Below are 72,089 nucleotides of genomic sequence, written 5' to 3'. Positions count from 1 at the left end.
TTAAAAGGTACATAATGCATTTATTATGGTTTAATTTTTCTCAAACAGTATTTTGACAGTACTAAAAGTTACAGGTTTATGTCATAAAAACAAGTGAGGTGGGAATATTCTATGCTTAGTTCATTGTCAAGTTTTTATGACCCTAACAAATTAATTCCTGGGTGGTTGGCTAAATTAGGCTAATTTCTACAGAAAAGCAGATGGTTGGTTCTGCCCTGCATACCCCCCTCCCCTCCCAGTTCTAAATGGTAAAAGACAAATAATGGAGTCCATGACTCAGGAATTGATTCAGCAGTCTTAATTTATTGTGATTGAATAGTGTCATTTAGGAATTCAGGCATAAAAAGAAGAAAGGGTCATTTTCATATTCTGTACAACCATCACATTTGTGGCTTTTTAAAAACATCTGTAATAGTGTTTGCAAGAAACATAAATTCCAAGAGCTCCCATTCTCATGCAATATTCTGTGAGACAAGTGTATAAAAACAGTTTGAAATGGAAAATGTTCAATCTAATTTTTTTCCTCAGGGTTTCTCCACTGTTTGATTAGAGAAGGCTGCATTCAAACATATTACCATCCCATCAGCAACACTCACAGACTTGTACTTTCACTGCATGACAAATGAAGTTTACACAGTTTATGTTGTGTGTGGACAGAGTCCAGTGGTTCAGTGATGTGCATGTGATTTTGAAGTGTCTGATTTTTTTAATCATTAAACACCACATAGTCTTGAGGTTTCAAGAGTTCTGTGCAAACATGGAAGACAGATGGGCAGGATCTTTGGGTGGTGTAAATCAGCCTAGTACCGAGGAAGTAAGGAAAACACATCAGCTTCCACCACCAATGATGTGGCTGGTGTATTTTTTTTTCCAGTTGTACATATTAAAGTACAGATGCTGATGTAAAATTAATCCAGTGTTTAAAGTTTATTTGTTGACACAGTCATATACACCTTACCCTTGTAGTGTTGCTTGGCAAGCAGTACACATGAAAGATGTGTATAAATTAGATGGTTACTTTTTTATATATATACAAAATGCCCATCCATTCTACAAGTTGATGGATTAATTCAGTGATATTTTCAAGATGGTCTGCATCATGGTGAAGTAATAGAAGAAGGTTAATCTTCTCAGTTTTTTAAGGGGAATATAAGAGATTACTTGTTCACAATCTAAAAATGCCTAAAAAAAAAGATACTTCTGGTAGTAGAAGGCTCTTCCACTTGCCAGGTAAGGAACATAATCAGTCAACAACTGGACACTGACATTAGGAACACTTACATGAGAAATACCATGCAGTGTTGTAGTAAAAACCCAGGGCAGATTCTCCATTCTCCATTTCATCTGACATATCAAAGTTGATGTGCTTGGTTTCGGCTGGGATAGAAATAATTTTCTTCATAGTAGCTAGGATAGGGCTATGTTTTGAATTTGTGCTGAAAACTGTGTTGATAACATAGAGAAGTTTTCGTTATTGTTGAGCAGTGCTTACACAGAGTCAAGACCTTTTCTGCATCTCACACCACTCCACCAATAGGCTGGGAGTGCACAAGAAGTTGGGAGGGGACACAGCCAGGACAGCTGACCCAAACTGGCCAAAGAGATATTCCATACCATATGATGTCATGCTCAGCATATAAAGCTGGGGGGAGAAGAAGGAAGGGGAGGAGGTTTAGAGTTAATGGCATTTGTCTTCCCAAGTAACTATTACACGTGATGGAGCCCTTCTTTCCTGGAGATGGCTGAACACCTGCCTGCCAATGAGAAGAGATGAATGGATTCCTTGTTTTACTTTGCTTGTGCATGCAGCTTTTGCTTTATCTCTGCCTTTATCTCAACCCATGAGGTTCGCCCCCCTCCCCCAATTGTCTCCATATCCCACCTAGGCAGAGATAGACAAGCAAAGGGCTCGGTGGTGCTTAGTTGCTGGTTGGTGCTAAACCACAACAGTTGGTTGTGTTTCTAAACATTTTGATATGTGGGCTTGGCAGTCTTAGGTTTACAGCTGGAATGGATGATCTTAAAGATCTTTTTCAACCTAAATGATTCCAACCTCTATGGTTCAAAGTAACCATGGTTGACAGCTGCAGGTCTTTTGACTTAGGAAAAATTCCAGGCTAGATGATCCCAATAGTCCTTCCTAGTGTTAAAATACATAAGTACAAACAACTGCTTTTGGAAGATGGAGAAAAAAGAGAAGGAAAGTCCTCATGCTTCAGGTCACAAGCCAGGCTTAATACTATAGTCAGTAGAAATAACTTTGAAGTAATAGACCATGCCCAGGTAGTCTGTAGCACTTTTCCATGGTGTGGCTCACAGGCAGGGTCAAAGGACTTGATAGACTAACTGCACCTTTTTCCATAATTGTATGGTATTGGCACACAGCCTGTAGTCTCAGAGCTCCAATCTGCCTATGACCCCTAGGGCATAGCCCCCATGTTTCAGTGCCCTTGACTTTATGGAAATATACATTTATTGACTGAGGGAATAAAACCATGTAGTTTGCTCTGTCTGTGTGTTTATCTTCAAATGAGATCTACCCTCAGGCAAATATACTAAGTGTCCAAATACCATTTGCAGCTATATAAATATCTTTTACATAGAAAACCATCAGTATTTTCAGACAGTTAATGTCATAGATAAGTGTAATAGGTCACCCTGACAGGAAACTTGTCCAAGGAACTCTACTTTTCTTCTTATGTGCAAGACATGACTGTATATTGGTGAGCACATCCTATGAACAATCTACTACAAATAAAATCTACAGAATTTTAATCTCTTTCCCACTAACTTGAAAGATTAAGGGTCCTAAAACAGTCATAAAAATAACCTAAGGAAATGTTCCATAAGTGAGTCATACCCTTCCTTTTTACTCCATGTCTAACATTCTTATTTCCAGACAAATTACTTTGTTTTGTTTTGTTCTGTTTTGTTCTCTTTTTCCTCTATATCAAGCAGAGAAGCAGAATCATGGTTAAAAGCAGAATACATATTTACTCCTTAGGACATCTCTAAATGTAAATGAACCCAGAAACAATGTATGTATTCACAAGGTATTTTTTTCATACTCTTGTTTATATTTAGTTCAGGAATAATTTTTATATGTGTGTTTCTAAAATATTTTATTATAAAGTTATCAAGTCATAACCTTTTTCTCTCAGCCTCTCAGTAGGTACAAATAAGTCCAGTATGAGCACTGTAACTGTTCTTTATCAGTTTAGTTTGTACCCTTTTCTGCTGAAGAAAAGTACTGAGCTGCTGTGTTTGGAGTTTGCATTTTTCTTATGACAAGGTGAGCACACAGAGGAAAGAAGACTCTTCAGATGAATACAGGTGCAAAGGCATAAATGAACACCGCAAATGAAAGCAATCAGGATGTTAGTACTGACTTCATGTCAACAAAATTGTACTAAATGGAATGAAACAGTTAGTTTCATTCTAACTACTAACAGTTAGTTAGTCCAAATCCATACAGAAGTCCCATACAAGAGTTTACTGATCTCAGTGAGCAGGCAAAAGTCCTTTCCCCAGAATTGCTGTGTTCTTGTCCTCCGTGAGCCCTTCTATGTTTTCGCTACTTATGTCACATTTTTTGCTACTGATCTTTACAGACAATGCTACCTTTCCTTCCCTTCCCTTCCTCTTTTCTGTTCTTACTTTCATGCTCAGTTCTTGGCTCTAACAAATTTAGAATTAATACTGAAAAACGCTGCAGAAATAATGGAGACCTAATCTCTGTTTCGACACCTTTCAGGATCAAGATTCTTTCCAGTCATTACAATTGTTTCCTTTTTTCCTCCTTTCCATCAGCCTTGAATATTTAGAAACTGATCTAGGAAACATTTAATTTCATTACTCTGACTAAAATCAGTGGGCCTTACTCTAAGAGCAAAACAGCTTTAAAACATTAAATAACATTATGGCCTTGTTGAACAGAAATAGAACTAAACATATATAACACATAAACATATTTAATGTGTTGCTGACTTAGGTCCATAGTTTTCAAATCAACATATTGCTTGGGCCATAAATAAGAAAAAACCCATAATGCTTAAGGAATTTTTTGTTTTCCTACAAGATAGATCAGCAACTGGTAGTAACTTAAATGTATTTCTCACAGTAATAGGAAGAGGAAGCATGTGCAGAGTATTTTATTTAAATGTATTGATCTTTTGAGATATGGTTAAAAAAAGAAGAAAATTCCAGGAGATTTGATGAAAAAAGTTTCAATTTGTATTTTACGGTAGCTTTGCATATATCAACTGACAACACTAAAACAAAACTCTTTACAAATATATTAACGCTTGAGCTACTCATTTATGAAATAAGTTTCAGACAAGACTCAAAATTCATTCATGTATTTTTGATGAAGGTCACAGAAAGACTTTCAAATGACCTTCTCTCTTTCTTTACTGCAATGAAACTGCAAAAAGAATGTGTGAAGAATACTATATGATTTCAGTGGCATATACTTCAAATAAATGATCCTTTTACATCAAATGCAGACTACCAGATGCTTAAGCTGCAACTGGGCAAGTCTGTCCCAGGCTGTTCTATCCACTGATTTGTCTGCCTGCTAAGATGAGGCAGAAAATCATTCTCCACAAGGTAAAGAAGTTGATGTTCAGCACTTAATGTGTTCTGTAAAGAGCTATGGGACATAGCAGCTTGTGTAATCATTACTGCAAGGAAATAAGGTCTCTTTTCTGCCTCATGCAATTAAACATTTTGTTGTGGGACCTAAACCTAGGACACACTGCCTTGTGGTGTCTGTTCACCTGAACCTTGAACAAATTAATGGCGAGCAGAAATGATCTCCCTGAAAAATTTGATGCTCCTAAGGAAAGAACATGCCAAGGGATTATCCCAGGAGCCATGTGTATACACTTGGACAGACACACGCATACTGACTGTGTAATTGGAAAGCTGTGACTAGGTATTGCTACAGGTTTTTGCGCAACTTTTAAACAGCCTCTAACTGAATTGAAACTCCTTGGCCAAACTAGGATACAACTAGCAAGTGAAAAAGGAATAACAACTCCCTGTGAATTCTAAGTAAAGCTTTCGTAAGTAAAGGTTTCATAAACTTTTTAAAAACATGAGTCCTCCTGACAAAGAACTTCCATCTTTGCCTGGAAAAGGAGGTTCCTATATGTCTTGTATATCTGGTATGTCACCTTCTCAAATATTTGTTTTTAAAGTTGCAAGTTGTCATGCTTATCCTCTACAGAGCATTGATTCTCCTACCTGAGAGATTATGCATGACTGCTTCTGCAGTTCTGAGCATGAGAATAGTAAAATACTAATATCACTTTTCCCATGAAACAGGAAATAACATTTACACTCATGAGTCACAGATACAAGAAAACTAAACAGGGAGAAAAATATAAAGAACAAAAGGCAAATATTTTAACTGGAACTGTCCATTCTATCTAATTCAGGAACTTCCATTTCTCGTCCTCCCCCTCCCCTTCCTTCCTTCCCCCTCTGGCTCCTCCACTGCAAGGGCACGATCTGTCTGTTCAACAGTACAGCAAACATAGAGGGGTTTGTAAGAATTGTGAATGTAAAGGCCAAAATGTGAAACGAAATCTTGGCTGAACAAATTAGTAAACATTTTCTAATTAATATCAGTAGGTATTAACACTGTTCTATCTTGTTGGGCATAACTAACCTAATAGTTACGGATTAAATGAAGACTATATAAAAAAAAAAGAAGAGAGAAAAATAATAATGTGCCTGGTTTGATAGCTGCAGCTCTAATACCATCCGTACAGAAGGGAGACTTAAAGAAGCGCTACAGAGAAGTTATGATTAAGAACTTCTTAACTATTTATCACCTTTCTTATTTAGTGTTCCCATATTTCTGGCTGGTGGGGTATGAATTTATGATTGATGCATGTAGCATATCAACTGTTTTCACAGTGTATTTATAAAATACTTCTAATGGCTTATAATGGAATATTGTGCTTTTTGATAAAATGAATAATCCATCAACGCAACAAGGAGAGTGGAAATGAGAGAAAACATTTGTTCAGAAAGCTTTTAAATGATGTTGTTTTTTCACGTTAATATTTTTTTTTTTCCCGTTGCTATGTCTACTCTTCTTCCAGGAGGACCAAATCAAGCAATTACACAGCAAAATAAATGACATGGTGCCTTACAGTTCACATATTACCAGGGGAACTGGCAGGGGATGATTTGCAAAATTGCTGAGCTCATGTAACAACTGAAGTCCACAACTGCTGTACCATGAACACATGGAAAGCTGTACTGTAGTAAAGATTCTAAAAAAAGTGTGTTGTCAGCATATCAAATAAGGCATCTCAAATTGGAAACTTTTGGCTTTTCTCTTCTTCAATTACCCATATGTAAGATGGGGCAATACAGTCAAATATTTTACAGGAATATTGTGAAAATACATGCATTATTATCTAAGGCATACTTGGTTACCATATTGACAAGTACTATAATTCTCCGCAAGATAATTAATAACTAATTCAGTTTCCAGGACAAATTTTCAAGTAACATGCAGAAACTATGTTGGTCAACAGAATGCAGCATAGTTTCTTACTGATGTTCATACATCCATTCAGGATGTGTATGTGTAAAAACTGTCTGAGGACCATTTTACATGTACACAACTTAAAGTTTTGCAGATGACTTTACACTCTCAAACAATTTTGCAATACCTAACACAGCAATAACAATGAGGAAAAACTGAAGGACAGAGCAAACGGATCTTACAAATGTAGAGAACGAGTAGGAATAGATGAAAAAAAAAAGGCGAAAAGCTGGATAATACTGTATGCTTAGTAGTAAGTCAAACTGCACTCAGTAGAAATAATCATGAACCCCACAGAGTTTTCCATACATAAGTCTAAAAGAAAAGTAAAATGAGGTCCAGGACATAGCTCTTTAAAATACCAATAGTATCCTATTTGAGGCAAATCTTTGTGTCAGACTCTCCTCACCAGTAAAAAGTGATCAGTGATACGCACTTTGGTACAGCTCTGTGTACTCATTATTTACTACAATGGTGTGGGAGAGAAACTCTAAAATTAAATATGTAAAACAGCCTGACATGCTTACTTGGCCTATAAAAATATCAGGACAAAACCAAAACATTTTCTTTTTTTCAGGAGTGAAGAGGTAAGTGAGCCAGATGACACCTGGACATCTCTAACTTACAATTTTAGAATAATTTTTCTGAAGAAAATTCAAATATTTGCCCTGGATTCCCAAGAATATTAAGTTATCATGCCCACATGACACCAAATTTCCTAATATTTCATTCTTAAAGAACTATAAAAACATTATTTAATACTAATGAATGTATGTGGTATTATTATACATATGCCCCATGGTATAGTATCTGCCTTTTTTAATTCTGTTTGGAAGTGCTCTGTCTTGTGGACAGATGTGACTATCAAATTCAATGGCTGCAGCACATTTGCTAACCTTCAGTTAGCTCTGAATTTTTTATGTTGCAACATTACTTTGTTTTATTATTTTACCCAAAGAGAGCAGTCTGTGATCAGCAGAGAGATGCTTTTATCTTAATCATTGATCCCATATTCATAAATATTCAGATTTTCAGTCTCCCAGGAGCACTGTTCACTATTTCTTGGTATCAAAAAAAAGCACTGAAATAATTTCAACCAAAACTCAATACACTAAAGCTGATAGTCCAGCTATATTAACAGCACAAGTTCTTTTTTTTTTGATTGGTTGTTTTATTCTGTATAACTCTAAGCTTGCAGTCTAAGCTTGCAGTCTACAAAGCTTTCACATTAGGTATAGCTCCATTTAATTCAAAAGGAATACTTATAAAGTGTCAGACCTTGAATTTGCAAAATCTGGAGGGAAGCATTTTCTTTATTCTCACTACCAGATTGTGGTAGAGTTGACCTGTGATTAAGCATGTCAGGGACCAAGAAACAAGTCAATGCATTAACAAGAAAAAAAACCCAACTGTCTGAAGCCTGACACCTATATAAAACTAGAATAATGACATTAAATTTAATGGATTAAAACTGGTACTTAGAAAAACTCTGTCCATAGTGTATTAGATGGGAAGCACTTCTGAAATCATCTCCATAGAAGACACAAGTATGAAAATGGTCTTTATGATGCAGTCAGTTCAGCAAGTTATCTTAATTCTCATTCAATTTAGCATGGTTATAGAACAAGCTACATACACTTTTTGTAAACATATGTGCATTACAATGAGAATGCTTGAAACATAATGATGACTCAGACTTTGATAATCTCTTGCAAAGAAATAAAATTACATATTTTTACAATTTCTTTATTCTTTGTACATTAATATCACACAAATATTAAGAAGAAAACCAACCAAAAACTTAAACAAAATATATATTACATATAATAGAGAATTATATATAAGTACTTTTTAATAATTTCTTTATAATTTAATTTATGAGTACACTCCATTGTAAGGTGCTGATGAAGAGAAAAAGGAAGATTTACATTCTTAAATTTGAGTGTTTCAGATTATGCAATCACTTGAATACCAGGGCACTGCCTGAAGTACTAATATTATGTTTATCTCTACTCTGGTTTAAGATATCCATGTAGCTGTAAAATTTTATACCAGGTTAAACCTACAAAATAGCTATCCAAATCACATGGCCTTGACAAACATACAATTTTGGAGGTTGGGAGAGAGAAGGAAAGGACTTATCACACTACAAATACTTTGAATCTTTCATATTATAGTTCTAAATATTATTATATGTAATCGGCATAGGTAATACTTTTCCTCTATTAAAAGTTGTGTGAGAAGGATTATAAGATTTAAAATATTAAGGTTGTAAGTATCTTAAGTATCTGAAATAAAGGATCTGTGCCCTCTAAGTTTTATATTTGTCAGCTAGGAGCAAAGTAGATTTTGTCAAGTAATTAATAATGCCCATTGTTAATAAAAACAAAAACTTTGTTTAAGCACTAAGAATAAGCCTTGTACCTAGTGGTCCAATAGTGGTCCAATAGTCATATGATACTTTATCTGCCAGTACTCCAAAATAAATCACCTTCTTTATATTATTATTTTTTTTTTTTTTGTCAGTAAGTGTCTTTCGGCAATGAAGCCAAAAGAATCTATGGAATAGTTTTCCTAATAGTATTCTTAATAGGGCAAAAAATTTTAGGTGTGTATTTCATGATCTGCAAAGAATTCTCTATTACCAGCATGAAGAACAGAGTGCTGAATTGCAGCCTGCCCCAAGAAAGGAAAACATCTCCTTAGTTTGGTATAATTATTAGCATTTTCAAATCACTTTAGTAATAATTACAAACCAGTTTGGGGTTTTTTTTCAAAAGATACCTCTTTTCTAATACAATGCCCCTGCACCAACCTATCTTGTTAGATAAACAAATCTGAATTAAAAATCAGGAAAAAAAGATCGAATATCCCTGAATGTACATATTCTTGAAGAAACAGGTAACACTCTTAGTTTAATAGTCATTTAACTTACTGTGTTTTTCAGAGACATTTGCTCAACTTCAAAAACAAAGGTTTTCCACTTCTCTTAGTACTTTATTACAAGACTAAATAAACGTGACTATTAAAAATTAAGTACTTATTTGCACCCATTTAGTTCCATGAGAACTTTTTCGTTTTCCTCAGTTTTTCTGGGCTTTTACCAACACTTAACAAGGATGTCCTCAAAACTTCAATTGTTAATAAATTTATTGTGTTTTATTATGGATTGCTTGGATAAAATGCACTTATGTAGAACAGTTTTGCAGGTAATATTGATACAATTTACTCAGCCATGATTAATTATATTCACCAATATTTTTTTCAGTGGAAGTATACAAAACACACAGAGGCATCGGGGAGAAAGGGCCACACAGTGACTCTGTATTTAAATATTTCTATTCTGTTCATTCTGCTATCTCTGAAACAATAGCTTAGTAACTACATCTGACATTGCTACAACTATCCGGGAATTCGGAGAGGAGCACATGGGAAAAAGAAGGTGATCTGAAACTGAGGCAAATATTGCAAATCTGTATGAGAGAAAAAAAGAGTGCTCAGTCTAAATTCTTTGCTACTGTAAATGTTATCCAAATTGGTGTTAGTATGATGCTGTCTGATTAATCAAAAAGAGTGCCACTTCTGGGACTACATGGAGACCATTCTTTGCTAGCCAGGAAAAAGCTAACAGTGTCTGATAGTCTGCTTCTGTATCTCATTTCCTTCATTACCCATTTTCACCATGACTTTGCAAGCATGATATGGAAATTGTAGCAATTAAAAGAAAAAAAAAAAAAGAGGGAAAGAGAGGGATAAAGTTTATATTCTCACACTCAGGGGTAGTACCAGAAAAGGAAAAAAGTCTTTTTAGTGGCTATTTGTCTGATGATTGGCACAATCCAAGCAAATGAAGTTTTCAGTCCATTAAGAATTTTTTTTCTCATGAAGAAAACAACAACAGAATGAAAATATCATTAAAATTTGCATCACTAATGAAGTTGTTTCTGATTGACTAATTTATCACCAGCAGGATATCCCAACTTCCTTCTTAATGAATATGGAGTTTCTGGACGGGTCCTGGTTTATTTTCATTCATTGGGCCTATTTTACAACTTTCCCAGGAACTGATACGACAACCAAAAAAACTACAAATATCTCAACTCTCCCCAAATTATGTTAATATCTTTATCAACAAATTTTTTTATAGTGTTTGCATATAGTTGGTGCCCCTGCTTGTGTGAAACAAAACCTGAATGCTAATGACTTTCAACAATCGAAATATTCATAAATGCTCTTAAAATAGCAAAGATTTCACTTTAACTGATAGACAATATTTTAAAGTGAAAAATAAGTTATGTGAAATAATGTTTTACCTATCTAATCCTATAATATATATAATCATTGGAATAATATCTGAAAGTTATCAAGCCATTATTAATTTTTTTTCCTCATAATGTCTCTTAGGTACAACAGACAGGGATGGAAGTAAAACCCCCATTTTAGAGATGAAAGAAAGGAGCATAAAGTAGGTTATCACCTACCCAAACTGACACAGCTGATGTGTGTTTACACTAGGAACTATAAAAGTCTTAATGGTATGGTCCCTTTTATGGATAAAAACTTCTATACATTACTTTTCTTAATTTATAAATAGGGCATATGAAAATAAATTACCATATTGCAAATAGAACTAAATAAATACAGCAAGAAAGGAAACAAATGTAAATGCTTGATTTGTGAATAGTGCAGATTTTATACAATTTCATTATCATATAAATAGCTCACATATATAATCTTTCGTGCGTTAATTCTGATAAATGTTACAGTAAAAATTAAGATTAATTGAGGTTGCGTTGAAAGATTTGCTAGAAGTTATATCTGCAGTACTTTTTAGCCTAGTTACATTATGTTCTGAAAAGTTTCAGTATTCTATTAGTGATTTACGATATCTGCTTACTCGTATTTTTATAGACTGCTAAACTGTGTAAAATTGTTTTTTTCAGTCTTAACTTTTGATGCTTAGAATTCTTCTTTGCTTTCTCTTTTTTTTTTTAAGCTTAGTCCTCAGAATATACAGAGATTTGCTAGCAGACTGAATTGCTAAGTGTTTTGGAAATTAATACATGGTAGCTGAGAAGAAGCATTAAATCTGCATAAACCTACAAAGGTTCACAGCTAAAATGAGTTACAAAAAGAAGTTGAAGGGCAAACAGTATTTGTTGTCATTGAAGGACACTAAGTTTTCCCACAGTCACAAAGGTATCTAGGGATATATTAATTCTTCCTTTGGATCTTACACATACAGAAGTACTGCATACCCTTCTGTGTAGGTAGATTCAAATAAGGCAGCTGAGAGCAGGAAAGAACTTTACCTGGCATATTTAATGAAATATGCAGTGAAACTCTAGGAATCTGACTTTTTTACTGATTTACACCTGATGCGGACATTTTTGTCTTTAAAAACTGAATGAAAAATGGATTTAAAATATAACCACAGCAGAATGCCAGCATTTTATATTCACTTTGCACATATTTACAAAACTACCTGTTATATATGATGAACTATGAAAAACACATTTCAGTAGGAGAGCCTCTCATTTCACAGCTGTACAAAACACAACCTTTCATTTCAGAACCCATAAAAAGCTTTGTGTGACACTACTGCATCCTGAAAACCCATGACACAAACTGAATTTTAGGGTATCTCTGTTTCCATTAGTGGATTTTATCAGAATCTTGATGTATCCTATTGTCTTTCAGCTGCAGTTCAACATTTGCAAATTTTCACAACGGGAATTAAATTAACTTAGTTCTCCTCTCTCCTGCTTCTACCCTTTCTTCTCCTGCACACTCCCAATTTTCCTTTGAATGTCATCCACACAGTTAGGTTAGAGTACTAAAAGTAAACCAGATTTTCTTATATGGCATTAACTACCCTGCTACTTTGGTACCCTATCCAAAATAAATGAGCATAGTGGATTTTCAGTCAGTAGTGCCAAGCTCAGCAATGCTCACCAATGAAATTCCCCAGAAAACTTAATAAGATATGAAAAACATTTATCCCATTTTCAGTGAATAAATGCCATGTCCCAAAGTTAGTGTCATAATTTAAAAATCACACAATAGCATATTAATGAATAAGGTTATTCTTTGTTGTTACTTCACACTCTTTTGAATTCCATAATGCATACCATGCAAGTGTTCTTTTGGGATGAAACAGCAATAAATCTTTAATAAACTATCAATCAGCAACATTTCAGTCTGAGTGACAAACACTTTGCTACAACAGTATTACCGGATAAATTATATTAAAAATAAACAAACAAGGAGATATTATTAAAAGTTTGCCTCTTTTTCCAGATACGAGTCTCATATTTGAGTTTGCTTGGAATTAAACACCAGTAAATCTTTAATGAGGTATGAATGAATATACCAATCACTTGAGAGTTATTGACACATCAATATCCATAGAATAGTATCTTATTAAACTGTTGCAGTTTCTTCCTTGATAGGCATTACATATTCAGTATTAATAATGCATGAGCATTTTTAATTCATTTCTGTTGTTACACCCTGTCCTTACTCCTGCAGTAACATTATTAAAACTGATTTTATAAATATCATTTTCTCGAGATACATATGTTAAGTGTGACTGGTACTGAAGCGTTCTAAATGTAGCTGAGTTTAAAATTCCTAATTTATTACTGATAAATAATACATAGCTTAACAAACAGAATAGTGTTATACTTAAACTGGTGTTTCTACCAGATTGACCCAGAAGGAAGGGGAAAGCTCTGGTTTTTACAAGTCTGACCTACCTTTGTAAATTACTAATTTGCAAAATCAGAGATCTATGCAGGTGTGACTGCTGATCTCTCCACTTTGATGTCTGGCTTCTGAAGGTTCTCACTGCAGTACTATACACATCTTTCTTACACTTCTGTATGTCAATTGCTGTTACATTGAAGTCATGCTCCTAACCTGATTCAGAGTACAGCATCCTTCTAAAGACAGGCAAAACTGTGTTCCTTTGGCTTCTGTCTTCACCTGACATGGTGCCACCTACAATTGTTTCCTACCAGACCAAAACACTGAAAGGTTCTGTGGTGACATTGCCCTGTTGTCTTCCCAAGTCAGTAGGAGAGCACATAAAGCAGCGTTGGTTAGAAAAGAGACAGTGTGAGAACTGCATTTTGTACATGAAGATTTAAACCACTTGGCATAATTTAAAGTTCTGTAACACGAGGGAAGAGCTGCCTCTATATCCTGCACTGTTTGACTGCACCCATGTCCAAGTATTTCTTTTTATAATCACTTGGTGGTTTTATTTCATGAATGTCAAATCACTTTACAGTTACTAATGAATGATTTCTTGTGAAATCTGTGCCTAACAAGTAAATGGTAAGTACCGTTTCCTGAAATCACTGATAAGGACGCTGAAACTTGGTGACATGCTGTGATTAGCTTGTATAATCCCTGGTAGTCTCTGGCAGGGCTGGATCTCTTAAAAGGTAATACTATGCTTTTTCCAAAAGGCGCCTTGTATTTCATGTTTCTATAGGCAATTCACCACCCTCTTACTGATGTATTCTAAATAGAACATCGTTATGAAATGTGATCATGTTACTGCTAATAATGATTTTGATAATGGTGACATTTAGGTGTTCAGCTGGAGTCCTGTTAATAGTTGGTTCCCTATCGAGCTCCAAACTTTGAACATATGACTGGAGGACTATATAAGAGCGGAAGGTACTAGAAAATCAGATAAAACAGAAAGGGTTGTGATCAGTGGCTAGAAGTCCATCTGGAGGCTAGTCACCTGTGGTGTAACCTAGGGGTCATTGCTGCTTAAAATCTTCGTTAATGATGTGGATGATGGGACCAAATGCACCCTCAGCAAGTTTGCAGAGGATATAAAATTGGGAGGAGAGCTTGGTACACCAGACTTAGGCTGCCTTTCAGAGAGACCTCAACAGGCTGATGAAATGGGCTAACAGGAATCTCATGAAGTTCAACAACAGGAGATCTTGTACTCCCTGATACTCCTCAGCTTCTCCACTTCCGCTTTCAGCTCTGCCACCAAGCTGAGCATATCGTTCACCTGGTCACACCACACACAGGTGCTGTTTCTGTTGCCCTCCGGCACAAGTGGCAGGCTCAGGCACTCCTTGCAGCTGAAGATCTGGACAGCCTTGTGTTTGTGTGGGAGCTCTGTCTGGGTCGACACATTCCTTCTGGTGATGACTTTTGGCCAAGTGGAGACCATAGCTGGGGCCTCTTCTGGGATAGCGATGACAACTAGTTGAGAGAGCTTCTAAAGCCAGGAAGGGGGACTGTGCCCTGCCCGCATGCCTTCCCTGCACACCTTCCCTGTGCGAACTGCCTTTCCTCCTGCATCCCTTAACATCCCATACAACTGAGGACGGTAATGTCCCTTTAAAAGGTACTCCAGAAAGTTGGTGCTGTTGACTTATCTTGATGGGTTTCATGTCTGGACACTGGGACTTAGGGTGTCCTGGGATATCCTCTATGAGGGATCTGGCTAGGGTGTCCCTTCCTCCTGAGTCAATAATTTGGGTTTCCTCCACCTGCCATTGTACCCTTGTGCTCCTCTGTGCTTGTGGAGATGGGCCTCTGATGGGCTGACGGCTCGTGTGACGCACTTGGGCAAGGCAGTATTTGGGATCCCCCACCTGCCATTTTCTCTCTGGACTTCTTTGTGGGTGTGCAGATGAGCTTTTTATCACATAACACAACACAACACAAAATACGGCAGGTAATTCATATTCAAAAAATATCTTTTTCTATAAAGTGAGCATAGAGAAAATATCAGGGACACAGACATATTGTAGTCATCATAGTTCAAGACTTTGGACTTCAGAGATGGCTAAGTTTGCAGCAAATCTATTGTCCTGGTACACTAGATATTTTTGCCTCTAACAGGAAGTATTTACTCTTTGCCTTCTGAATCTCAAACACTATGGTCATTTCTGAACTTATCTGAAGGTCTGATTTCACTTTTTGTTGAAGTAGCTTTTTTAGTATGTTTAGTTAGAGCTAAGAATATTCAGTTCTAATGTCTTTCTGCCTAACAAAGAGTGGGGTTTAATTTGGGGTTTTTTATGACTTTGTTTCAAGCTATGGTCTCTGCAGGAGGAGTGAAATAGTGTTTGATATATATGCCTTCCTGAACACAGGACAGAGGAGAAGACCACATGTCAGTGAATTTGGTGCATGTTTACTTGCAAGTGTATATTCATATGAACATCTACAGTTCTAATAGAGAGACTTCCTAAAGGACATTTGTTTATGATTTTTATTATTCTGGGAATAGCTACAGTGGCTTCTTTCTTTGTTACTACTGTTAGGGGAACAGGTGAGTCCATTGAATTTTCTTTGTGGTGCTGCCTGTGTCTGATAGAACATTTCAATTTATATTTTACCAGGTTTTGTTTAATCAGTTCCAAGCTCTGAGCAGTTACTTTTTCATGTCTTTCAACACTTGTCAAAGTGATCTTAAGTGCTGATGTATAACATCAGTATAGATTTAAAAGAAGTGTCTGCCTTTCAATTGCGATGTAATATGTAATAATTTACATTTCTACATCCTCTTTAATGGAGAAATATACAATTGCATTAATTAAGCTTCCCAACCCACATGTGACACTACAGGTTTCTGTAATTTTTTTTTTTTTACTAAAGTAAAGGTTTTATTACTGAAGAGAAGAAAATATAGAAGATAATAATACAAAAATGTAAGGCAAAGAATAGATTTGATTTATGCATCAAATTGGTAGACCCAAGAATTTAAGATGGAGTTCTACAAGAATATAAGATGGAGACGGTTCTTTCATTAAGTACCAATGACACAGTGGGAAAATGGACCATCATATTTTCTCTCAGTAATGAAGGGAGGCAATAAAGTTCGTCATGACATTCACTCTTCAGAATAATGTTATTTTAATTAAGCTGATTCATTTTTGTATTGGACACAGAGTAAATGCTATCACTATCTGAATAATAGACCATAACAGAGTCTAGAATTAAGTTAGTACCTCAGAACACAGGAGAACTCTTTCTCATTGTGTTCCTTAGTGGCAACAGCCAATCTAGTCCTTAGGTAGAAAAACAGTTTCATAATCCCTTGGTGGTACCACTGTTACTATATCAGAGTTTTTGACCATCTACAACTCTCAGGTTAACACTGTGCCACAAGATTGGGAATCTTCTGTGACTCTGCACCCCATCGAAACAGAGAAGACAGATCCCTCAAGCCAAGGAGACAAATGACAACAGCAGCCTCCTAGTGGAGGATACTTACAAAGCGACTCAGGAAATTCAGGCCTTGAACCAACAGACTAGACTTTAGTTTAGTAACCTCATAGAAGAATACAGTAATATTGGAGTAGAACAAAATTAGTTTCCATTCCTGTCTCCTGCAGGTATTATGTACCCTATAATAACTTTCATAAAATTTTCAACCTCAATCTTAAGACTAGGATTTCTCACCCATCCTGTTCTAAAATGTCACTATTCAAATAGCAAAACCCTTTCTGTTTTCCAGCCTAAATGTACTCACAACTAACATTGCTTGTTCTCAGTGTTCTTTTTCCCTGACTGGAGTATATTGACACTTTTTTGTTTTTCTCTAGGTGATTTAGGTTTTTACTCATATAACATTGTTTTAACATCTTTTTCCTTATGTCTTATGACAGAAATTTATAGGAAGAATGCCAAATTTACAGCATGATCTGAATATAGCAAGGATAGAATTGTCTCCAGGATCTTTAGTGATCTGTTTTTGTGGTTTGGGACTGGCTATTAACCACCAACAATAGTTTTCTTACAGCAGAAAATAATAGAATTTAGCTCCATTCTGTGGCTTATTTATGTCCAGTCTTTTCAAGCGCTCTCAGGAAATCATTGGAAGAATTTCCATAGCTACAGAGCAAAGATGCAATGCAAAGAAATGTGGATTTTCTAAATATGAATACCATTCTTCACTATTTATTTTTTGTGACTTTTTCATAATTAATACACATATAATCATCATTTAAATGTGATGTACCAGATTGATTGATTGTAGGTCAAACCTGCTTTAAATTAGTGCATTCATTACCATCACCAAAGCCCTAGTGTTACTTAAGTAATGGATGTTGTATAGCCTCGAGTGTCCAGGCACTGAAAATATAGCATGTATAAGAAACCAAATAGTAAGGGTAAAGTGTGTCTGAGATTTCCAAAGCTTTTACTTTAAGGCATTTCTTACATATTACATTATTTCATTAACATTCTGTCTTTCAATGGATTTATTCATGGGACAACATACATGAAGAAATATCAGTAATATTGTTTACTCTAATTATATCCTTCCCATTCTACTGTTTCTGTAGACACACCAATGACTTCGGTGCTGTACTTCCAAAGCAAGATAACTTTTTCAAGAAGTCTTCAAACTTTTCTTTAAGGTCACATGAACTCTTACCAGATAAAAGAAGAGATTTGACACTGAAAGCAAATATTCTATGCTAAATTTAACAGTGGAATCTTCAAAATGTATGTGTACTTTCACATGTAAACAAGCAGTTATGCATTTTCCCACCTGCTTTCTTTGCCAATCTGTGTGTGCTTACCTGTATTACACTTTGTTGTAAAGAATTGTCAGACTAGTTTCTGGTAAAACCACAGTAGTATGGCAATACCAAGAGAGTTCATATTGACTTGACATCCTGTTTTGCAAAGCTCTGCAGGCACATGCATGGATAATAGAGATCCCTGGTCCAGATTATTTGTTTAAAGCAATAAAGAGTGAATAATATTCATTGCAATAATCACTACCAACAGCAAAATCTTACCATATCTTAGTGGTCTCACATCATTCTAATATTGATTTACTTTAATGTTAACTATTCTGAACTATTGTTCATCCAAGTCACCATTTTTCCCTTGGCATAATATGAGGATCAGAACAAAAAGTGATCATTGAAAAGGAATGTGAAATGAGAAGAAGTATGGAATGGTTGTAGACAAATTTGGGAAAGATGTCTTGCCTTAAGGCAGCATAATCAGAAGGAGGAGAATGTCTAAAGAGTTAGATAAATGTTTTTACAAGGCCAGCATTATAGATGGATGGAAGATAAAAGAAAGGAAAAATACAAAGTGTTAAAGTTATGACGGATGTTAAGAAGTGTGAATTATAGCTGTGAAACACGGGGAGCCAGTACAATGATTAAAAGGTTGGAAAGGTGACAATGGACAGAGTGATGAGCAGGGAAGACAATCCTAGTAGTTATGCTTTTTACAGGATAGAGCAGGGCCTTGAGGACATCAGGGATGGCAGAACAGAACATGTTACAGTAGTTAAGACAAGACTGAGGGCTCAGGGAGTCAACAAAAAAGGCCAGGCACCGGAAACATTATACAAGAAAAGTGAATAGATTAACATTACACCTTGTTACATGCTGACAGCAAGAACAAGTTTAAATTCATTATCCATTGGATTAAGACAAATAAGACACAAAAAATTAGTGAGCCAGACTATTTTATTGAATTTATTGGTTGCAAGCACAATTGGCAGACAGCTTGCTGTACAATTGTATTTGGTAACTCATAAGGGAGAAAGGGGAGGAAGTATTAACTCATGCTTTGATCTTTTCCTTGTCCTCCTGTGTCACCAGAAGACTCCAACTGTGAAAACCATTCCTCTTAGCTCTGATATTTTGAAGGATTATGTCCTTCTCTTTTGCCACTTCAAAACTGACTTTCTCCTGGAAGGTTTGGACAAAGATTAATCCTTGCTAGGAGAAAGACTGCATATGTTTTGGGCAAGCCACTTGACTCCAGGCAGGATCTTGGTCTTGGCTTTTTCTCTCACTGAAAAGGACCAGGCTCAGCTGGGTGAGCTCCAAGAGCTCTGGTACAGCTGCTGTGGTTGCCTGCAGTTGATCATCTGTAGCCATTTCCTTTTGTTAGGTTCCTGGAAACATGAAAGGATTTAAAAGTCCCCTAAAAGAGATCAAAAGAGAGCATGGATTTTAGGAGTCTTGGCACCATTAAACTGTATGATTGCTATCTTGCATAATAGGTATTCTTACTGTGGTTATACACTTTTCCTGGTTTACTAAGCTCCTTTACAGTTGACTTGAATGGCCAGCCAGTCTTCTTGTGCATTTGGAACACCTCTCAGCACCCCATTTCACTCTTCACACATTCAGAGGCCTGTAAATAGCCTGTGGACCAATAAGAGCTCTGACCTTATGGTTCCTTTTGGACACTAACTTAGAATAAATAACCCACTGCAATAGTGGGATAAGTATTTATGAGTCCTGTGCAGGAGTCATACTCAGCATAGAGAACAGTATTTCAGTGAAACACTTCAGATCACACATGCTTTGTTTTATTTCCTTCTTAATCTTACAAATAATAAATCCCTTTTTATTATGTTCACACTGCATCCTAGTTTGGAAAAAATTGAGCTAACTTAGGGAAAGCTTAAGCAGCTCCTAACATTTCTTTTGTTTTTTGTTTGGATATTCTCCCACTTGTGTAATCAAATGTCTACCCGTCAGACTTCTCACAGCTTCACTTACCTTATTCAAAATATTTTTCTTTTCACTCTGCCTGCATTAAGCTTCATGTAGTAGTCTGCTGGACACATTTGCAATATATATGTCTTATTTCAAGTCTCTCCTTTATTCCCAGCAGCTGTCATAGTTTTCCCTTTCTATTAGAGTAATATTTGTCTTACTTCAGTGATTTTTTGTATTATATCCAGTTGGTGTACCTATACTTTATTATTTTTCTATTCCCTCACTGCTTTCTTTGTTATTTTGCCACCTTCTCGCCAATATTTACCTTATGCACTTAATATCTTTCTTCTGTTAATATGTACTTCCACCAGAATTTCTCTTCATTTTTGTTTCCTTATGTTTTCCTCCTCTGGAATTTACCTTATTACTCTTGCCAGGTATTTACATCACACTCACTAGTTATTTCTTTTATGTGTTGGTTTTAATATTTATTTTGTCTTTTCTTTTTCCCTTTATGATAAATCCAGTAAAGTCTTTCCCTGCTTCTTATATTGAAATGTATCTCACCAAAGTATATAGGAAGTTTATAGTGATGACATGGCAAGTAGTAGCTCAAACTCATTGCTCCTTTCAACTAAAACAGTGACAAAGTTAAGGATTTGAGAGCCAAAAGAGCAAACAACTACCACAATCTTGCTGTCTTCAGTATTATTGTTTTTAAGTACATAAAAACAATGTATGTACTTGGTACATACAAGTACCAGGTCTTTACAAGAGTGACATCCTTTTATGTCAATACATGGGAAAAGTGCTAGGGTGAGTACATTCAGAGAAGAGAACAAGCTACCTCTGTTTGTTAGAAACTTGGAGGTTCTCCTCTTGATAGCAGATCCCTCCACAATCTCTTCTGCTGTTGTCCATATTCTCTTACAGCCCTAAAAGAATAGAGAACTGGCCCTCCTTAAGGAACAGTGTGGCAGGCTCTGTGGACATTGTTTTGACTGGAGAAAGGTGTTTTATGCTTTCTTATGACTGCTGCGGTTAAACTAATTCCAGTAATTAACTACGAAAGCTTAGTGACTGGTGTACTTGTAGTGATATATGTATGGCTAAGCCACATTTTAATCTATAAGCTGCAATATTTGCCTAACTTGTAGAGGAAAGGTGGGGTAATTTTATCCTTTTCATAGGTCCTCTATGCCTGCTGTCTTCATTACAAAATAGCACTTAGCACTTAGCCCTTTGACCTTACATTCCTTGATGCAGCCAAGGAATAATTCCCTATACATGCACACAAGGAAAAGATCATATTATGTTCTCCTTTGCTATTCTCCTTTTGTTTTCATTAATTCACTCTTCACTCTCATTCGCTCTTGTTTTCTTCACCTCCTTTCTCTATCTCTAGAATGTAAATAGAAATCTTACTACCGTGAGAGGACTATCAGATTGCTAATAGGTTCAGAGCTGTGCTTTAGTCAGAAAAAATGTTCTACCTTTTCACAATGACTCAGGAGGTCACTATCACATCTCCAAATATCAATAGTTCCAAGTAACTTTTAAATAAAGAACAGAGAAAATGAGTTATTTGGAGAGTTTTAAAAGCTCAGGCAGTATGAGAATTCATTTTGTACCAGAGTTTGCAGCTGGGTTATGGAGAAACCTGAGATTTGAGCCAGTTCTTCTATAGTAACTTTTCATTTACTGCAAGTGGAAAACTGAATAATTTGAGCTATGTGCTGTCCCAAATCAACGGCATATTCCTCTTTCAAAAGCAGTTTTGTTTTCATTCTGCAGGTGTCAGAGGAAAATGTTCCTGTAAACATTCATAATGTGTTTCACATAACAAGTATGACTGAATTTTGCCCTAGGTCTCAAGTGTGTGCTTGCCACCCAAATTCTGAACTTCTAAAGAGGGTATGTTCACCTCTATGCCTCTGTATTGCTTTCTACTTAGGCTGCAGCACACTTCAACAGCTCGTCTCCAAAAAGAATGATTCAAGGGCCTTACTGCTAGTTCAAGTCAAACCAAAGTAGTCCAAATTTGTTTTATACTACAAGAAGACAAAATGGTGGAACAAAAGCAACCTGCAGTTCCTGTACTTTGAATGTGAAGAGGAAAGCAATGCCAAGATTAACAGAATGTCAAACAGGATTTTGCAATCCATCACTACCTTCCTCTCAGCTGGAGGTGGGGTTGTCAAACAGATGTGTCAGGATTTCTGCAGAGAAAAGAGAAAGAACCTGGACAAACACAAAAGGAAAGCATGCTCCACTGAAGGGTGTCTTGAGAGAGAATGGGTTGAGAAGGACTCTGCTATGTCACTCAAACTGTCCCGTCAAACAGTCCCTAGGACATTATCCACTCATGTTTTTCTATTTGGCACAAGGTACAAAGTATCTGAGGGAAGCATCACAACAGAAGTCTTTTTATCCTTCTATGTATCAAGTCCGTCTATAAAGCAAAATAAAAAGCAGCCTGATTTCCAGTATTTTAAGAAGTTTTTATCTCTGATTTTGATGCATGACAAAACCTTCACACTGATTGTAGATTTCTGTTCAGTCCCATGGATATAAGTAGGCCAACAAGGTTTTATGAACCATGTCACCATAAATTCAGAAAGTAACTATGTATGCAGAGTGTATAGAACAAGCTCACAGAAACATCTCAAGGCTTCCTCCGTCAAGCTCAAGGTTGTGTTTTTTTTTTTACTTGAAGGCAAAATGCCTTCAGAACTAGGGAACTTAACAAGAAGTAACAGGTAAAGGTTAACATAGCAAGACACTGATAAAGAATTAAAAGACCAGCCTGCAATGTATTGGACAAATTGGTATGGCAGGTTTCATATATTGATTACATATATTGCTATGTCTGGAGTCAAAGATTATTCAGGAAGTTGATTAGAAAATGTACCTTTCAGCCATATTGCTTTCAGCTTATCTAAACCTGACACTTTATGCCATGACTATGCATAATGAGGCAGAAAAGTATTTCTAGAATTTTATTAATTTGCTTCAGATGGATAAGTTTGACTAAAAAGTAAAATGTTCAAATATACACCGTCTTGGTCATTGCTGTTTGCACTTTTCAAGCACTTGTTATGTCTTTCCTTCCAGAGGCTTGGCATTTCTGGGTATGAAAGAAATAGGAACATAAAACGTCACAAAAAAATGTGAATAATTATTAGGAGTGGAAGTTGAGAAGGAGGAATTTAATATCACTTCTGTATTTTCTTTCAGAATATGAAAGAGACAAATGACAGCAAATGAAAGCCGTCTCTCTTGCTGGAGTGGTAATAACAGTCCCAGTGGGGCATGAACTCAGCAGCTTGAAAACTCTGAAAAAGCAGAGTTCAAAATCTGAGTGTTACAGTATTTCAGATTAGGCTATTCATTTTCTGCCTGAAAGTCAGTATTTCTTTCTGTCTGGCTCCTTGATATGGAGTATTTTCCAAATAGTATTCATCTGATTAACGATAGGATTTTTTCATCAATGTGAATAACCAAATTAATTGTGAAAGCAGGATTGTTATTATCTTCAGGTAGTAGTGGGTTTGTACATATCACTATTTTCACATCTCTAGAACCAATCCCATTATGTATAAACTGGAATTTGATTTAAGCATCTAATTTATAAATATAAGACTTTAGTTTAAATTTCCAAGGCAGAATTAATAAATCTGCCTACTAAATCACTCTTTTTTAACAAATAAACTGGGTTTCATAAAATAGATCTTAATACCCAGAGTATATGAAGTCCTGACTTATAAATCACAGATATGACTTAAAATCAGTCATATGGCTTATAAATCAGCAACGCTACTTTAAAAAGTGCCATGCTTCTGAAAAAGGTACAAGACAAATGCTCCTTACTTTATATATGTATATTTAATTTAGATATTTAAAATGAAAGCAGTTATAAAGCTTCTAAAATGGCTATTTGAAAAACAGCACCTTAAAGAGATGATAGAGCAGAAGGGGAATTTTATTGGTATTCATAAATGTGCACCTTGCCATTTGTAACTGTCTTTGTACTCTCCCCTCTGCACAGGCTGCCTATCAGAGTAGTAGTATGCTGTCAAGATTGTTGCAGGTCTGATGCTTGTTTTTCTCCTGTTTGCTTTTTTCACATATGCCCTTGCCAGTCTCAGTAGCAAGAAATGGACTGCTTTAAGTTTATTCATACCCAGATGCTACTTTAGATGTTGGGGCTAAACCACAGTTTGCAACCTCCAACTTTGAATAGGTGGAAATAGTGAGAGGAAGAGATAAACAGATTCTTAAAAATACTGGAAGTAAGAAATTTTTCTAGTATTTTTCAGTGAGTTTCTGCTTTTCTTGTGTTTAGTGGGATCATTTGTGAATGATCCCACACCTTTCAGTCAGCTACTCAAAGGATAAGTAAAATAGCAACAGACATTTAGAGCTGACTTCAGTGTACATAGGAATACTCAAAAAATTCTTTCCCTAAGGTTCTTAAATGTTTAGGTTTGGTGTGATTTTGTTTTGCATTTTGGGTGATGGCTATTTTGTGTTTGATTTTTGTTTTGTTTGTTTGTTTTTGAGAAAGGGAGAGCTGCTTTTCCAGTCAGTAGGAAATAAGTGTATAAAGCACCATATCAAACTATAAACTGTAATTGCTTCAAGTCAAATTTGTATGAGTTAAATATAGTCATTAAAATGCTTTCATCCCTGTTCCTCACAGTTGTGTATGCCAGTATTCAACTCTCAAATTTCTTTCCTTCTCCCCCATCTAAACCCATAACATCTCCTGCAAAGCTCACAACTGATAAATTTTTCATTTGAGACAGGAAAGAGTCAAGTTCTCACCTTAATTGATTCTGCATTTCTCCCATGTTGAACCAGCACCCTGACCAGAAGGCAGCTACTGGGAGTAACAGAGAGAAATAAATGCCTTTGAGTTTTCCCTGCTTTACTTTGCCTAAGTATTATATTAAAATATGATCACTGCAAGGTTTAAAATATATCCCCTGACAAAAGAAGATCTTTGGGACAGATACATATAGTCTGCTCTAGATTTCTCCTTCTCTCATTTCAATAAAAATTCTTAAGCAACATATCTTCTTCTCTGTAACCAGTGTTCTTAATGGAAAAGTTTAAATTAATTGAGAATTTCAGCCATAAAAATTTGTCCAAAAAAACCTACATCACATCAAACTTTAGTTTAAAACTTTTTTTTTTTCCCCTTCATATAACTAAAAGTAAAAAATAATTTAAAAATTTCTTCTAATTTTTGGTAGATTTCTGCTACAGTATTTAGTCTGCCAGTTTTAGCTCTTCATATCCTTTTTTTTTTTTCCCGATGACTGGGAGTGTCTTTACACGATGAGGATTCTTAATAGCCAAGTTCTCAGTTTACATTGGTCAGTCATTCTTTAATTTGTAGGCACATTTGTTGGTGTAATATTTTTCCTGCAATTATTATCCAGGAGACCAGGTGCAAAGCTGGTATTACTATCGACTTGGAACTAAAGAAAAGGAATCTAATAGACAGAGTTTTACCATCTAATTTTGTCTATTTAGTGTGATAATTTAGTCCTGTCACTCTCACTGTGATGATGCAAGGATATAAACAAACCTAAGTTTTTAAGAGACCTTGTTAAACCAGCAGAGACCTATGCTGACAAAACAACTACCTTTCCTGCTTTAAATGGTCCTGTTGCTAAGGCACACACAAAATGCTAAAAATCAGGGGGGGATAGTGTGTGTTAATGATCCCTGTCCTTCTGGTTACTGTGCTTATCTTCCCTATGCCTCAGTGTACCCTCTGTAAAATGCAGATCATAATGATGTTTTGTAATTTTATTCTTTTTTCCTTCCAGGCTTTATTTTATCCACCTTGGTTTTTGGTGATCTTTTTTGACAATATCCAAAATATGAGTAAATGTCTTGCCCAGGTCCCAGATGTATTGGGCACTTTGCCTTATGAAGGGGATTCCTGGCCACAGCTGCATCTTTAGTTTCTACAGAAGAGACAATAAATAACAATAAGCTTACACTGTTTTGGTTTTTCTTTAATGAATTTTGTGTTACTATGGTCAGAAATCATTTCCTATATCAATACACCATACAACAAAAACAAATACTGCGAATTTGGGAAGGAAGAGAGAAGAGCAAACAGAAAGCCAATAAAAGGCAAGTTCACCACTAAAGTACTTTGTAGAGCATGCCTGTGTTACAACACTGGTGCTAAGTGACAGAAGCTGATGAGCGAAGGAGTTGCTAGGAGGAACTTGACTTTGATGCTGTGAATGTTTTGGGGGGTTTACTTCAGACTGAATGAAGTCTCTCCCACAGGCTGAATGCACATCAGCCTGTTGGGTGCACTCCTGCCACTCAATTTCTGTTGTACTTTTACTCAGGAGGAATGAGCTTAATTTGTTCTGAGATATAACCCTCTGGTACTAAACAAGGCATGATGTGTAGAGAAGGTAAGAGATTCATTTTCAAAAGCAAATATGGAATATTTGGCTGAGTAAGGACCTCCTGGTCAAACTGAAACACGAGAGGGAAATGAGTAGGCAGTGGAAGCAGGAGCACACATCCTGAGAAGAATGTAGAGATACTGCCTGGGAGTGTAGGGATAGGATCAGGAAAGCTAAGACACAGCTGGAGATAAATTTGGCAAGGGATGTGAAGAACAATAAGAAGGGTTTCTACAGGTACTATAAACAGAAAAGGAAGACAAAAGAAATTATATACACACAACTTCAGTAAATGAGATCAGATCTAGTGACAACTGACAGGAGTACTTTGAAGTACTCCATTTTTTGCCTCCGTTTTACTGATTGCTCTTCCCACATCTCTCACATCCCTGAATCTCAGGGTAGGGACTGGGGGTATGAAGTCCCAACCATTGTAGGAGAAAATCAGGTTCAAGACCATCTGAGGAACCTGAATATACACAAGTCCATGGGAACTGATGAGATGCAACCCAGGGCCTTGAGGGAATTGGCTGATGCAGATGCCAAGCCACTATCCATAATATTTAAAAAGTCATGGCAGTCAGGCAAAGTTGCCAGTGACTAGAAAAAGGGGAAACATCACACCCATTTTTCAAAAGAGTAAAAAGGAGGACTCTGGGAACTATTGATCAGTCAGCCTCACCTCTGTGCCCAGTGAGATCATGGAACAGATCCTCCTGGAAGATAAGTCAAAACTTGTGGAAGGCAAGGAGGTGGTTTGAGACAGTCAGCATGGCTTCACCAAGGGCAGATCATGTCTGGCTAATCTGATGGCCGCCTACAATGGAGAGGCTGTGTTGGTGGATAAGGGAAGAGCAGCTGATGTCATCTATCTTGACTTCTGTAAGGCCTTTAACAGCATCCCCCACAATGTCTGTCTCTCTAAATTGATGGATGGACAATTTGATGCTTAAGAAATTGGCCACATCCAAATTGTTGCAGTCAACAGTTCAATGTTCAAATTTAAATCAGTAGCAAGTGGTGTCCCTCAGGTCTGTATAAGGATCAGTACTGTTCAATATCTTTATTAATGATATAGTCAGTGGGATTGAACACACCCTCCCTGATGCCATCCAGAAGGACCTTTACAGTCTTGAAAAGTGGGCACATGTGAACCTCATGAAGTTCAACAAGGCCAAGTGCAAGGTCTTGCATCTGGGCTGAAGTGAACATTAGTACCAGTACAGACTGGGGGATGAATGGATTGATAACAGCAGATAACAGTGGAGAAGGATGTGCAGATATTGGTAGATGAAAAATTTGAATATGAGCTGGCAATGTGCGCTCACGGCCCAGAAAGCCAATCACATCTCGGGCTGCATCTAAAGCAGTGTGGCCAGCAGGTCAAGGGAGGGGATTCTACCACTCTACTCCCCCCGGTGAGACCCCACCTGGAGTCCTGCATCCAGCTCTGGAGTCCCCAGCACAAGAAAGCCATGGACCTGCTAGAGAGAGTCTAGTGAATGGCCATGGAAATGATCAGAAGCCTGGAACACCTTTCCTATGAAGAAAGGCTGAGAGAGTTGTGGTTGTTCAGCCTGGAGAAGAAAAGACTCAGGGGAAAACTTCTTGCAGTCTTTCGATATATGTAGGGTGCTTATAAGAAAGATGGAGAGACGTTTTAACAGGGCCTATAGTGACAGGACAAAGGGCAATGATTTTGAACTGAAAGAGCTTAGGTTTGGGATAGGATATAAGGAAGAAATGCTTTACGAGGAGGGTGGTGAGACACTGGCACAGGTTGCTCTGAGAAGTTGTGAATGCCCCATTGTTGGAAGCGTTCAAGGTCAGATTGGATGGGGCTTTGAGCAATCTAATATAGTGAAAGATGCCCCTGCCCACGGAGTGGGGGTTAGAATAGATGATCTTTCAAGGTCCCTTCCCACCCAAACCATTCTATGATTTTATGAAGACAAATCTAAAGACTATCTAAAGCAAAGTTTTGTATGTAGGGGTTTCCCTCCCCAAATTTTACTGATCACATTATCATATTTATAATGTAGGTAGATGTTTTATTTCCTCATCACTATTGGGGTACTGAGCTCAAAATAAATATATTAATACCACAGATATTGCAAGAAATCCTGTATCTTCGATAACATTTCTCTGATTCTTAATCATTAGCAACAGCAGGTTAATACCTCACACATTATTTGAATTCTGTGGGAACAGTCTCAGCATTAAGGCTGAAATGCTGCACCCTGAAACTAAGAGACTCTTTGCTCACTAAACTGCAAATTGTTGATTCCTCTAGATATCTATGAGGAGCATTGAAGTTGTGAATGCTGTAAGGAAATAGAAAGACCATAGAAAATAACAGCCTTTCAGTAGAGCAGGAAGCTTACTAACTACTACTTCATACACGTTGTTCTCCAACTTTTTTAGTCAAAAGATTCTGACCAATCTGTCAGGGAGAAATTGGTGTTTCTACCGCTGGCTGTGACTCCAGTTGTTTTCCTTTTCGGGTTTGTTGTTTTTTTCCCCACTGAGCAGTTTTAAGGCTTAAGAAAAATGTTTTATTATGTCCTCTTTTAAACGTTATGTGGACATTTTAGTTGCATTTTGTCACTGAGGATGGTATTCAGTCAAAACTGCTTCTTGGCTTTACATGATTAGTGAACCAATTTCTGAATTTCTACAAATATTCTATAGAGAAAAGTAGTTGGCTTGAAATAAATGCAGAGTGGGTTTTTACTTAACTAGGTGCCTAATTTTAGGAATATATGGATGATTGTTTCTTAAATTTATTATTCTTTTTATTTAATAATATAGGAGGTATTAATTTTAGAATAATTGATTAAACAGCCTAAAACCTTGTCATATGCCCAGTGTTTGGTATAGACAAACATTCTCTTTTCACTCATTCTTTTAAGAACTGGTCATCTACCTGCATGGGTGAAAATCTAATAGAAATTGCATGTTGAAGATCTGATTTGTGAACTGTTTACTCACTCCTTTTGAATATACTTCACTCTTAAAGTCTCTTTTCTCCTGCACTCTCGTCTCAAGAGAGACGAAGTGACAGCTTGTAGTAGATCTGGATACTGGGATTTATTTAAAAACTGAGCTACTTAATTACCTCAGACAGTTACTCACTAGCCCACAACATTATGTTCAGTAGGACTCAGATTCTTTTCCCTGCAAGAAGGTTGTTGTTGGGCTGGGAAATTTGGGCAGCAAGTCATATCTGTTCATGCCACGCCTCTGCTCACAGTTACCAGTCTTGGATGTCACTGGTCAGGGTTCCTCCCTGGGGGTCTCCCAGCTTTCAGCTCCATGCATCTCTAGGACCTTTCCTCACTTCCAGAGTCTTATCTCCAGCCAGAGCAAAGCCAAGATTTTTACCACCACCTTTCTGAGGCCACTTCTTTCCAAGGCCATTTCTTTTTTTTTTGTGAACCCTGTTTTCAACACCAGCTCTTCTGTTTCACATCCTAAGCCCCCAATTTTCCCTAACTAAACAGTCTGTGTGCAAAAGCACAAGACGTGATCAGCTTCCTAATTGGTGGCTCTCTCTCATGTCTTTTTACTAACTGAAGGATTTGGGATATGTTAAGTCTGTTTAGTTCAGGTGTTACAAACATTTATAACCAGGCCATACCAGTTCCATCTAGCAAGTCGCAGGCTTCTTATTGGGAGTTCAGAAGTTCAGTTTTGAGTACTCACACTCACATACATATATCCAATTATCTGCTTCCTGTCAGCATTCACAGTTTAATGCCTACAACACAAGTATACCACTAGGTAGAACTCACTTTAGCATCATTTCAAGGAATGATACGAGTAAATATCTTCCAAAATAGGAATAATTCAACTCCCAAGATAATGAAGAAAAAACTACTGAAGATCAAATAGCTGATTCCTCAAGTGGAGCAACATTATTGTTTCAGGGAAAAAAATATGTACTGTGACATAGAAATGGTAACAATCATAAGTCAGAAGACAAGCTTTAGGTAAATGTTTGAAATGCATGTGTTTATGCTGAGAACAGCACAGAAGATAAAACTTATGAATGAGTGCTTCAAGGTGAGACAAAAAAAGATTTTGCTGAAAATGTAAAGCCCCAGAAAGAGGAAGATAAAATGTAATTATCATTGTACTTTTATGTTTCTTGTGTCAGTTCTCATTTCACATTAGTCCTAAAGCAGCTGAGACAATGAGTACTTGTTTCAGGAAGACTGATTGCTGTCAAGAATACAAATTTGCCATGAGTAGCAAGAAAAAAAACCCCTTAACCTAATGACTGTACTTCTTCATATCACAAGCAGAGTTATACCTACAAAATGTTTCATTTGGTTTAAAACAGCACATGAACTACTCATGCTTGATTTTTTAAAATATTATTATATGTTTTATCAACCATAGATATTTTTAATATGTATCATGAGAAAGAAGACAGACTTTTTAAAATAGCAAAGCTTACTTGTTTACTAATTTTCACCTACTGGTTTTTTTTCTTTCTTTTTTTTTTAATATAATCTCTTCGAATAACAGGTCACACAGTGACTCAGAAACTGCTGGTCTTCTTGAAATGTGTTGGAAATTTCCAAGGAGTAAGGACTACTGGTTTGGTTACAAAAGCTTATGTACAGAAAGGTGTTTTTCACCTGATTTTTCATTCCTCTCCTCTCTACACTATCCCACTAACTTCAGTGGGACACTTGTCCTTGCAAATTTCATGCCAATACAATTCAGTGAAAGAGAGAAAGTTTTTTAGAATTAAGATTTACCAAAGACCATTATAGTTTTATAAAATATTAAATCCTACTGTATGACCACTGACAAAAGATTCACTTGTGTCTTTATAAATGTGTAAAAAGGTTATTCTAAAATGTAAAAGCTGCCTCAGTTAGACTACTGATTAAAAAAGGACAAATCAAAACCCCAACCATGATGGAAAACAATAGTTAAACTCAATAAGAAAAGCCAAATTTAAGCAGATGGAGGAACATATGCTAACTAAAAAGTAGATGTAATTCACTGCGTGAAGAGAAATCAATAAAACTTAGAATTTCAGATTCTCTTTTTGTTTGTCTCTTTTACCTTAAATAAATTGCAAAATGTTAAGTTACAAATATGAGTACAATTTCATCAAGTACTCTAGTAGAGAAACAATACAGTATGTCCAGGTAGATAAGACCACAGCTACAATGATTCTTAAATGGGGCCTTAAGTGTATTGCTGAACTGAGGATAAAATAAGGTAGACATGTTTGCTGTAGCTAACTATGGTGAGCCTGACTTATCTATCAACCTCCTGTTCATCAATACCTGAACTCAGCCTGGTGGCAGAGCTGAAAGAGAAAGTGGAGAGGCTGAGGAGCATCAGGGAGTGTGAGAGGGAGATAAATTGGTGGAACCACACCCTGACATCTGTGAGGCAGGGGCAGCCGGTGGAGGGTCCACAAGCAGCAGGGGATGTCCTGCCCTCTTGCTGCCCGGCAGAAGGAGAGGACTTAAGAGATAAGAGAGAATGGAAACAGGTCCCTGCTCGGGGCAGCAGGGGAATTGCCTCCTGGCCTCCCTCACTGTCCCAGCTGCCCTTACACAACAGGTATGGGGCTCTGGAACTTGAGGGCCAGGAACACAAGGACCTTGATGAACGTCCATCCAGGGGGTGGCCCAGGATGAGTCAGCCAGCCCCACGCAAAAAGATGTCCTCTGTTAAGAAAAAAAAGAGAGTAATTGTTGTAGACGGCTCCCTTCTGAGGGGTACAGAGGACCCAATATGCCGAATGGACCCAACCCACAGGGAAGACTGCTGCCTCCCTGGGGCCTGGGTGAGAGATGTCACCAGGAAACTCCCTGGTTTTGTAATCAGTGGTTTGGCCCACTGATTACAACCCGCTGTTGGTCCTACAGGTTGGCAACGATGAGGTTACACTAGGAAGCCCAAAGGCAATTAAAAGGGACTGCAGAGTGCTGGGGCGACTGATCGATGGAGTGGGAGCATGGGTAGTGTTTTCAACAATTTCTTTAGTGGCAGGGAAGAACGCTAAAAGGAATAGGAAAGCACACCTAATGAACACCTGGTGCAAGGGCTGGTGCTGTCATCAGAATTTGGGTTTTTTTAACCATGGGGTGGTTTACATGGCACCGGGCCTGTTGGCAGCAGATGGAGTGCAACTGACGCCAAGGGGCAAAAGGATTCTTGCTTATGAGCTGGCAGGCCTCATTGAGAGGGCTTTAAACTAGATTTGAAGGGGGAAGGGGGTAAAACCAGGCTCACTAGAGATGAGCCTAGGGGTGGCATGCTGGAGTTGGGGGTGACATTGATAGCCCAGCTCAAGTGCGTCTATACCAATGCACGCAACATGGGCACCAAACAGGAGAAATTGGAAGCCATTGTGCAGAGGGACATCTGTGATGTAGTTGCCATCACAGAAACATGGTGACATGACTCTCATGACTGGAGTGCTGCAATAGATGGATATAAGCTCTTCAGAAGGGATAGGCATGGAAGGAGAGGTGGTGGGGTGGCTCTGTATGTTAGAGAGTGTTTTGATTGTATACAAATCAACGACTCTGAAGACCAAGTCGAGTTCTTATGGGTAAGGATGAGGGGGAAGGCCTACAAGGCAGGTAACCTTCTGAGAGTCTGTTATAGACCACCCAACCAGGATGAAGAGGCAGATGAAACAATCTACAAATGACTGGCAGAAGTCTCACAATCGCTAGCCCTTGTTCTTGTAGGGGACTCAATCTACTGGACATCTGTTGGAAGTATAACACGGCAGAGAGGAAACAATCTGGGAGGTTCCTGGAGTGTATGTAGGATAACTTCCTGACACAGCTGGTAAGTGAGCCCACCAGGGGACGTGCCCCTCTTGACCTGCTGTTTACAAACAGGGAAGGACTGGTGGGAGATGTGGTGGTCAGAGGCCGTCTTGGGCTTAGCAACCATGACATTATAGAATTCTCGATTCTGAGTGAAGTAAGGAGAGGGGTCAGCAAAACTGCTGCCATGGACTTCCGGAGGGCAGACTTTGGCCTGTTCAGGTCATTGGTTGAGAGAGTCCCTTGGGAGACAATCCTGAAGGACAAAGGGGTCCAGGAAGGCTGGACAGCCTTCAAGAAGGAAATCTTAAAGGCGCAGGAGCAGGCAGTCCTCATGTGCCGTAAGAAGAGCTGGTGGGGAAGATGACAAGCCTGGCTGAACAGGGAGATTTTGCTGAGACTCAAGGAAAAAAAGAGAGTTTATCACCTCTGGAAGAAGGGGAAGGCAACTCAAGAAGAGTACAAGGACCTTGCTAAGTCAAGCAGAGACAAAATCAGAAGGGCAAAAGCCCAGCTAGAATTCAATCTGGCCACAGTCGTAAAGCATAACAAAAAATGTTTTTACAAATGTATTAATAACAAAAAGAGAGGCAAGGAGAATCTCCATCCCTTACTGGATATGGTGGGGAACTTTGTCACCAAGGATGAGGATGTAGGTACTTAATGCCTTCTTTGTCTCCATCTTTAATAGCCAGACCAGATATCCTGAGGATATTCAGCTCCCTGTGCTGGAAGACAGGGATGGAGAGCAAAATAAACTCCCCATAATCAATCAGGAAACAGTTAATGACCTGTTAAGTCACCTGGATGCCCACAGGTCTATGGGCCTGATGGGATCCACCCTCCACTAAGTGAGCTGGAGGAAGAGCTTGCCAAGCTACTCTCTACCATTTATTAGCAGTCCTGGTTAAAAAGGGAAGTCCCAGGCGACTGGAGTCTTGCCAATGTGACGCCCATCTACAAGAAAGGCCAGAAGGAGGATCCCGGGAACTACAGACCTCTGTACTGGGGAAGATTATGGAGCAGTTCATCTTGAGGGCACTCACAGGCGTGTGAGGGGCATGTGCAGGACATCCAAGGGATCAGGCTCAGCCACCATGGTCTCATGAAAGGCAGGTCCTGCTTGACCAACCTGATCTCCTTCTATGAGAACGTGACCTACCTAGTAGATGAGGGAAAGGCTGTGGATGTTGTCTACCTGGACTTTAGTAAAGCCTTTGACACCATCTCCCACAGCATTCTGGAGAAACTGGCTGGATTAGACAGATCTACTCTTTGCTGGGTAAAGAACTGGCTGGACGGCCGAGCCCAGAGAGCTGTGGTGAATGTAATTAAATCCAGTTGGTGGCTGGTCACAAGCGGTGTTCCCCAGGGCTCGGTTCTGGGGCTGGTCTTGTTCAATATCTATATTGATGATCTAGATGAGGGGATCGAGTCCTCCCCCAGTAAGTTTGTAGATGACACCAAGTTGGGTGGGAGTGTTGATCTGCTGGAGGGCAGGAAGGCTCTGCAGAGGGATCTGGACAGGCTGCATCGAGGGGCTGAGGTCAACTGCATGAGGTTTAATAAGGCCAAGTGCAGGGTCCTGCACTTGGGTCACAACAACCCCATGGAACGCTACAGGCGTGGGGAGGAGTGGCTGGAGAGCTGCCCTGCAGAAAAGGACCTCGGGGTGCTGGTTGACAGCCGGCTGAACATGAGCCAGCAGTGTGCCCAGGTGGCCAAGAAGGCCAACAGCATCCTGGCCTGTATCAGAAAGAGCGTGGCCAGCAGGAGTAGGGAAGTGATTGTGCCCCTGTACTCGGCACTGGTGAAGCCACACCTCGAATGTTGTGTTCAGTTTTGGCCCCCTCTCTATGAGAAGGACGTTGAGCATGTCCAAAGAAGGGCAACAAAGCTGGTGAGGGGTCTGGAGCACAAGTCTTATGAGGAGCGGCTGAGGGAACTGGGGTTGTGTAGTCTGGAGAAGAGGAGAGGGAGGGGAGACTTTATATCGCGTTCTACAACTACCTGAAAGGGGGTTGTGGCGAGGTGGGAGTTGGTCTCTCCTCCCAAGTAACTAGTGATAGGACGAGAGGAAATGGCCTCAAGTTACACCAGGGGAGGTTTAGATTTTATATTAGGAAAAATGTCTTTACTGAGAGACTGGTCAAACATTGGAACAGGCTGCCCAGGGAGTTGGTGGAGTCGCCATCTCTGGAAGTGTTCAAAAAATGGATAGATGTGGCACTTTGGGATATGGTTTAGTGGGCATGGTGGTGTTTGGGTTGATGGTTGGATGTGATGATCTTAAAGATGTTCTCCAACCTTAATGATTCTGTTATTCTGTGATTCTTTAATATTTCAGTCAGAACACATTCACTATAATTTTCAGCAATTGTTACTTCTAGAGTATTGCAAAAACAAATTTTTGTCCAAACATGGCCAAACTTGCAGCCACTGCTACAATATTAAGCAAGCAAAACAGTGACAAAAGAAAAATAAAAATAACCCCAAATGACACACCAAGAAAAACGCCAAAGAAACAAACAAAAAGCAAAAAAAATCCAAGCCACATCTGTTTTCTGCTCATTTTGAACAAGTTTTTCACTAATTCTCTCTTGTTCTGGAGAATTGAATTATGTTTTATTACTGCTCAAGATGGAGGGTCCAGGTTTGATCCCACTAAGAAGAATAGAAACGGAGTGGTTGTTTTTTTGTCTGTTTTTCTGTCTGTATTGTCTAAACTACTGATTCTGTGGAAAGAGAGGGAGGAGACCAAAAGAAATGAACAATTAGTAAAATTTCAACTGTATCTTGGCAAATATTTTGGATATAGATTTTTCTCTGAGAAGGAGGAGATCATAAAGCATTCTTCACTCTCATTATCAGTTACAAAGATTAGAGGAGCAAGAAATACTGGATATGTTAATTCTTAAAATTTAATTAACACTACTGATTTCTATTACCATCGTCCTCACACTTAGCAGCTACACATTCATCTGTCACCTCCAATGAGAAATGCATACCTCTAGGAAAGAGATTAAAAAGTCAAGGGTTGGAGCCCTGCAGCCCATAGTTATGGGCCCATGCTGATTTCAGTGAGCAATTAGAAACCGTCTGTGTTATGTTACTCTGTGTACACATTTTTATGAAGTGTATAAATCTTACTTCAGAAGATTCACAGTAAAATTATTTGTGTGGAGTATTTCCTCTCCAAAGCTAGCTTCAGTGTTCTATTAAATAAGTATTGAAAAATCCTTTGCAAAGGGTCATAAAACCTTAGCATGATTCAGTGTTATAAACAAAAGTACCAGAATGTGCAGTTCTGAAACTATTTGAAATCAAAGAAATTCAGTATTAATCACTGAAATTAAAAGAGCTCTGTACAAGACAGGTTCAAACATGTTGTTTCTCCAATGTGAAATAACAGGGCTGACATCACTTCATATACCAGAGTAATTTAATCTCTGTGAACAAGCCAGGTAAACACACTTTTCTTCTTTTTCTTCTTCTTTAATCTTTGTGAATTGAAGCATGAAGCCACTCTCAGGTATAATATTGTTTTCCTCTACCTGATTTTTTACTTTATGGGATAAACACATGGAAGTGGAAGGGGCTTCCTGGCTCTAACAATTTCAAATCTTTGTTATCACAGATAACAGTATCATACAATCCATTCGTAAAGTAATCTATTTTAAGAATAATTGGGAGTTTGTTTGTTTCATGCTGCTACTGCTAGAAAGCTATTCCAAATCCCTGTCCCTCTATTTCTTAGAAATTAGTTTAGCCTTAATTCTCGGCCAATGCATTTGAATGCCTTCAAATAACATGCAAAATGTTAACTTGCTGTTGCTGAAGCAATTTATTCTATTTTCCACTTACCTTTGAGATATTTTTCACATTATTCTTTCTTTCAAAAATTGGTTTTACGGCCTTGTGTTATCCAGCCATTTGATACCATCATTAACTGCATAGAATTATTAAAAAAAATTGCTGCCAGGACAGAAATGGTATGACTTCTGTATGATGGGGATTAGGATGTTGTATCTGATTTAGGCACCTGGTAGTCTATGAGTTTTGTTCTCACCTGGTATAATTCATATATTTCTTTAGAAATATTATCAATCACCCATTTTGACATTCTAGATGCAGAATGATACAATAAATATAGTTCCTTATTATGTTCTTCTATATGAAAAGTATGAACCACTAAATCAGTTTTTGCACTGACCAACAGCCCCAGTCAGAGTTCACATTTCAACTTAGATTAGTGCTTGCTAAGGCCAAAAACCACTAATCTACATAAACACCGTATTCTCTACAGAAGCTCTCAGACACCTGACATTAGAAGGACTTCCTTCCAAAATAGTGTCCTGTATTATATGGCTACAGGCACAGCTATGCATTTGTGTCTATATCTCTCATAGACATCATTTGCGAATTTCCAATTATATCAATGGGATTTTTAGTCTTAGAGGACTGCAAAGTCAACTCTCCTCACAGCTATGCAACATGATTTTCTTCTCCTTAACAGAGTACATGGAGTTTTATGGCCTAAAATACCTAGAAATTCCATCAGTCTGAGCATTATTTTAGTTGCATAAACAGGTTGGAGAAACTCATTTTTGTTTGGTTTACATTTGGTGTACTTCTGATAGTGTATTTAGAAGTTTTCATGTACTGGAACTCGACTTCACTTCTCCATTATCCCCTAAAAGTGAACAGGGACATACAAGTATTTCATTAAGAAACAAAGTCTGAAAAAAATAGTATCACTGCGACCCTACTGAGAAGTCTGTAAAGAAAAGACATAAACATAAATTCATTTCTTTTAATATTTTTCCTGTATTAAATTGCCTCCATTTTAGAAAATATAACATCTCATTTGAAATTTTCTAGCTACACCTTTTATCCAATGAGTCTTGTTCCTCCTTTGTCAAGCAGACCAAAGAGCTCACTGACATTCAGTACTTTCTCACTGCAAAGTTGCTTAAACATTGTATTCAAGGCACCTTTCAATCTCATCTTTGCTAAGACAAATAAACAATATTTTTTAAGTCTTATGTTATAAGACATTTTCTCCAGCTTGAATGACATGAAAGCTTTTTTTTTTTGCTTGCTTGCTGTACCCTCTCCAATTTGTCAACCACTTTTAAGAACCATATCACAACTCTATGCAGAAATCTGGTACTAATCTCACTTATTCTGTATGTGAAGTTAAAAGCTTTTTGTTACTCCCTAAGTTATATTCTTAAAGACCAGGGTAGTTTTTCAGCACAGTGTTATCTTGGCAATTCATTTTCAATTTCTTGCACAATATCACCTTTAAAAGCATTTTCAAGATGCCACTTTTCAAGATATAATCCCTATTCATTGAGTTGTATGATATATATATAGGGTTTTCAGTGATCCACAGTAGTTAAAGTTTGATTTGCTGCCAGGATCTTTCACGGTCTGTGCTGGTTTTGGCTGGGATAGAGTTAATTTTCTTCACAGTAGCTAGTATGGGACTATGTTTTGGATTTGTGCTGAAAACAGTGTTGATAATACGGGGATGTTTTCATTATTGTTGAGCTTACACAGAGTCAGGGATTTTTATGCTTCTCACACCATCCCACCAGTGAGTAGGCTGGGGGTGCATGAAAAGTTGGGAGGGAACACAGCTGGGACAGCTGACCCCACTGTCCAAAGGGATATTCCAGACCATATGACATCATGCTCAGCGTATAAACCTGGGGCAAGAAGGAAGGAAGGGACGTTCAGAGTTATGATGTTTGTCCTCCCAGGTAACCGTTATGTGTGATGCAGCCCTGCTTTCCTGGAGATGGCTGAACACCTGCCTGCCCATGGGGAGTGGTGAATGAATTCCTTGTTTGACTTTGCTTGCGTGCGCAGCTTTTGTTTTACCTATTAAACTGTCTTTATCTCAACCCACAAGTTTTTGCACTTTTACTCTTCCAATTCTCTCCCCCATCCCACCATGATGGGACTGAGTGAGAGGCTGTGTGGTGCTGAGTTGCTGGCTGGCACTAAACCACAACAGTAAACTAGCGAGTTACCTCCGAAGCAAAATGTGGGTGTGATTCTGGAAAGTTTGCTCTAGAAACCAGCCCTAAAATGTCATACAGACGAAACTGCACCACAACTGTATGCTTTGTCTTGTGCGGTGCTATAGCATCCATTAACTCACCTTTGTGATATCATGCACATATATATCTTCAGTGTCATATAATTTAAATATTAGCCTAATAGTTTGCAGTACATCTCTTATGTTGATTAAAACTGAAGGTAACATAAGCAAAAAAATAAATTTATTAATCCCTATAGTGTGAGGACAATCTGGGTGGGTAACTTCGAAACAATTTAGGAATCGCTAAGTGGAGAGAACATAGTTAACATCTGCCTTAGGAATGCTTGTTTTCTCATGTTTGCCACAGATAAAAATATTGGCAATTGTATTTCCCTAGAGAACTCTATTGGGAAGGAATTCAAGGGTGTCTCCTTATTTGAAATTACTTTTTTGAGAAGTGCTTTTAGTTCATTCATTAATTCATAAATTCATATATTGTGTCCTACATTGATATTATATAGCACTAATCTTTAAATTAGAATGTCATGTCATGCTGTCAAACATCTGATAAATATTTCATGTTATTACATATATATTTCTAACTTTATCAACAAAATTTTTTCTAGCATTGAGGAATGAAATGAAGTTTGACAAGACCCATTTTGCATATAGTTATATTCAGGTATTTTATTCCTCAATCAATTTAATCCCATTGAAGCTTTTTAATTGTTTTCCTTTGGATTGCTTTCAGATTAAATGTTACATTTACTTGATCATGTTACTTGTTTTGTTAATTTGTTTTTAATTGGCATAATAACAGACCTCTTTGATTTACTTGATATCCTCAGATATATTCAGAACAAAAGTAGACAAACTATAGATCTCCTTAAATTACCTTTTCCTGGTCTCTGACATTAAGGTAGACTTTAATCAAAGTTGTTCTCCATGGCCATGGAAGTACTCTGTTTTGTCTATACAAAGATTCATTTTGAATAATTAACATTTTTTGTTTGCATTTTTATGGTTTTATTTTTCAATCCTTTACTTAGCATTTTGATTAATACTGGGAAATTAAACCTTCTGAAAAGCAAAGTAGGTATATATGAGCAGATTATTGCTTGAAACTATCTTGTGTATTAAAGTCAAGCCATGATCTTGTTCCCACATACAAACTGAATGACTTTTATTTATTTCCCCATCCTCTCAGTCTTTGCTGAACAAGTTGCAATTTATAATCTGAACATTACAATCTCTTACAACACCTCTCCAGATTCCAGCAATACCACTCATATCAAATTCCTTCTAATTAATAGGGAATTCCAGTTCCTCATGAATGTTTTCGGGATTCCTGAAACTTTGCAATAAGCAAGTGAAAAACTTTATTTTCTTGGACAATTTGCTCACAGCAGGTAGAGTTCGCATCTGCACCTCATATTTAACTTTAAATTAAAGGGAATGAGTAGTTTTTATTTCCACTTAGGATCAAACTTGTTATTTTAACCTGATGATATCTAGTCTTTAATTTGTACACATATCTCCTATGTCCATATGTATGTATATGTAGGTGGATCAGCTGACTGTGACATGACCTGAAAACTCAGAATTACCCTTCAAGTGCAGCAGTATAAATTCAATATAAGCCACCAAATCAAACTGTTTTTTTCTTCCAATGTCATTATATTCATCTCTTTGTATCACCTTTTGCAATGAATAGAAAGCACAAGATAGACATTTAAAACACAAACTTTCATCTTCAGTTCAAATATTTTCTCCTTGAAATTATGCCACATATGGAATATGTGCAAGCCACATCCTGATCTGAGGCTCCAGCAAACCCCCATTTCCTACAATTCACGGAAACAAATTGACTATGTTAATTGCAGATTTTTTTCTTTTTCTTTGTAATGAAGATGAGGGAATGATGAATATTTGCTGTTAAAACTGCATAAAAAACCCAGAACTTTGCAATCTCATTTCCTTCAAGGTTTCACACAGTGCTCTGGACCACTGAGGATGGAATAGCTGATGGAAGTTAAAGCGGTCTTTGTATGATCCACTAGTCTTTTCTGCTATGATCTTTTCGTAAACTCAGTCCAAAGGGAGTGTGAGAAATTCTCACTCTCAACCACAAAGCCTTGTCTTCTTAAATTAAGCCTCAGAGAATTGTGCTTCCAGCTCTCAAAGTCCCCTATGTATCCACCATGGCAAAAGCAAGGGGCTATAAAACACATATCATCAGAGAAATGGACAGGCAAGGGTGGATAGCACGGCTGAAGAGTGGCTGACGCACAGGCGCTGTAGGTGTCTTTGCCAGAGAAGAATTTCAGCTGCAGTTCCAACTTAAGCAGATGGGAACAAAATACAAAGATAAAAGTAGAAGGAGGATTTGAAAGCAGCACCTAGGTGGGAATCTTGTGTGCAGTCAAGAAAAGTACACTAAGCAGAAATGAAAGTACTGCCTTGATGGGGAAGACAAGGACCTTGAACGCGACTAAAGGGATGGTAAGCAGCGAAAGAATTTTAATTGGAGAGTTTCATGGTCTGAGATTCAGGAGATAAAACTGACTTTCACAGCAGCATTCTGGAAGGTTTTAAAGGGAACAAAGCAAATAGCCTCGCTTTTATCATAACCTGTGCAATGGTTAAATGGAGTTTTATGTATGCCTGTTATCCTTAACTTTATAATGATTTTTTAAAAGACTTGGGGAGGGGTCAAAAGAAAGAAAGTTTCTTGTGTGCTATGTGAAGGACATATTCTGAGGGACAGAAGGTTGTCATTCCAAGCTGACTTCAGAGCTAAAAATACTCAAGATTTGAAAACACTGTCCAGCACACAAATGAGGGCTCATGTAAACAAAGCAAGCTCAGCATGGAGCATAATAAATTCCTTCAAAATTGTGTCATGACCACAGTAGATCATGATCTTGTTTTATAAATCTAGTCCTGTCAAAACCACAAAAATCTGGACCGGCTTTGTTAAAGTAATTCCATTACTGACAACTTATATCAACTCTTGAATTTGTTCCCTGAAAGTCTATATATAGTGCATATGTCATTTAAAAATATACATCACTTTTTAAACAGTAATACTAATGGGTATTATACAGTTCAAGAAAAAACTTCTTTACTCATGACAATACAGAAAGATGTAATAGTCTATAATAGCTATGAAACAAAGGCAACACTGGATTTTCAAGTTAATTAACAATCTTCAGGTAGTTCACTGACTGAATCTTAAAATTATCATATTAACACACCCCACAGTTAAGAACCTCTACTGTAACACATTTGACTTCCTAATTCACAGCTTCCACAAACATGCTCATGTTTCAACCTAGAACAATTTTACCACAGATGATTTGTTAAAATCAAAAGCTATTTGACAAATAAATTCTGACATTATTTTAACCATGACAATACAATCCAGAAAAAAAAAAAAAAAAGCTACATTATCAATATAGAGGGGCTGAAGTCATAAAAGGTATTTCTGTCAGGTTTACACTGCTATCTATTCAAAGGACACAGCATTTTATATATATTACGTCTATGGTTGCCCTTGTTATAAAAATGGTTCTCTGAAGGCTTGCTGGAGCCTTTGAATCTCACATCTGTCTCTCATTTTGGGTTTGCCCTGACAATCTTAAGAGAGTGTCATGATTTTGTTTCAGAGCTCAAACATATTTTGTGTTTGTGAGGCATTAAAATCAATAAAGAAGTAACCAAACAGTCAACAGTTTGTATATATTTGGATTATAAGAAAGAGATGCCTCTGCATCCAATGTAGCCAGGATAAGTCATTATTCTTAGAGTCATCAGAATTTTTTTGCATTGCAGAACTAAATCTGATAAACACTCAATTCTGATCCATTTGTTACTGATGTCCTGGCATTTGGGTCTGTTCATAATAAAACTAGGTAGCATTCTTTAAAGTATATGAAGTATTTGAGGATTGACTTTCACTAAAGCCAGATATCAAGAATAAAATTGAATCCCAAGTCTGGTGAAATCAGAAGTTTTGCCATGGTCTGCACAGTAGGTGCACTCCTGGAGTAGACAGGGAAGGCAATCTATATGCAGATACATTAGGGCTTGTCTGCTGATGATGCATCCACACTGGAATTTACTTTACCTCTGAACCAATGTGAGGCTTTGCTACATGCTGTTCCAGCTTCAAGTTAAACAAATAAATATAAGCCACTACCTCAAGGGATATTTGCTTTCTGGTTTACTCCTATATTAAATTTTCACCTGATGAGCATAGACCATTTGCACTAAAATCACCAGTCAGTTTAAGCTATGTGTGGGTTAAGCAGGAGTTAGAAACAAAATTCAGGTTGCATTAACCACACAGTATAGACACAACTCAGATTACAAGGGCACATCTGTTACAGTCATAACTGCATACGTTTTGCTGATCACTATATATGTGAGTGTCCCATTAGTAGGTGGAGTTTTCAACTAGACGAACTACTTCAGCTCATTAATAAACTTCTCATTCTGCTAGAGACATAGCAGAATTTGAGAACACAAAAATTAAGAAATTATCTCAAAACAATGAATATCTTGCCCGAAGTTGCTGTCAGTTTCAGAATGGGATGAAATGTTTAGTTTCATAAAATCATAGAATCTTTGTGTTGGAAGGGACCTTTTAAGATCATCTTGTCCAACCCCCCTGCAAGGACTAGGGACATTTTCAACTCAATCAGGTTGCTCAAAGCCCTGTCCAACCTGGCCTGGAATGTTACCAGGGATGGGGCATCTACCACCTCTCTAGAAAACCTCTTCCAGTGTTTCACCACCCTCACTGTGAAAAATTTCTTCTTTCTATCTAGCCTAAATCTACCCTCTGTTAGTTTCAAACAATTACCCCTTGTCCTATTACCACAGGCCCTGCTAAAAAAGTCTGTCCCCATCTTCCTTATAAGCCCCCTTTAAGTACCGAAAGGCTTCAATAAGGTCACCCTGGAGCCTCCTCTTCTCCAGGCTGAACAACCCCAACTGTCTCAACCTTTCTTCCTAGGAGAGGTGTTCCATTGCTCGGGTAATTTTTGTGGCCCTCCTCTGCACCTGCTCCAACAGGTCCATGCCTTTCCTGTGCTGAAGGGTTCCAGAGCTGGACACAAGACTCCAGGTGGTGTATCACCAAGAGGGGAGTAGAGGGGCAGAATTACTTCCCTCAGTCTTCTCACGCTTCTTTGGCTGCAGCCCAGGACATGGTTGACGATCTGGGCTATGAGCACACACTGCTGGCTCATGTCCAGCTTTTCATCCACCAATAGCCCCAAGTCCTTCTCAGCAGGGCTGTACATCTCCCAGCCTGTATTGATATTGGGGGTTACCCTGACCCAGGTGCAGGACCCTGCACTTGCTCTTGTTGAACCTCATGAGGTTTACACGGGCCCATTCCTCAAGCTTGCCCAAGTCCCTGTGGATAGCACCCCATCCCTCAGGCATGTCAACAGCAGCACTCAGCTTGGTGTCATTTGCAAGCTTGCTGAGGGTGCACTCCATCCCACTGCCTATGTCATTGATAAAGGTGTTAAACAGTACTGGTCCCAAGACAGACCCCTGAGGAAGGACACCACTCATCACCGATCTCCATCTGGATATTGAGCCAGTGACCACTACCTTCTGGATGTGATCACCCAACCAATTCCTCATCTACCCAACAGTCCACCCATCAAATCCATCTGTCTCCAATTTAGAGAGAAAGATGCTGTAGGGAACCGTGTCAACAGCCTTTCAGAAGTCCAGAGAGACAACACCCATAGCTCTTCCCTTGTCCACAGTTGTTGTCACTCCATCATAGAAGGCCACTAGGCTGGTCAGGCAGGACTTGTCCTTGGTGAAGCCATGCTGACTGTCTAGAATCACCTCCCTGTCCTCTATGTGCCTTAGCATAGCTTCTAGGAGGATCTGCTCCATGATCTTCCCAGACACAGCCGTAAGGCTGACAAGGAGATAGTTCCCAGGGTCCTCCCTGCTACCCTTTTGAAAAAGGCGTGCAATGTTTTCCTTTTTCCAGTCTCCAGGGACTTCACCTGACTGCCAGGACTTCTCAGATATCATGGGGAGTGGCTTGGCATCTACATCAGCTAGTTCCCTCAGGACTCTGTGATGCATCTCATCAGGTCCCGCAGACTTGTGTATTCCTCCTGTACCTCCTCAAAATTATGTGTTATCAAGTTGCTAGAATTTAGAAGACTCTTCCCTACAGAGCAATTTCCCTTTTCCTCTTACAATGACAGTAATAATAATTGTAGTATTAACAGAATAAAAAAGAAAGTGACCTGATCTATGACAAAGATCCTCTTATGCTAGTCCTTCCACAGGAAGCTGTTCACCATCAATGTGACACCATAATCTCCAACTCATCCCATCACTATTATATGACAGTTAAATAAGGTAAGTACAGCAGAATTGCTAGAAGGAACTGAAGTGTTATTAACTTATTTCTTATTACATTAACCATAATAGTCATTCCTGAAGGATTATGTATATTACAGACTTTATTTGAGACATTAACACCTTCTTCTTGATGGCGAATTCTCAGTTGTGTCTGCTACATACTCCCCTCCCCATCATTAGACACCACTAACTGCTTCGCTTCCATCTTTGTTCTTCTTTCTTCTATGTATCAACAAAACACATTTCATTTGCAACAGAAATTTCTCTCTCCTAATTGAGGATTCCAGGGAAGCAAAGTGAGATAATTTAATTACACTCCAAATAGCTACTCTACCTCAAACTGTTCAAATCTCTTTAAATCAAACCTCACATAATGGATGGAGTGCACATAATTTTACAAATGTAAATAGGTATCATGGGCAATACATACATACTAATACATACCTACTAAGGCTGACAAATGAAGTAAAAATTAGCTTTATAGCTCAATTCTTTAAACACAGAGCCAAACACAACATTCATGGTGTCAAAACCAGGAAGAATATTCTAAGCATAAAACTGTGTCCAGCTATTTTGAAGAGAGAGGGATGCACCAAAGGAGTTGAACCACTTTTGGTCACTTCAGAAAAGGAGCAAGCCTGACAGCATATAAATTGTAGTTTGCCAGAATTAGACTAATCAGCCTTCTTCCGGGCAATTAGCAGGCGTTTCTGTCTATCTGCATACTTACATGTCCTCTATTAGCACACTCTCTGAGCATTTCACAGGCTTTAATGAGCTTGTCTAATGCAGATGTAGAACCTGTGCTGTGTCTCATCAGTGCAAGAAAACTGAAGTGGGCCTAAGAATGGTCCTTGATGGAACATCAATGTTGAAAGGCTGGTACTCAATATAGGGCACAGAAGTTTAAAGTCTTGATCACTCATACTCATTCAAGCTCCCTTGGATTTTTCTAACAGAACTAGAATAATAGGTCCCTTAAAGGTCCCTTCCAATCCAGAATATTCTATGATTCTATGATAAAGAAGAAAGAGACAAGAGTTCAGTTCTAAGTAAATTCTTTTTGAGATTAAGTTAACATGCAGTTTACCATGAACTTGAAATTCCAGTGACATTAGGAACACAGTTCTGTCTCTGTTTTTGCAGTTGTGTAAAAGCAGCATATCTACATCAGATGTTTAGTTTGTGCTTTATCAGATACAAGCTGGCATAATTTTCTACCTGCAAATGGGCTGTGATTAACAACTGAAGGAAGGTAAGCAGATTGAGAAGACATGCTGTAAAGATTAACTTAATGCTATCTGAAAATAAAAGATACTTTTTCCCCAGATTTTGGCACTTATAAAAAAAGTTTAATGTTTATTGCCAAATAATTTTGCTGTTATATTCTTTTCAGTTCTTTGATGTGTTTGAATATGAGCACTTTTGCTACCTTTGTGGGAAAACTACTTCTTTCTGTGGCAATGATAAATAAGAGCCTCTTAACGGATGGATGATTATGCAGAATTTGGTGACAGATTGCAGCTATGTGTTGCACTTAAATACCTGTAACCACACACTTTCAGTATATGTGGGTAGGGGAAACAGCGTCTTCTGTGGACTGGCAGAGGGTATTTCTGACTTCATCTGTCACTGAAAAGATGCAAATACTTTATAGGAATTTGTTTCTATTACCTTTAGGACCGATTTCTGGAGGCCAATGATATCTCACAGGATGAGACACTGTATGGACATACAACAAAGAGGTGTAAGAAGGCAGACCTAAAGCCATCATGGCAACATATAACAAAGGGCAGTTTCACAAGCTAGCCTCTCAGAAGCATAAAGATAAATTATTTCCTATATAAAGACTGAATAAACTTTCCAGCCAAATGAACAATGACATGTGATACCAAAAATGTGAAAGCAGAAAAGGTCTTTCCTGAATCGTTCTCCTTTTTCAAATAAATTCTGTCAAATAATGAAGGTAAAAGCACTGATTTTGTAGATGCAGAAGGTAACAGCAACCAGAAAACAGTAGTGGTTCACCTTGAAGGAAGAACAAGAAGCTGAACTAGGATGCACTGACGAAACTGTCACTGATGGGCAGGCAAAAATTAAAGAAAACTGAAGCAAAATAAAAAAACATAAAGAACATCATCTACATCTCTGGGAACAGAAAGAACAATATTTGAAATTGGAGGGCATGTCAGAAGGCAAGAAGAATTCAAAAACTGTCAAGCCTGAAACAGAATGTAATTAAGGAACCACTAATAGACCAATCCAAAAAAGTGATTACTAAAAGGGCACACAGAAGTTTGCTCCCTATGTCTGCAACAGGTAAGAAATCCAGAGATACAGTTGTCAAAATCCACTGCTATCTGATGGAGATGCTCCTTCTTTCTGGCATAAGGAGACACTGTTTTCACAGATTTATAACATACTAATCTTCTAGAACCTCTTAACAGCGACATTTGAGCAGAAAAAAACCAGCTGAAGAATAAAAGTAATGTAGCATTATCACATAGAAGTGAGGTCTCCCTTTAAATTTCTATTTAATTTTGATAGTTTTACCTTTTACAGTTTTTAGCTGTCACCTTTTACTTATTACATAAAATTAGGAGGTGCTCACAAATAGCAAAAGAAAATGGACATTGCAGAAGAAAGAAGTGACAATAAAGATATGTTTTGATGTTTGTTCCTTTTTCATAACTCCACCTTAAAACAATCAACAAAGGAGAAGGGAAAAAAAGCAAAGGTCTTGAATCACTGTAAGCCTGCAATACTGCAAACCCAGAAGGAAGATACAGTCCCATCAATCTTTTGCCTATAGAGATGCACTGTGAAGGGTCAGGCGGCAGCAGGAGGGAGAACTCGTCTGAGGGTAATCATTTGAAACAAGTTCCCAGCATCTCTATGCTGCCCAGAGTTAACATAATAAGTAAGAGTTCTCAACCTATTTATTTTAGGTAAACTCCTGAAGATACATTTTTATGTAAAGAATCCTTACATCAAAGACTGCAAATACAAATGTAGATGAAACGTACATCAGATTATAGTATGTTATAAATTAATTTTAAGTTCACATTACATTGGGTCTCTGAAGCTCAAGAATGTTATGTGAAAAGCTTGACTGTAACCGCATAGGTATTTTACCTGGTTGATATGCCATATATATTGAGGTACTTCCCTACAAAGTCCATCAGACAAAGACAGGTTAGGAAATAGAGAAGAGGGATACCACTGTAGTAGTACTCACAAAAAAGGAGGGGGCAAAATGGACCTTGATAAATAGCAAAGAACATGACAATAATATCTATACTTTACAATGTTGAAAGCTCTTTCTGTAGAATGGTGAAAATAAAAGCTAGTGAAAGAAATCCGTAATGAGTGTGTTTCAGAATATTGCTTGGGAAAACAGACTGGAATTTAAAAAAAAGTAGACATGGATATAGTGATTAAAATCATTCATAATAAAAGTATTAAAGCCTGTGAGAAAAAGATATGTTAAGAAATGGCACAAGTACAAAAAGCAAGTTCTTTGCAGTCTGGGTAATTGCTAATTTTTTGACAATGGTACGGCAGAAACATGATTTTTTTTTTTTAACAAAATAGGATTATATTTTATTACAACATATATCAGGATATACCTCTACAAGTAAGAATAGTGACCATGAATAACCTCATTAAATTAAGCTGCATTAATGTAAAAGACCTTAACAGTATAATAAAAAGGAGGAAAAAATAGAAAAAACTTGCAAAGTTCCTAACAGACATCAGGAGACACACTTCAGAGATGCAAGAACCATCATTCAGAGAAAATTCATTTAATTAGGCTTCTTTCTTCTTGTACCCTTCTAAAAAGAAAGAAGATGGTGTAACACTAGACAAACATAACTCACTTATTGAAAAAAAAAAAAAGTAGGAAATAACTGTCCCAGTTTGACCTCAAAGATTACTGTAGGATCAGACAATGCTTCAAGCCAGTACAAGCAGACTTCTATGATGGTTTCAGGTGTAGCAAAGTCTGGCTCCAGAGCTTTCACATTCTGCTTGTGAAGCAGAATTCCTGCAGCATCTGGTGCAGCTGTTGTTCTCCAGATGTGTATAGGCAGACTTGGGGACGATTCATCTGCCTAACTTAGATGTTTAATAGTTAGATAATTTTAAACATAACCCTAAAAGCCTAACTTATCATTTAAACCCTTTTTATTATCAATAAGAAGGAAAAGGAGTCTCCAGAGGGCTGTCTGTCTCCTCTTAGAGTAGTTATGTAACACAGGTACCTTAGATGTAGATTACAAATTTACTTGTATACATTTAGGGCAGATGAGTCCCAACAATCACTGAAACTGGTAAAACTATTTTCATGATAACAAAGCTCTAACTGCATCTCAGAGTATATTATTCTGGTTGACAGAACTGACGTGGGCAAAACTTTTTTATGGTTCCGCAAATTTTAGTCTTTTAGTAACTTTATGATAAATTATTTCTTAAATAAATCATAGGCCAGGTTAATATATACTCCTTCTGCTCTTTCTGCATTGCAAAAAAGTATTCCTGGTCTTCTTTTTGGCATTTTTAGGTTTCTTTAATATGCATTGATTCAATAAATAGGACCTGCTAGTCATGTTTACAGTAAGAACATAATTCTTTTTTCACTGGTGAACTTGAAAGAACTTTGACTTCTTCTTCCTCTTACCCACAAAGAAATTATCTCTATTTCCTTATCAGTTCAAGCTGCCTAATGTGTACTTTGCTGGGGATGCTCTGTAAACTACCATTCCCAGGATGCTTTCCTGTTGCCATGCCACATATCTGGCCAAATCAACTCAGAACAACTTTTGAATGTGTAAACTGGATAACCCCATTTCCTGCCATCCAATTTGCACTTGCAAATGTCAGTTTGCCTGTAGAAATGCAGATTCTTACACATGTAATATTTGCATCTACACATGTTTTGAAAATTTGCCTCTAGGCAGACAATCACATTAACCCAGAGCAAATTGTTCCTTTTCTTAAAAGCAAAAAAATTACCAAACCTTCGGATGAAAGGGACACTTCTGCTAAAGGTCAGGAAATCCAGCTGCAATTTGGCTTTAACTAGTGCTTTAGATCTCAACTTTAAATTCTAATTAAAGATCGAGGTAGAAGTATGAAATTCTAATGAGGAAGCTGTAGGCTATTCTTTTCAGTGTTACATCATGTTCTTTGTTATTTCTAAAAGCAGAATATCATTTTTGTATACTTAACATAATTTGAGGGCCTGTTTTTCTCACAGAGAAGAGCATGGAAGTTCTATGAATAATACCTGACTACTGATATATAGGAAAAAACAAATCAACATATTCTCTTCTTTGAATATATTTTTTCTGCATTTTAATTTTTAAACCGATTTTTGGAAATTACGGAGACTGACTTTTGGTTTTAGTCATAGTTTGTTTTTCTTTTCTAAAGGCAGAAAAATCTGATCTCAATGTCCTGTTGAGATTCTTCTTGTTTCATGCCCTACATGCTGGTTAGTAATCCAAAAAAAAGGCTATGCTTGCCATTAAAACTTGGCTCTGTGCTAAGAAAACTAATTACAAAACTGTTAGCTGGCATTTCAGCATTTGCATACACACTGACCGAGCCTGACTAATGCTGTCCAATTTGTCCAAGGCTCATGCAGATTGTTGCATATTCCCTCCATCGGCTTTTGGTTTTGTGTCTTTTGTTCAGGCACCTGTTGACTTGCTATAAATGCAGTCTGTATTCTCCAACTCATCAATCCCTGAAATGCACTATATAATGTAATGACAAAGAAGTTGCATCATTTAACATTTCTATATAGAGATCTTTGCTCTACTTTTGCCACCTGCCTTTGTTGTGTAACTAAATTTGCTTTCTTATTGCTTTCCAAATATTCAAGGGTGGGTACCATGCATTCAAATTCCCAACTGCTGTAGCAGTTTTTAAATGATGCTTAAATGATTTTTGGCTTCTTACCCTCATGCATCATATCAGGAAAACCACATTTTGCCATACTCTCTTTCAATGTTCTAAATACATTTGGGTAGTTTCCTTCCTGGAAACTGAAGGAGTAGCTGACGTTACCATGTCATTCTCTCAGTACAAATACAACTGTTAATTTTGCTCTGTCTCCTGAGCCATAAAATCCTCATTTTGAATTACTGCAATCTTGAAGAATTTCATAATGTTCCAATTATACTAACAACTGGGCATTATTTTCCGACTAGTAGTTTAATTCTTTTACTTGCCCCAGGTATACCTGGGCAATGAATATGTCTTCTTATTATTCTGTCAGATCTTTGATTCACTGAAATTAACACTTAATTCTCTTGATACAAAATCACAGTTTATGCTGCCAGTGTTAGACACTTGTTCTTTGTTATCTGACCAGTATAGGATAAAATCTGTTTTTTTCACCACTTACTTTGTGATTTATTTGGAACTGTCATGAAGCATTTGACATCCCTTCAAAGAGGAAAAAAAATGCTGTAGGATGTTGACAGACTCTGTTCTTGTAGGTTATGAGTTACTTTCACCTGTGTCTGATATTTTTGCCAACAGAAATTATTTTCCTGAACACAAAATATCCTGCTGCTGGAGTCTTGATAATATCTGTTGTAGTTGTTTGAAAGTACTCAATACTGACTTCTTCACAATGATTTCCAAGGCCCTGTGATCAGATTGCATGTCCAGCTTGTGCTTGGAGCTGAACAGCTAGAATTTTTCTGTTCAAAGAAGCACAGTTAGTAGTTGTTTCTCTACCTAAACTTTTGGTTCTTGTGCTTGTTATTACTCCACTGGCCAGTCACCACTTCTTGGCCTCTTTAAAAGACATAATTTTGTAACTTCAGATCATTCAGGTGCTTAAAAATTAAGGAATAAGAATAAATGCTGGTGTCCTGGTTTTGGTGGGATAGAATCATAAAATCATTTTTCTGTTCAGGAAAGCTGCATTTCTAAGAAGACTGCGGCACCTGTTACTGTGAGAGCAAAGTTGGTAAGACACTTTGGTTTGGTTCATGGCCAGCCATGGTTTGTGGGTTTCCATAGTGATCAAGGCCTCAAGCAGTCTGGAGACAGCCGGGTGCTAAAGGCAGGAGAAATGGAGGCCAAGACTCCTGGACGCTGATCCAGGCTGGCCGACAGAAGTATTCCATACCATAAACGTTGTGCTCACATTGTATTTGCGAGTCTGCTGAGAACATCTCTGTCTCTCCCTCAATGGCTGCCATCCATGGAGGGTCTCTCCCGTCACTCTGCTCCCGAGGCCGGCTCTCGCTCGTAATGTTCGCCAACCAGCATTCGCTGCTGGGAGTGCGTAGCTCACGACCACTACCTGAGCTGAGTATAGCTCTGTCTAGTTTATATTGCTTTAGTATTAATATTAGTTTTATTGTTTTATTAAATCTGTTTCTATTTCAACCCATATAATCCACAAGTTTCTTTTTTTACACCTGGTTTCCCTTTCTCAGCTGAATGGGGGCTTTGGGGGGATAGAGCAGTTGCTAGTGTTTAGCCCGGAGTTGGGCTAAACCAAGAGAGCTGGAGAAAAAAATTCCTTGCTTTTTCATTTTTTTTTTTTCCTGCAATTCAGCATTGTGTTATTGCTGTTATTATCACAACAGTTCACAGGATTTTAGAAGTGTGAGAGGACTCCAAGGGGATACAGAACATATAAAGCAGAGGGACAACCCCAGGTTCACCAGCAAGATCTGCCACAGCTCTGCGATTACTAAAAGAGTTCAAAGAACAGAACAACTACCAGCAATGGATGAGGGTCAAGTCAGGGATTCCTTGATGGAACACGATCCATGAGACAGAATCACAAAATCGCAGATGAACTAATGTTGGAAAGGACCTTCAAGATCATCAAGTCCAACCATTAACACAACGCCACCATGCCCCTTAAACCATGTCCTGAAGCGCCACATCCACACGTTTTTTGAATACTTCCAGAGATGGTGACTCCACCACCTCCCTGGGCAGCCTGTTCCAATGCTTGACAAACCTCTTGGTGAAGAAATTTTTCCTAATATCCAATCTAAACCTCCCCTGGCACAACCTGAGGCCATTTCCTCTCGTCCTATCACTAGTTAGTTGGGAGAAGAGGTCAACACCCTCATCGCCACAACGCCCTTTCAGGTAGTTGTAGAGAGCGATAAGGTCTCCCCTCAGCCTCCTCTTCTCCAGACTCAACAACCCCAGTTCCCTCAGCTTCTCCTCATAACACTTGTGCTCCAGACCATTCACCAGCTTCGTTGCCCTTCTCTGGACACGCTCCAGCACCTCAGCATCCTTCTTGTAGTGAGGGACCCAAAACTGAACACAGGATTCGAGGTGTGGCATCACCAGTGCTGAGTACAGGGGCACGATCACTTCCCTACTCCTGCTGGGCACACTATTTCTGATACAGGCAAGGACGCTGTTGGTCTTCTTGGCCACGCAGGCATACTGCTGGCTTATATTCAGCCAGCTGTCAACCAGCACCCCCAGGTCCTTTTCCACTGGGCAACTCTCCAGCCACAGACCTAACAGACTGCATCCAAGAGTCCTGACAGAACTGGTTGATGTTGTAGCAAAGCTACATCTTTTTGTCACCTTTGAACAGTCACAGAGACCAAGGTAGTTCCAATCTTCTTTGCAGAAGATGTCATATTTGAAGGGTTACTGATATTGGGCAAGCCATATCTGCTCTACTGGACCTTGTAGTCTACACTTGTCCTTGTTAAATTTCATGAGGTTCCCCTCTGCCCAACTCTCCAGTCTTTCCAGATGCTGTTGAATGGCAGCACAGTCTCGTGATGTTTCCTGGTGTCTCCTAGATTTCTAGTCTATCTTATTAAAACAGCTATTTGATTAGACCACTTGTTGCCTTGCCTTTCTTACTGAGATTCAGAAAGAACCCTGCATCCCACCTCCCACCCCAGTGCAGGACAGTCCCCAATAACTACAGCACGGAAAATGCCACACACATCTTTGAAAAAGGCCAAAGTGTCAACACAGAGAACTACATTCTGACCAGCCCTACTTTGGTCCCTGAGCAAATCATGGAATTAATCCTCTTGGAATACATTTATGAGCATATTGAAGTAGCTGTGAACTGTCAGAAGGGATTTACCAAAAGTTTGCCTTCTATGATAAAATTGATGAATTTGTAATGAGGAAAAAGCAGTGTATGTCATTTATCTTTACTTTAGCACCATTTTAAACACTGTTTTCCCATGTATCCAAATTGGGACTTTATGGTCTGAATGGATGTTCAACTAAGTATGCAAAAAAATTTATTAGAATTTATTAGAATTAGGTTTTTAGATTAGAGTTTATTAGAATTTTAATACCTCAGAAGGTAGAGATCAAAGGGCTACACTATTCCTGAAAACCAGTAACAAGTGGAGCCCTGTAATGGTCTATCTCGGGACCTCTTGTATATACCATCTTTATTGGAGGCAACAGAAGAGGAGGCAACAGAGTGGACTCACCAAGTTTGGCACCAAACAAGGGAAGACAAGTTGGTAGCAGAGAGCAGAATGGCCATTTGAAAGAACCTAGACAGACTAGAGTGAGGACTGGGTTGACAGGAACCTCTTGACATTAAAAAAAAACAAATGTGAAGTCATGTATTTGGAAAGTAATAGCCCTTGCAGTGATATGGGATGGGGACTGTCTTACTATGGAGCAGCTCTGCTGAAATGGACTCTACTGAAAAGAACATGAGCCAGCAGTGTGTTCTGGTGACAAAGATCCTTGGCTGCATAAACAGGAGCATAGCCAGAGGGAAATGGTCATCCCCCTGCACTTAGCACTTGTTAGACCACACCTAGAATACTGCAGTTTTGGCCCTCCAATACAAAAAAGGCACTAACAAACTGGAACAAGTTCAGCAGAGAGGCACCAGAATGCTCAGGGGCTGGAGCATTTGGCCAGTGAGCATAGGCCAAAGGAGTTGGACTTGTTCAGCTTGGAGAAGATGGCTTTGGAGCAGACCTAAAAACTCCCCTCCAGTACCCATGGGTAGGTTATTGAGAAGACAAAGCCAGGATCTTCACAGTGCTGTGTGATGGAAGAGTGAGAGACAAAGAAAGAGAGAGTTAAAACAAAGAGTGTTCAGACTGTATTTAAAGAAAACCCTTTTCACCCTGAGGACAGTCCAGCTATGGGGCAGGTTGCTCAGAGAAGTTGTGGAATCTCCATCTCTGGACATTTTTAAGACTTAACTGGAGAGCCACATGATCTGATCTCACAGATGACTCTGCTTGGAACAGGAGGTTGGAATAGAGACCTCCCGAGGTCCTTCCCAACCTGAATTATCCTATGATCCTATGAAAAACCTACCTTTCTTAATGTTCCTTCATCTGGGCATTTCTGTAAAGGTTTCAAATTCCTCAGTTCTCTTCAACTTTTTTTCAGGTGTTTCAATATTCTGCTCCTGATATCTCTTCAGAGCTATTCACAGCTTGGTCCTGGTTAGATGATGTCAGTTTCCCGACACATTCTCCTGCAAAAAAGTATGCCATATCATGCTATTACATAATGGCATTGGAACAGGCTGCCCAGGGAGGTGGTGGAGTCGCCATCCCTGGAAGTGTTCAAAAAACGTGTGGATGTGGCGCTTCAGGACATGGTTTAGGGGACATGGTGGTTCTGGATTAATGGTTGGACTTGATGATCTTAAAGGTCCTTTCCAACCTAGTGATTCTGTGATTCTGTGATTCTGTAATTGGTCAAATTGTAGGCCTTGAACGGACTTCAGGCCAGCGGAACCTAAACAGTGATTCAGATGACCAGCCAGGAAAGATCTTGAGTCATATGTCTAAACTTGTAGGGCTATTTGAGATGCCCTAGGCTTTCCCAGGTACCTTTGTACTGTGCTTCAGGAAAGCACAGGTCTTCAATAATCCTATCTGCTGGTCCTAGGGGATGTCTTAGATACCCTGTACTACTCATCTGTGTTTACCCAACTAAATCAAGCTGTGGTTCTTATGAACTATAATGGGAGCTTAGACTTCTTTTTTTGCATTTGAACATCTGCAGGTATTCATTAAATTTAGGTGTCTCCATGTGAAGCTGGCTCCCAGAATTTTCACCAGATCAATGTCTCATTATTGCACCAGTCATATATTGGAGCCAAATCTCAAATGCCTGTAAGATTTTTGTATACCACGTATATTTTAACAGTGATTCTTCTAGCATACTTATAATATTTTTAATGTTTAAATGAGCAATGAGGAAAGCAAGAAACTTACTACTTGTCTTTGAATCCTCTCTTTTTTTTTTTATAATTATGGGATTTTTTTCCTAAGGCTATGTCTGCACAAGGTATATGGAGCACAGTGCAGAGAGCCTGCACCTGTTTGAAACTGGTACGTTCACATTACCACAGAGATGCAGCCATCCAAAAGTCTAAGACATCAAAATTGTTTCAAAGGCTCAAGTGAACACTATGCCACATGGATGTGGTAGTTCAGTGCAGTGAAAGCTTCAGGGAATGCATTGACACTATAAATCATCTCAAATCTGCAGCCTGTATTGTGCCCTTTTCACAATATAAGTAACAGAATTGAGGAGGAGAAGGTAGATGTTTTCTGAGATGTTACTGATACTCATGTCAACAACAACAAAAAGCACAGGATTTTTTAACTATATACAGTGAAAGATTTAAAATGCATTTTTATGTGCAAAAGCCAGATATGGAAATGAAACAAAGACTCTCTAGGTGAAAACCAGCAGAATTTAGAGTCGCCACTATGGTCCGTGTACTTTGTACTTCAATAAGGTAGGCCAGAAATAATTTAAATATTGTTAGAAGCACCAAAATGATTTCTATGCACATTTGAAACATAATTTTTAAATTGTCTGCTAACATTACTAAATGACATTGACATACTTAAATAAATCTAGCAGAGAGACACCAAAATGTTTATGTAACACATTAAGTGCAAGAAGGGTCAAAGAGAATTAGGTTTCGTACACACAATCACACAGAATCAAGGTTTGTTCAAGCTTTGGAAGGCAAAGGGGAAATCCTATTGCTGTCTACAACTACATAGTGGGAAGGTGTAGATAAGGTGGAGTCAGATTTTTCTCAGAAGTACACAGGGATAGAAAGGTCAGGAAACAATGGACATAAATTGCAGCCTGAGAAATTCTGACTCAATATAAAGAAGAATGGTCTTACCATGAGGGCAGAAAAATATTCTAATAGGTTGCCTAGAGAGATTATGGTATTTCTATCCAAGGAGACATTTAAAATCCGGACAAGTTCCTTAATAATGTCTTCTAACTGGATATGTTTTGATTAAATGATGTCTATAGATACTTTCCAACCTGTACTTGTTCTGTGGTTTTATGGAATTTATGGCTTAATTCACAGTGCAGTAGAAAACACTTCCAGGCTGAAATTTGGCTGTTGAAGTCAATTGCAAAATAGATGATAACTGATAGAAAATTAGAATAACATCAGCATCTCAATGAAACACTGAAAACTGAGAAAAGTAACTGGTTTTAGAAATGTACTGAAGAGCTCTCCAAGGCTAATCACTAATTTGTGGCTCTAATATACACCTCTCCCAGAAATGCCTCTTACGAATGTAGCATATATAAATTCTTAGCAGAAATAAATAAAACCCCCACTTTTGATCATATGGTTTTAATACATTTTACAAAGAAAAGACAGTTTCTTCATTTGAAAATGTATTTGAGACACAGCAGTATATTCTTCCATTTTGAAATTCAGTGTTTGTATTTGGTTTTGGTTTTGTTGTTACATTTAGTTGTTTCCCCCCCCACACACATTGTTACAATGCATTACCATTTTGTCACCTGAAGGAAGAGTGAAAAAATTTTATTTAGAAGTGTCTTGAGTGTTCAATACATATTCAGTGGTAATAACTTTCCTTTAACTTTGGTAAATCGCAACTATGGTTTGGGTTTTTACATCTTGTTTAAACTGAAGGAACATGTTCAGAGGAAGTTTCCAAACAAACACAGAGCACTTCAGAAAAAGGAGACTATCTCTTTTTTTTTTTTTTTTAAATGACTGAACAAGTCGTCAAACGCCTTTGTGGAAAAGTTAAACAAGAAAAACCCAGAAGATTACATTTTGGAGGAAACAGGTGCCATCAATTTATGGAAAGTTCGTAGGTACTTATTACTATTTTTTTCTATGTAGCTATCACAACAAAAAACATATTTTGCTTCCTTTTTGTCCTGAAAATTACAGAAGTTGAGAATGCTGTTTCCATTAAGATGGAAGAGGTGATCTTCACTTCCTACAGTTATTTCCTCCTTTAACAGTGATTAAAACTGCATAACAGTTTTGTGATACCTGAAGGAATAGAAAAGGAAAAAAATGGCTTTGAAGCAGAAACAAAAAAGTTCTGATTAAAGGAAGCAGTAATTGCTGTCACAATTATTTTTTTCCTGCCCTCACCCAGTTTAAATCCCATAGTAGTTGCAGGTCTAGTAGCAAGTAGCTCCTAAAAGTTCAAGAAAAGCATAAGACTCTTCTTGTATAAAACATCAGGTTTATTCTTCAATTGTGCAAAACACTCATTGCTTCTTAGAGGATCACCAAAGCAACTTCAGTAACTTCAAAGATTGTGAAGTTTTGCACAAGGGTAGATCTTTACAGACTTCTGTCCCAACCTTTTATTTTAAAACTGAAATCCAACCCAGTAGATGTAATAATTGGTGGGAGAGAAGAGTAACTCCATCTTTTTCCCCACCCTCCATTACAGCAGTTGGCTCCTAGACAAATAGCTCACAATGAGTTATCACCAGGATTGGATGATACAGTTTCCCTGTTGTAAGTAACATGTTTCATTTTATACTTTAGAATCACAGAGAAAGAGAACATCAGCTGGACATCCACTTGCCTCCACGTACGATCAGCTGCACCTAATCCATTCTTCAAAGGTGTTTGCCTCATTCATTCTTAAAAACTTCCAGACATGATTCCATACTTCCATGGATAATCTTTTTCAATATTTACACATTCTTACTTTTATAATTTTTTTTTCTAAAATCTTGAATAAATATTTCAGACTCAATTTAGATCCATCCACAGTGAAGATGGAGAATGAGAGAGTATAATAGTCTTTTCAGAAGACTTTGTCATATTGGTATCTTTTATGTCCCTTTGTTCTCCCCCAAACCACCCTAGAATAAACAGAACATTAGCAAAAATGAGGAATATATCCCTGTACAAGTCATTATTATTTTTTCACTAGTTTGGCAGTAAGGAAAATCAAGGGATATGTTGGACACAAAATAAGTTTAATTTTTTGCTGGAAGAGTTAAAACATGAGGTATAGCTTTTACAGGAACACTAAAACATTATTCATTTCATTTTTATTCCTTACTTAGGAAAGTCTGTGTCTTCTCAACTTCTGTTATTACTTCTTTTCTTTCTTCCCTCCATTTGGGTTTCCTGTTCAACAGCATCTCTCTTCCTGGTCTCCCTCTTTGACCTGTCCTCAGTCCCTGTTACCTTTTTTTTTTACTAAACATAAAACCTCTTTCCTTGTCAATTTTTCATCTTCTTCCCTTCAGCTTCTTTTCCCAACAGTTCCTATTCTTTTAAGTTTTCCTGCAGGTAGTTTTGTTTTGTTTTGTTTTGTTTTTTCCCCCTCTCTGCATGACTTCTTCATATTTTTTCTTCACACACACACACATACACTCACTCCCTTGAAGGCTAAGGTACACAGAAGAGTTTATGGCTGGGGGGGGTGTGAAATACGAGAGTATCTGGTTCATTAAGGTCATCAAGTGAAGAAGCCTTTCAGGTCAAAGGGAATAATAACAAAAGAAACGATGAACAAAACACACAGAGACACAAATATGATAAGCAAACAAATAAGGGAGGCAATAAAGGATACCAAAACTCCTCAAGCACTAAATGACGGATCATTAAGAACGTATGGGTACAACTTTGAAGAGGGACAACCCGAGTTTTGTTACTGATAAGAAGAGGGGAAACAAGACGAACTTATGGATATTTCAGGGGGATCTGGGGGATTATGCAAAACCATTAAGTAATGCCTAGGGGAAGGGTCATAGGTGAGGAAAAAGGAAGCATCAGGGAGGGAGAAGCAGGGGCAGGGGCTGGGGGGCACAGAATAGGAGAAAGGATAAAAGGTTTGATAGTATGTAAGTAAGCGCTGGCCTGCTCTTGTCTGTCTGAGCCCTGTGCCTGATCAATGCAGTCTACTTTTATCTTCTTCTTAAGTCCTTTCTTCACCATTTTCTGTGTAATTTCACAAACTCTCCCATACATGAGTGCTGCAAGGTCTAAGTGCTAGAATATAGAGGAGTCATGGGTGACAGAGCTCACAGGTCTGTGTGCCAGTGTCTGGAAGGACCAGAACATAAGTCTGTTTGTGAGACATATCAGGGTCAGCAGCTGAAGGGGCCTCACTGTGTTTATATTTGCCCCTGGTGAATTTAACTTGATGTCCATTGATGTGTATGTGCAATTCACAAGGAAATTTCAAGCTGGGCTAGCCACTGAGAAGGAGGGAAAACGTGCACCTGGAAGGGTTAAAAATCTTTATAAAAGAGTCCAGGTTCCTTATATCAGGGCAGGGGTATCAGGCAGTCAGAGGGCCTGTGCTGTTATTTGGGGGGACCTGTGAGTGTGGGGTGCCCGTGGGACGAGTATGTGAGCGCTGAGTGTGTGCAGCAAGCACCCAGCTGGACCAACCAGGGAGTTGGGGACCCTTGGGTTTGGTAAGGGTGGCCGGGATCCAGGCAGGGGTGCCGGGTGGGCAGTCTGCAGGCACACACAGCTGGGCTCCAGCATCTGGGCAGGAGGAAGCCTTGAGTGTCTGAGTCCACCGGAGGCCATGACTTCACAAAGGCCTTAAGGAAACACCTGAAGACTCATTGTCTAGGTCTATGTTCCTTGATCCCGCAGGTTTAGAAATGGCAGCAGCAAAGAAAGTTTGTGACTGCAAAAGCACCCGTTACAGCAGAGCTTTCTCTATAAACTGTGAACCTTCCAACCTGAATGTCTGGACCATTAAGACAGTTGCAGGGAGCGGGGAGGGGGGAGAGGAAACAAAACCAGAAACGGTTAACTTCAGTTTCTGGTGAAAGACACCTGTAGATATTCTGAAATTATTGTCAACAGTGACAATGCCTTGTTTTTCTTTTGCACTTTCACCACATACTGACTAGGGTGATTGTTTCAGTGATTTCTGTTTTGCAATAAATCTGAAATTATTTTCCTTGTCAGCATGCTGGCAGAAACAGCATGATTATGCAGAAACAGTGACAAAACAAATTGGCAACAGACACTTCAGGTACCTTTGTCAGATATTAAATATGCAGTATCCAGCAAATAAATGTATTAGTTCTTAGTAACAACAACAATTGACAATAAGACTAAGAAAATCAGACTTTTTGAATAGCTGGGCAAAGCTTTCTGAAGGATCTGCAAAAAGTATTGTCTGCTCTTTTCCTTGGGCTGGACATGGCAGCAAATATGCATAATAAAAACCGGATTCAGAATTATTTATTCCATTACATGGAGCCTTCAGGTCAATTTGCAAAAAACTCAGGCACCAGAGCTGCTGTAGGAATATTTATGATATTTTCAATGATACAAGTCTTGAGTAAAGCTATGTATTTCCTACACATGTTTGCCAGACTTTGTCTATCAGGACGTATGAATAGAGGTGACCCTGATTAGTATGGCAGTGTTAACAGTAGTCCATGGTATGCATCAATGTATTGACATAACTTGTTTTGTTTAGAAAGTCCACATATATTTGATACAGTTGTGTGTGCAGTAAGAACACTTTGCAGTTACTGAGCAGACGTAAATCTCAAAAATATAAAGAGATTCCTCGAGAATTTCTTTATCAACACGTGGATACAGACCAAAAGACATTTAGAAGGGAAGGATATATTAACAGAAGTGAGACTTTTCTGTAGTTTTTCGTGGAAGGGTAACAGCTAGCAAGGAATGAACACAAGTAATATAGTTTCAGTCCATTTTGTTGGGACACAATGATCCAATATGCTTACAATGCAAGTAACTGAAAATCTGGAACTTACTGCCTTAAGAACTTCTTAGTACTGCTTTATTCAATATATTTGTGCCTAGTGGTACAGCACTTATCTGGGATCTAACTGTGATCTGTAATTATTTATAATATTCCCTTTAAGGTAACAATCTAAATTAAAATTACTAGCCAGAAGGATTTTTAAAAGAGCAACCCTAACCTCCTTAGAAAATCACAGGCATATTGATATAACTAGTTCATCATACATTTTCTAGCACCCTAAGGCATACCAAAGTCTTTTTTCTTTTTTCCTTTTTTTTTTTCTGTTCCATTTTCATATAGGATCTCACTGAGCATTTTTCTATTCTTTCAGGACATTTACAGGAATGTAACTCGTTTCACAGTTTCAAATTGTAAGCTTCTATATAAATTTATCTGCTTGTTTATTGATTTCTTACTTTATGTAAAGGACATGAAATGTGAATTTTGAGAAGCCTTACGGGACACTGGTAAATTTTTATATTATGTTGCACACAACATTGACTCATTTATTCCATTATTAACATGAAGTTTTTCTTTATTATCACTTGTAGGAAGGAGCATGATGAAAATCTGTTGCAAATCTCTAGTCTGGTTTGTCACTCAGCAGGGAAATAAATAAATGTGTCCAATAACTTTATCCAAAGCATTTTATTTGGTAAACACAATAAAGTACACATAGAGACATGCAAGCAATGAAATACCAGAACATCTGGTAATCTGCAGGTGGGCCAGGAATATGAAGTCAAAACAGGTGCAAAGAAGCAGGTTTTCTGATTCTAAAATTGTGTTAGCTGCTGGTAGGCTTTATATATGTGAGTCAATGACCTGCATGGTTTCCATGTAGGTTAGAATCCGTGACATGTCATGTTCAAGAACTTATTTCACTAGAGGATAAAGCTGCAAAGAAAACAACTATTACATGAAGTTTTTAATTTAAAAATATATTTTCATTACAATGGCTGTGGATGTCCCAATCTCCTTATTCCTTCCCTCTGTCCTGTTCCCATAATATCAATGTTTCTATGCAAATTAACTCTGGTGTTGAAAAATTACTGGTTCTTAAGTAAAACTACTGTTACTTAAGGTTCCTCTACTCTTCCCTTTATATTACAGGGAAAAAAGATATCTCTTAGTAAAAGGACGATTACAAAATCCAGTAATATTTTTAAGATCCCCAAATGGGACCTAATGCTTCCTAATCTCTTTGGCAAATTTGTCCACCAAAATTTATCTGAATCCTTTAGGACTGCAACATAGGACTGTAAAACATTTCAGAAATATGATATTTCATTTTATGTTGTGTATTTTAACCTCATCTAAAACTCTGAGTAGCAAGGTCCTCTCCATGACTTCTTACATTTTTTTTCTTCTACTAGGTTCTGTATGTTGGTGAAGGAGGTTTAAAATTGTAATGTGTCTTTCTTGAATCCATTTGGATCTCATTTGAAATCATTATTTGTCATTTACCTTCTATAGGATAGAAAATACACATATCCAGATACAGTTTGGCCACTTTATGTAGAAAGATAGCCACTGCTTTATGTGTTTCTGTCCGTGCTCATCGTACTATGTACATTACTCCAAGCAGTTTAGTGAGATGAAAGCACACCGAGATATTTCAATACCACATCCCTGGTGTTTGTGTGGGGAAGCAGATTTCAAACTCAAGGTTTAAATTCAATCAAAAAAAAAAACAGGCATATGAATTCAAAATGCAAAGAAGCCACAAAACATAACATATTTATTTAATGTAGTCACTGTTAATTACATAGTTACCCATTACATATGCTATACCAACTACTATAATCAAAGAAAACTGCCTGTTGTATGATGACAACCTTTCACCTACCCACTTTACTGGTAGAGGCTTTTTCCCTGTTGTTAATTTTTTGCTTACCTTATCAAACAGTACATCTGTAGACCTTCTTAATACATTCAGTTATTCCACTGGTTTCTAATCGGTTCTGCTTCAAATTTCTTTAGTTCTACCATTTAGAAAATAATATTTGCATCTCTGCTATAATCCTCAAGCTGTTTTATTTTCCCCAAAAAGGACATGAGCAAGGCCTGACTGCCAAAGGAAACCTGGAGGTATTTTTTGCATTACCACTTCCTAAGGATTATGTTTTCCTCTTGCCTGCCAACAGCAATGTTAATGCCTCATCTGCCTGATGCTAATAGCTCAAGTTATCCCAAATCTGCTGAGTTTACTAACTAACCCACCTTTAAGCTGATGCACCTACAGTAACTATTAAATAGGCTGCACAGTTGAAATGGGAACTATCATAATAGCTATCTTCGCCCTTTGCTATTTGTAGGTCATAAACTAAGCACAATTTGACCTATTTTCAAATAATTGCACAAGTATCCACTGTGCACACAAAGCTTTATTATGTACCACACTTGAAAAATTATGAACACGAAAACAATCATCAGCAAAATCACTGAACAGTGATCTTATCAACATGTTCACCCTGAAAGTCTATTTCAGCCTTAGCATCCCACTAAGAACAATGAAAACAGACCAATAATTATTATTTATGGTAGTCATGAGCCAAAATGCATGTTATTTTAAGTTGCACATTAGCATTTAAATTAAACTAGTTCACTTCTTAAAAAACACTTATGGGCCCAAAAGTGAATCAGAAGTACAGCTGTTAAACATGCTTTTGGGTTTTCAAGGGAGGAGGGGATCCCTGTCAGTATGCCTCATAAACAATAAAGAAGGGAAAAGGAAAAGATCTCATCCTTCCTGATGGCAGCATTTTTCTTTTGCTCACTATGTTACTGCTACTTCCATTTGCATTTCAAAATCTCTTTGAAGATTTTAATAGTGGGACATCCTACAGTATTTCCTTCCCTTCTTTGAAAGATACACACCAGTCACCTTCACACAACTGTGCCTTTGTAGCCTCCTATGAATCCAACTCACACCCCAGCCAGTGTGACTGCTGCCTCCTGGAACACAGAGTGAAGACACCAAAGTTAACCCAGACATCTACATACAGCAGTAAAGATACCTCTGGGGGCAAGTTTTCCTTGCAGAGAGGTTGCATTGCATGTATGCATCCAAACTTTGTGGCTGTTCCATGCTGTACTGAAGTGTATGGTGCACAAACACAAGCTTGATTAGTATCATACACTCAGAGAATCACAAAATCTTTGGGTTGGAAGTAGCCATTAAAGATCATCTAGTCCACCCCCCCTTCAAGGAACAGAGACATCTTCAACTAGATCAGGTTGCTCAGAGACCCATCCAACCTGATCTGGAATGTTGTCAGGGATGTAAGGGGCATCTACCATCTCCCTCGGCAACCTCTTCCAGTGTTTCACCACACTCATTAGCAAAAATTTCTCCCTTATGTCTAGTCTGAAACTACCCTCCTTTAGTTTAAAACAATTACCCCATGTCCTGTCACAACAGGCCCTGCTAAGATGTCTGTCCCCATCTTTCTTATAAGCCCCCTTTAAGTACCGAAAGGCTGCAATAAGGTGTCCCTGGAGCCTCCTTTTCTCCAGGCTGAACAACCCCAACTCTGTCAGCCTTTCTTCATTGGAGAGGTGCTCCATTGCTCAGATTATCTTCATGAGCCTCCTCTGGACCTGCTCCAACAGGTCCATGTCTCTCCTGTGTTGAGGGCTCCAGAGCTGGGTGCAAGACTCCAGGTGGGGTCTCACCAGAGTGGAGTAGAGGGCCAGAATCACCTCCCTCAACCTGCTGGCCACGCTTCTTTGGATACAGCCCAGGATACGATTGGCCTTCTGGGCTATGAGCACACACTGCTGGATCATGTCCAGCTTTTCATCCGCCAGGACCCCTAAGTCCTTCTCAGCAGAGCTGCTCTCAATCCCTTCATCCCCCAGCCTCTATTGATACCGGGGGGGTTGTCCTGACCCAGGTGCAGGACCCTGGACTTGGCCTTGTTGAATCTCATGAGGTTCACATGGGCCCATTCCTTGAGCTTGTCCAGGACCCTCTGGATAGCCTCCCGTCTCTCAGGCATGTGAACAGCAGCACTCAGCTTGGTGTCATTTGCAAGCTTGCTGAGGATGCACTCCATCCCACTGCCTATGTCATTGATAAAGGTGTTAAAGAGTAGTGGTCCCAAGAAGGACCCCTGAGGAGGGACACCACTCATCACCTATCTCCATCTGGATATTGAGCCATTGACCACTATCCTCTGGGTGCGACTGTCCAAAAAAGTAGTCATCCACCCAACAGTCCACCCATCAAATCTATATCTCTCCAATATAGAGAAAGGGATGCTGTGGGGGACCATGACAAAGGCCTTACAGAAGCCCAGACAGACAACATCCATAGCTTTTCCCTTGTCCACTGATGTTGTCACTCCATCCTAGAAGGCTACTATGTTGGTCAGGTAAAATGGGTTCAGTGTTTTCCTTTTTCCAGTCTCCAGGGACTTCACCTGGCTGCCAGGACTTTTCAAATATCACAGAGAGTGGCTTGGCATCTACATCAGCCAGTTCCCTCTGGACTCTGGGACACATCTCCTCAAGTCCTATAGACTTGTGTATGTTCAGGTTCCTCAGGTGGTCTCGAACCTGATCTTCTCTTACAGTGGGAAGGACTTTGCGCCTCCAGTCCCCATCTTGCAGACCATCCATTTGAGAAGTGTAGGAAGAGACACTGCCAGTGAAGACTGAGGCAAAGAATTCGTTGAGTACCATCTGTTGCTGCCCATTTGCTAGTCTTGCTCATCAAGGGGGGTAGCTTTCTTTGACCTTCCTTTTCTGGCTAACATGCCCTCTTTATTTTTCTTTGCATCCCTTGACAACTCAGCTCCAGCTGCACCTTGGCCTTCCTAACCCCATCCCTTCACAACCGGGCAGTGTTCCTGTAGTCTTCACAGGGTACCTGTCCCTGCTTCCACTGCCTGTGCATTTCCTTCTTGCCCTTTACTTTTACCAGCGTATCTCCACTTGACCATGCTGGTCTCTTGCCTTCCTTTCCTGATTACTTACACCTGGGAATCAAGAGCTCTTGAGCTCTATGGAAAGCATCCTTAAAGATCTACTAGATCTATTCTGCTCCCTTATCCCTGAGGGCAGTTTCCCGGGTGGTCCTATTGATTAACTCCCTGAAGAGCAGGAAGTTTACTTTCCCAAAATTCAGGGTCCTGACTTTAGTCTTTGCTTGCCCCCTATCCCTCAGGACTGTGAACTCCACCAGTGCATGACCCCTGCAGCCCAGGCTGCCTCTAATCTTGACGTCACCAATTAGCTTACTGACATTAATGATCAACAGGTCCACTATCTCCTCTATCTCTAATACCCCCTCTGGTAGGGCTAAGTTCTTTAGTTTAGTTCTTTAATCAGTTAGTTCTTTAATCTAGCTTTCCAGTTAGCTGTTGGAGAAACACTGTCCTTGATCTTTCTTTTCCTCTCATAGACCATACTAGCTTTTACATTCTTTTCCACCTGCTGGAGGAATTTATTTATCCAGGCACTAACAGGGAACCTAAGAAAACCCGCTTGAAATCCATACTTTCATAAGGAATACTTGTTTGGGGGTCCATATTTGTACCAAATTTATGTAAAATAAGTCCAGGAATTTAAATAGAGTTACTTCTCATTTAAATTTTGCAACACACAGGTACATCAGGAACTTCAAAATCAACATCTCTAGTTTAAATACGTAGGTGTTTTTCCTTTAGTGATCTGTGGGTGTGTTTTCTTCCATTAGTAACTTTTGTATCTGCTGATGGTCCTATTTAAGATTCCTGATAGCAGCACTTTGCCATGCAAGTCACTGACACGTCCACATTTCTCTCTCAGTGACACAAGGTTGTAACTCTAAGGTTACAAATCAAGGTGAGAAACCTACAGTTTGCTATAATTGCAGAAGTTCTGATCATTATGCACACCTCTGCCAGAAATTAATTTTATTGTTGTCTCTAAAAAGCTGATTAACTAATGGCTTAAAGAATGCAAAATTGTTCAGACCTGTTAATTTTTAACACTGATAACTTTACTCATGAGTCAGACTCTAGTCCATTACACAGGTTTTACATGTGATAGGACTTCAGGTGTGTCGTGGTTTAGCCCCAGCCGACAACTAAGCACCACGCAGCCGCTCGCTCACTCCCCCTCCCGCAGTGGGACGGGGAAGAGAATTGGAAAAAAAAAACTCGTGGGTTGGGATAAACACGGTTTAATAGGACAGAAAGAAAGAAGGGAACAACAGTGATAATATCAACAAAGGAATGTACAAGAACAAGTGAGGCCCAATACAGCAATTGCTCATCACCCCGTGATCGACAGCCCGTCCCCGAGCAGCGATTTCCGCCCCCCGGCCAACTCCAGTTTATGTACTGGGCATGACGTCGTATGGTAGGGAATATCCCTTTGGCCAGCCTGGGTCAGCTGTCCCGGCTGTGTCCCCTCCCAGCTCCCCGTGCACCCCCAGCCTGCTTGCTGGCAGGCCAGCACGAGAAGCTGGACTGTCCTTGACGGCTCAGCAACAACCCAAAACATCAGCACATTATCAACAGTTCCTCATCCCAAATGCAAAACACAGTCTCACACTAGCTTCTGTGAAGAAAACCAGCTCTCTCCTGGCTGAAACCAGGACAAGGTGTAATACTTTTTGGATGAAAAGTCTAGAGTTTCCCTTTTCCTTTCCTTCCTTCCTTCCTTCCTGTACAATGACACTCTAGGAAATAGAATGTTTTCAAAGGGCTAGGATCCTAAAAATCCATCTTGCAGTATCATAAGAAGGTAAATAAAGATCTTACACTCAGAAAACTATTTTATAGCTGCCCCCTTCCTGCTCCTGCCAAGACGTATGTCACGTTGCGTTGCTAAAGGTAGGAAGTTACTGTTCCAGATGAAACCACAGTTCCAGCCCGATCTGCTGTTAATGATACTGACCACTGGTGGATATTCAGGGTTACAGCATAAGAAGCAGGGACCTGGTAATTGAACATGCAAGTCACAATACCAAAATACTGGCTCCAAAGGGTCTGCCCTTCTTATCAATACACTCCAAAAATAAAGGAGGATTGCATCCAGACAGGAAACTTCTCATCTTTGAGCATAAACCTTCAGGAAGATAATTTATTCCTGGTAACTCATCTGAACATTTTTCTTTGGGCAAGAATATAGAACTTTTGTAAATTTGAAATGGCTCCATTAAAACATGCAAGGGAATGAGAGTTAGAGAATACACGTGCGAGGAAAGGAGTTGTAAAAGAAACAGAGTTACTATCATGGAATTTATCTCAAACATCAGACCTAATAGCTAAGTATACAAATATTTCCCAGAAACTAACTGGAAAACACTTGAAAAATCTAGTGCTCCAAAAGACAAAAATTGTTCTTGTAAAATTGTTCTCATTTGAAATATAAAAAAAAAAAATTCCAGATAAAACAGTTTTAACATGAAGTTAAAATTATTTTTTTTCTATTAAACTTTAGATACAAAGAGAAAAATGTTCATAAGTTATTCATTAAGTATATTAAAACATATATTTAGATACAGACCATATTATTTATCAATCAAGTGGATATAATATCTACACATATATAAATATTGTAAAGATAATTCTGAGAAAACTTGTAAACTTCTCATGAATACTCTGCAAAGAGTAATCACTTCATTCCACTGTAATTATAAAGAAACCCTGATGTCTTTTCTGGCTGAGCTATCAAAACATATGAATGTCTCACAATGTTTAATGATTTTAATTTTAAAACACTGATATGGGAAGAAAATGCTACACTTCTCTTACAGAAGGAGGAAAAGAAGACTAGGGCATAGCTTATTTAAAAGACTGGAATGTCTTTGTCCCAGCTACACTGGAAATCTGTAAAGCAGCCCTCCATCCTTTATAATGACTAATCACCTGACCACACTTTGTCTCCATCTCTTTGCTTAATGGCTACACCTCGCTTAGAGCTGGTCTCCCTTTGAGGTGAGGCTGGACTCCAGAATGTATCATCATTGCCAGCCTGCTCGGGAGATAATCACAGCCGAGACAGCATGCCGAGCGCCACCAAAGACCGATCTGCGCTGATAGGCACACAAGGAAACTCTTTCGCAGCGCTTGTCTAAATTACAGCAGCGTCTAGCCCACAGTATTAATTTCTCACTTCCAAGAGTATGAAGAGGCTAGTTAATCTTTCAATGAAACTGGAAATAGTGCAACTCTGTTCTACACAAATATGTGAAGCAGAAGTTCAAAGGTTATCCTGGAATCGCAGCCTTATATAAAATAACCCTGCCTCCATGTCAGCATCATACGGTAACACTTTAAACACTTTATTTAAGCATTTCATTTACGAAACAATTACTGTGTGTTTTTGTCTAATACAGTTAATAGGTCAAGCAGCACTTATTATGTCTTTAGGCATTAATTAACATTTAAAAATTTTCACATATGACACATTAATTAGATATCAATCACTTATTAGAACTACTGACATTTAATAAGCATTTTAATTTACACCAAACTATCCTGCTGTACATAGCTTTCCAAACTACAAGTACCTGCAAATAGTACTTAAGGAGTTTAACATGTTAATTCTTATTTTGTCTTTGTAATTAGTATGTACATAGAAACTTGATTTATACCTTACTTTAGTCATTAAAACATATCTATAACTCTCCAGTTCACTAACAAATGACAAAATTTTGAATAAAATGCATAGCATGCATATTAAAATAATTTTAAAAGCATCACAGAAATTAACAGTACCTTTGTCCTCTTTCTGTGTCAGATTTAAACATAAATCCTCTTCTGATTCTACTGTCCTGTCCTTGGGAAAGAAATACAAATGTCCAAGTGTTAATTGCTGACCTTTGTCACACTTTAATTATGCATTCTTGTATCTTCTTTGATACTTCCCTTGCATAGCTATCTCCTATTGTCAAGATCTTGCCATTAGACGCTTCACAGGCATGATCTCTCTCTTGACCTACTTGCACTTATTATCAGTCAATTTTTATAATATTAAGTAGGTACTTAGGATGACATATAAAAACCCTACAGGGTGCCCAAACTTTACAAGACTAATGTCCATGCTGGCAGCTTGACAAGAACCAGAGCGCTATGTTTCTTCTGCACATTTACATATTTTGTTCCCACAAAGATATGCATTAACCTGTAACATTTTAATATATTTGCAACTTCCCTGAACAAATACAAATCACCTATTTTATTCATTATATGTTTTGTGTTTGTTGTACACGTATGTGATAAATTAAGGTGGAATTTTAGGTGGATTTTAGAGTATGGGGTGCTTTAAACATGCACTTCCATGGGCTGAAAACATCCTC

The sequence above is a fragment of the Phaethon aethereus genome (assembly GCF_964289735.1).
Source record: "Phaethon aethereus genome assembly, chromosome: 1".
Classification (NCBI taxonomy): domain Eukaryota; kingdom Metazoa; phylum Chordata; class Aves; order Phaethontiformes; family Phaethontidae; genus Phaethon; species Phaethon aethereus.
This window is presented reverse-complemented; position numbering follows the sequence as displayed.